The 60,948-nt window shown below is 34.7% G+C and overlaps 4 pseudogenes; all 4 read right to left on the bottom strand.

The window, feature by feature from the left end:
* Positions 1–503: 503 nt before the first annotated feature.
* On the bottom strand, positions 504–15,267 carry UGT2B24P (UDP glucuronosyltransferase family 2 member B24, pseudogene; annotated as a pseudogene).
* LOC100422029 (UDP glucuronosyltransferase family 2 member B7 pseudogene) lies at positions 16,171–17,101 on the bottom strand (annotated as a pseudogene).
* Positions 21,585–34,612, bottom strand: UGT2B25P (UDP glucuronosyltransferase family 2 member B25, pseudogene; annotated as a pseudogene).
* On the bottom strand, positions 35,766–36,465 carry LOC100422190 (UDP glucuronosyltransferase family 2 member B10 pseudogene; annotated as a pseudogene).

Raw genomic sequence — 60,948 nt, 5'->3', positions numbered from 1 at the left:
GGATACTAGACTATACATTCAGTGCAAGGTACACTTCTCACATGATATGTGCACCAAAACCTCAGAAATTACCACTAAAAAACTTATCCATCTAATCAAACACAACCTGTTCCCAAATAACTATTGAAGTAATTAAAACTATGAGAATAAAATCAACCAGACAAATATGTTTAAATATCTGGAAAAAATAGAATTTGCTCATGAAACCAAAGATGTGGCAAAATAGTTAAATTTTACAGTAGGAAGCAGGTAACAGTGGCTATATTTCTAATTCCACATAATTTCCACTGAGAAATGACTTAAGTTCTTAAAACAGTAAACATTTGGCCATCAATTTTAGCAAAAAATTAGACAATAAAGCTGCATGGAGTGTAAAAGTGAAGCAATACTACTTATCTCAAAATATCAAAAGGCAGAGAGAAACTTTCTATACAATTTAACTATGTAATAGTTTCTTTAGCAACAGTTAAAACAACAGAATCCTGTGCAAAATGAAGCCAAATTATTCTGAGTATGTGCAAAACAGTACTGATACTGTCAGTAGACTTCTTAATGTTCTTGTGTTTATGTAAAATGTGTGAAATATAGTTAAGCTGAGTAATTTTTTTTCATGTAACTTGCGAATTAAAACAACAAATCTCAATATAAGTGCAACAAATTTCAATATAAGCTCATATGGCTTTATATTATTTTTTATTTTCCCTAGTGTTTTCCTCATTGCCACAAAATATTTCTAACCATTACTTGGGTGGTAAATCTCTGAAAAACAAATTTTCACTTGACAAGGTAGATTTCAAAAAGATTTTTTTTTGTCGTAGGAAGAAAGAAATCTTGCATCACAGTCTTTCTTGCTGGAATAAACTGAAGTCATCCCATCTATCAGGTTTTCCAGCTTCAAATGTCGGACATAACTAATCCCTTTTTTCCTTCTTCACTTTTCTAGTAAACTTCCAGAAACAAAACAGACAACACTTTGTGATGATAAATGTCACAGTTGCCACACAGGCCAGCAGAAACCCAATCACATCCAAAGAGTGGTACTGGAACCAGGTGAGGTCACGGGCTGCAACTCGAAGGTGTTTGGCTCCTTTGTGGCGCATGACAAATTCAATCCAGAAGACTGCTCGATCCAGGGGCTTCACTGGTTGATCACGTTGAATTCTTGATAATTTCATAACATTCTCTTTATATCTGAAGGACAAAAATAAAGATACCAACACTGAAAGTAAGTTAATTTGCCTGTACATATCAAGTCTATGAAAGGCTTTTAAAGTGTCCAATAATTCAAAGTAAATGTCAAAGAAATGACAGAGAATTTGTGTATCTTAATTTGAGTCATCATAGAAAGTTTGGCTTTTAAATTGGACTTTTCTAATTGACAAATATTTTTAAAGTAGAAATGGAAGACCAGGTGAGAAAGTTAATTTTTTTCAAGCAGAGAAAATATAAGGCATTTTAATTGTTTTTAATTGTTTAATTTTAAGTTTTTGTGGGTCCATATTAAGTGTATATATTTATGGGGTACATGAGATGTTTTGATACAATGTGAAATAATCACATCATGAAAAATAGGATATTCACCCTTTAAGCATTTATCCTTTGTATTATGAACAATCCAATTACACTCTTAGTTCTCAAACAGGCATATGAGTACATGCTCAACATCATGAGCCATTTTAAGTGCCGTAAGAAAGATTGTGAAAATGCGATGTGAGAATTATCATCTGTAAGTTCCTAAAAAGGAATTTTATCATGGCGAGTGACATACCTCATAGCTTGTCACTTTGCTTCTACATTACTCTTTTGTCTCCTTCTGTTTCCCACCCTGTAGCCAGAATGATTTTTAGAAATTAATGTCAGATTATGGCACTCTTCTGATTAAGATTTTTGCCTGGCTTCTCATTGTTTTAATCATAACATTCAACTCTGTTATTTGATCTACAGAACCCTACATTGTAAGACACTGGCAAGCTCTTATTCTAACACTTTTCCCCTGCACATTGTCTTCTAGATTGGCCTTCTAATTTTCTTTAAGCTTCCAAAGGTGTTCTCATCTTAGCACTTTACACATTTTGTCCCTTCTCTCCTGCTTTTGGAGTATTCTTTGTTGCTACAACCCAAGGCATGCTTCTCTCCCTTTTTGTGGCTACCCTCTAAGTGTTACCTCTAAGAGAGGCTTTTACTGGCCAGACTATGATGGAGCCTCTAGGATTTTCTCTATTTTCTGTGCTTATTTTCTATCTGATTCCTAGAATTTTGTAAATGATTTATATATCTCATAAAATATACATTTAAATATAAAACACAAAAGATAAATATACATACACTAAGTGAATAGTTCAAAAATGGAAGATCATCTTGAACATTATCTTGGGGTGAAGATACCAATTTAACTACTGTTCAGGTCACGGTATAGGCTATCAAAACCTGCCCAGAATAACTTTCTGTTTCTGAACCATTTAGTGACTACTTTTGTCCTCCAACTAAGGACACAACTAAGGATTAGCCTGACTTCGAATAACAACATTAGTTTTGCTTGTTTGTGTAATTGAATTATATAATATGTACTCATTAGTGTCTTTTTCTTTACTGTAGCAGTTCTTGGGTAATTCCATTGCTATGTAGTATTCTGTTGACTGATAAACCACAGATTACGTCTTTATTTTATGATGAATAGATATTTGGGTTGCTAACAATTTTTGGACACTGTTGATAATTCTGTCATGAACACTCTTCTATACAGCATTAGATTTATATATTTATGTATATCTGTTGGGTATATAATTGAGAGCAGAATTGCTGTGATAAAAGTGCATGAATACTTATGATTTACTTCTTGACTTTAAAGTTTTTTGAAGTGTATTTTGTTAATTTCCAAAATTTAAAGATATTTTAGTAATAGTATTTTTAACCTCCTTTATTTCCACTATGGCTGGATTATATAGTCTTCATAATATTGAATCTTTTTATACTTCCTAAGTCTTGATTTATTGCCCACCACATATCACTTCAAGTAAAGATTAACTACTTGACGTACTCTAGGAAAAAGTGTCTTCAAGTTGATATATACAATACATACATGTATATTGTTTATGTATATATGTGTGTGTATATCATTTTACTTTATAAGATTCCATTTGTTAATTGTGTTCTTCAAATGTTTTATGTCCTTACTCATTATTTGCTCTTTTATTAAAAGTCTGTTTAGATTGAGTGAAAGTATTTGTATAATTACATTTAAATCTACCACTTTGTTTTATATTTCTTTTCTATTTGTCCAAGCTGGTTTGTGTTGCCTTTCAATTATTTCCCATCTTCTTTAAAGGTATATTGATCATTCATTATCCTTCTATTTTCTTTGGGATAAAGTATTCTTAAAGTATTCCATTAGATGATACCCTCCTTACACAAAAACTTTATTGAGAGTAGTTATAAATGCTGAATTGATGGTAGCTGGACTCCGCAAGGAATTGTTCACATTGTTATCTTTGGGGTGTGAACAAAATCAATTATTAAAAATATGACTTAAAATTATATTTTTTGTGCTTCAAAGACCATCAAAAAGTAAAAAGTTAGTGCACCCAGAATGGGAAAAATATTTAAAAATTATATATCTGATTTGTCCCATAATATATAAATAGTTCTTAAAACTTAATAATAAGACAAATAACAAAGGTAAAAATGTTCCAAGCATTGGAGTAGACATGTTTTCTAAGAAGATATGTGAATGATCAATAAGCACACTTAAAGATTCTCAACATCTTCAGCAGTAATGAAAATGCAATCCAAGACCAGGATGAGAGATCATTACACCCACTAAGAAGGCTGTAACAAAAAGACAGAAAATAAAAGGTTTGGCAACAGTGTGGAGGAATTGGAACCATGTTATACTGCTGACGGTATTGATGAACGGAACAAGTACTTTGGAAAAGAGTTTAGCAGTTCTTCAGAAACATACAGTTCTCACATGAGGCAGCAATTCCACTTATAGCATCAACCCAAAAGAAAGTAAAACATGTTTATGCAAAAACATATATAGCAATATTCCTAGTAGCCACAATTGGAAACAATCAAAAGGCCAATGCACTGACAAATGAACAACTAAATTATGACATATCCATACTATAAAATATTATAGAAGTGAAAAGGAAATGAAGTATTAAAACACACAACCATATGAATTAAAATAAAAACCATAAAACAACACAAAAAGTTAGGCTAAGTGAAATGTCATTTACACAGCACCCAAGACTGTATAATTCCATTTATATGAAATATCTAGAGAGAATAACCTATATAGAAAGAAAACAAATTGGTGTTAGACTAGGACTAAGCAGTCATGAGAATTGATTTTGGTGTCATTGAAGTTTCTTCTGTGTTGATAAAAATGTTCTAAAATTATATAATGATGATAGTTTCATGACTGTGTAAACATAGTAAAAATATTTGGATTTTATGGCATAAATAGGTGGATTTTAAGCTATCGAAATTAAATCTCATTTTCAAGTCTGTTACAATGATGATAAAAATTAATTTTTCAGCAAGAAAATAATTATATTCTGAGTCATTTTAGATATTTAATTAAAACATTTTATTATATTATTTCAAGTTTATTCTTCCTTTCTACTATGGGTTCATTATGTTAAAATTTTAAGAAATGTATTTTTTATATTATTTATCATTTTAAAATTATTTTTGTTTAGAAAATTGTTTCACTAACTGGTTACTCATTAGATGTATGGGGTTCAAATACAATTTTTAAATAACAGATGAAAAAAAGCAGATTTCAGATTGGTTAAATTATTTAAATTCTTTCAAAATTACTCTCATAAAAAGGATGAAACTCATGCTCACTATTGACAAGAGAAGCTGTCTACAAATACCACCTAGTGAAAAACATTGTTCTACTCACAAAGGATCATTAATTACTGTCTTCAGTGCATTCAGCAGGTCTGTACTCGACATTGTGTGGAAGTCCAGTCTAACAGCTGCTCCCTTGGCCTTCATGTGAGCAATGTTATCAGGTTGATCCCAAAACAATGGAATGCCCACCATAGGGATCCCATGATAGATTGCCTCATAGATGCCACTTGCTCCACCATGAGTTATAAAAGCTCTGGTTTTTGGATGACCTAGGATTGGATGAATTTTAGCAAAATTATTCATAGGAATAAAATGAGATGCACAATGAAAGGCTCTGAAAGTGACAGTGTTTTCTAGATAACACATTGAACTAATTTGCTATTACTTTTCAGACTTCAGATGAAAAAGCACGTACTTGTTTAGGAGATGTAACTGAAAGCTATATGGTGTGTGTGACTTCAGACTGCAAAACTTAATACAAGATTTTCAGTTGCACTAATGAAAAGTGCATTCTAGATTTTTTAAATGTGCACAAAAGAGGACAGCAAAGAGATGGGCATGAAATAAAGTTTTATTTTAAGTACAGTCACAGAGTGTGATATGCGGGGTATGCAAGGCAGCAGGCAGTGGGTTGTTGGTGGTGCTAGGATTGAGGAAAGACAGGTTACACTTCATCATGAAATGTGTCATTACTTTAAGATTAAGATTAGGAATTTAGTCCTCCGGAAAATACAGAGTCACTGGTGATAGAAGAGCTATTATATTTAGTGGCATTTGAAATAACCCTGCAGGAGAGGAGAAAACAGGTGTAAAGCTGTAGAAATAGGAGACAGAGAGACAGCCAAGGAAGATATTGAAAAATTCTGTGAGATATAATAACACCTGAAATAAAGATTCTCTCTGATTCTGACCATAAAGAATGTGAGTGTGTATCACAAAATGCCAACAATTATAGTATATTCTTTTCCCCTAGGACTGGAAAATAAATATAAAGAAGTTCCTTTTTGTTTTCCTATAACAAATAATCAATAAGCTTGTTTCAAGATGAACTATTAACACTCTAATGTGCAGTTACTAATATATCCAGTATTTGTTCACCAGAGTGTTACCTAGAAGGTCATTCTGGGGTATCCACTTGTACAGCCGAGTATTGAGACCTAAAGCATCTGGTTTATTCCCATCAAATCTCCACAGAACCTGTTACAGTAAAGAGAATATCTTATTCCATGAGTGGAACTCAAAAATTATAGAATGTTAGAACTGTAAAAAGGGTAGGAATGAGATCAAGGGATGTTAGTAAATAAATCTACTCAAAGACTGATGTAAAAACAATACTCACATTTTATTTTCTTAACTTTTATAATGATTTAGATATATAAGAAACCATGATTTTCCAAAATAGTACCTTAGAAAAATAAGATTATCAATGAAAAGTTCAAGTATTTAAAAAATTGTTACACTTTTTAAAAAAAGACCTACCTGCGGCCAACCATCACATGAAGAAAAAAAATTAACATCACAGATCATTAGAGAAATTCAAATCAAAACCATAATGAGATAGCATCTCACACCAGTCAGAATGGCCATTATTAAAAATTCAAAAAATATCATGATGTTGGTGAGGTTATATAGGAAAGGAATGCTTATACTCTTTTGGTTGGAATGTAAGTTAGTTCAACCATTGTGGAAGACAGTGTGGTGATTCCTCAAAAACCCAGAGGCAAAAATACCATGAAACCCAGCAATCCCATTACTGGGTATATAACCTAAGGACTATAACTTGTTCTTTTATAAAGATCCATGAACATATATGTTAGTTGCAGTACTATTCACAATAGCAAGGACATGCAATCAACCTAAATGACCATCAATTATGGAATGAATAAAGAAAATATGGCATATATACACTACAGAATATTATGCAGCCATAAAAAAGCAAAAATATGTATTTTTGCAGGGATAAGGATGGAGCAGGAGGCCATTAGCCTTAGCAAGCTAACATAGGAATTGAAATCCAAATGTGACATGTCCTCACTTATGAGTGGAAACTAAAAGATGAGAACATGTGGACACATACATGGCAACAACATACACTGAGATGTATTGGAGGGTGGAGGGTGGGAGGAAAGAGAGGATCAGGAAAACTAATAAACAAATATTAGTTTTAATACCTGGGTAATGAAACAATCAGTACAGCAAACCCCCATGACACAAGTTTACGTATGTAAGAAACCTGCACGTGTACTCCTGAACTTAAAATAAACGTTAAAAATAAAAGTTAAATTAATTTAATTTAAAAAATAAAAATATTCTAAAAAAAGTATAAAAACTTATAAGGAGTCATTGTAATTCCAGTGTAAAAAAACAGTAACTATTTAGTAATGACCTATATGTTTGTTTTATGTATTTTATATTAGTCTTCATCTCCAAATTTAATTGTAATGTATTCATTTATTTTTGAATAATATGAGAAGTTGTTTAAATATATCTACTTGTCGGTAGGTTATTACATTAGAGCCTGTTGTCCTTTGATTGACAAAATAGCAAGTCTGTAAAATAAGCTACTTATAATAAATAAATAAATGCTGCCAAGGTGTTATGTATAACTTCATTGGAATTACAAATTATCAAGCACTACTTCCAAGAAAAATTTCAAGTGACAATTTTAGACACAAATTCAGAATATTACCGTATTGTTAATTTTTTTTTTTTTTTTTTTTTTTTTTTTGCCTAGAAATGAGGAACCTGTTGGTATCATGAATACAAATAAAGCTGTTGAATAAACTCAAAATTGTATTTTGCTGAATTTGGTCAACTGATTATTAACACTTAGACAACGAGCTACAAACTTTGACAACAGTGATTAATATGTTCTGCTATAGCCAAGACATTTTTATGTTTAAGTTACTAATTTTGAAACTCCAAAGCAATCCTCACAAACTGAACAATAATTTACAGTGTTTAACTTTTATTTGCTACATCAGTGTTAAAGTAACTCAGGTTTCAGCAAAAAGTTAGAGGTCATTACAAGAAAGCTTTATCAGATAGGAAATTAAAAAGTAATTCACAAATACACAAAGGTCCCTTGTTTATTCTATATAGAAGAAAATATATTCCTACTGTGTTCTATGGAGGGGGCATCTGAACCTGTTCAACTGCCTGGCTTCCTTCTGTTTGACTCCTTCCTATATTTCCTTCCGCTGCCTCCATTGGGAGGGGTTGTTAATCTGGTAGTTAGTGTTGAGTCCTTGTGGGGCCACATTTTATACTGGACAGGATCCACCTTCAGGTCAGGATCCATCTCCATCCTTTCTCTTTCATCTTCCTGCTTCAGGCAGTGTTCTCTATTTGTTGTCACATATTTCACATAAGCATTTGACTTAAAGTACAAACAGAAATAGTACATTCCTTAATTGTAAACATTCACCAAGAGCTTCCAGAGTACGGTAAGTAGTAGAGGTGGCCCAAGAGTAAGTCAAATGTTCTTCACTCATTGGATATTGCTGAGATTAGGAAAATTGTTTTGAAGAAAATTATCATAAGTCTTCCTTGTATTTCTACAAAGATGCAGTTCTGGATATGTATTTTTAGTTGAAAACACCTGAAAGTCATTCTAAAGATTACATTAAGCACCATTTTCACTTACCTGAACTATATTGAGTTAAATTCAGCAGTATGTATGACTGTTAATATTAGAAATTAAAAATAACCATGAGTCTCAATTCCCTTTTGTGGATACATATGGAGTACTGAGTTCCCACTGATACTAATAGGAACCACTCATGCATAACAAGGGCAGTAACTACCCCAGGGCCACATGTAACCACTAAGTCTGAGGCACAACTATTACTTGTGTCAGTGGAAGCTACACAAGCATATTTAAGGCTGCATTTGGCTGTAAAGAGTTCAATCTACTCTTAATATTCTTTCTATGTAGATCACAAACTTTAACAGCCTCTTTCAGTAGTTTTCCACACCAGTAAGGCACTTTATCTTACCTTTTGTGGGATCTTGGCAAGGGCTGTTGCAATTACGTTGGCCCTTTCTGCTGTCATGTTACTGACCATTGACCCCAGAGAAAACACCACAACACCATTTTCTCCAGAGCTCTGTACAAACTCCTCCATTTCCTGTGAAAAAAAAAAATTGTTTCATCACAAAAGAGTATCACCACAGCAGGCACTACTGAAAGAATTGGTACCAAATATTAAAGAGAGAAAATCAAGTATTTTGAGGAATTATTGGAGTTAATAATATTTTTTAACTAAATCACTCAGTTTCTTTGCAAGAAGATGTTTGAGATAGTTGGCCTCTGTTAAGGATATTTGTGTAAATATGTGTGTATATGTATGTATGTGTCTGCATGTGTGTAATGGAGGAAAGAAATGGAGCCATTACATTGTAGTCAGCGAGATAATGTTAAAAAATATACCCAGACCCTTCACTTATAATACTATAATTACTAATATAAGTTCTTGGAATAGTGGCACCACTCGGCTTTAATCCTATGTTTTTGTTCTACTAAATCACTTGTGTTTATTTCAGGCAGGTTTTCTGTAGAATTCTTTTAGTTTGAAGACATTAGTGGTTTTCTTCCCTAAATATGAGCACTGAGGAAAAGCTATTCACAGTTGGGATAATTTTATCTCTACATTTATGTTCCTCCAGAATGCTTTATGCTTCACTTAAAGTTTGTCAGAGTTTTCCAGTAGTTTTTCAAAAAATGAAAATAAAAGCTGGTGGTTAAGAATCACTGACATTCCTGAGTCTAGTATTGTGATTTGGAATTTTTATGAATCAGTCTTGGGAGTCTCATTTATCACATGGAATTGTAGAGTTTATAGTTAGTTGTTGAATAATTGTACCTTTCAGGTTATTGTTTAGGTGGAACACCTATTGCCCTGAAATCACACTGTTAAATTGATGTGCTATTTCTAACTGCATGTGAGGAACTCTCATCATCACTTTGTTGTGTCTCAGAGGCAGCACTGGCACCAAAATAGAAGAGGCCACCAGGCCTTTCTTCAGGGGGATCTTGTCTCTCTTTTGAGTAGCTCACGCACACCACATTACACTCCTGGTGAAGATGTGCTTGGCTGCAATTGATTGAGAATTATTCTGACTTGAGTTCCCCAATGTATACCAATATTTAAATTTAAATATTTTCAGATTTAATCATTGGGGTAAAACTTTTCCAAATGTTTTTTAACAAAACAAAGAAAAAAAAGTCTAAATGTAAACAGTGCATCACATATGGCAGAGTGTTTTCTTAAAATATGATTTTTAATCTTACATTAACGTGAGAGTCCTTGTACTACTATTCCACGTAATACCTGGGGCTTCTAGGTGTTGTATGTGATTGCAGTTACCTGTAGCCACATTTAATGTAACTCGTTTTCAGTGTTTCATCTCACTGGCTTGATACCAGAGCCTTGTTTTTCTACCAGGTGTTGAAGGAATCTAACCTCTGTTTAGAGATTCATCACTGATATGGACTGCTTGTTTCTCCTTTTGTGATAATATTATAAAAATAATACAAAATTAATGTAAGAAATTTTATAAAAGTATGAAAACCTTTTTAAAAGATAATTTTTCTAAAATTTCTATCTAGAGGTATAATTTTTAGAAAATATGTATTTTTTATTATGGATTTTGTCAAATTTATATAGGTCAATGTATACATGTGACACTTATTTAGAAAATTTTAATCTTATTGTATATACATTTCCTCCTGCAAAAACTTGCCATCTTGCTATATTTATCATTTTCTAATTCACTTTGTTTGTATTATGGCTGAAAGTGTAACTGAACATTTCATTGATAAAATTATTTTAATGCTACTATATGCACATAAGTTTTAATCATTCTTTCGTATAAGATGTTGGATTACTTCTAATGTTAATTTTGTGAATATTTTCCATAAGGTTTAATAGATACACCTTGATTTTTTTATGATTTCACGTGAATATATTATAAAATTAATAACAATATGCATTTTTAAAACACTTGATACATTTTGTCAAGTGTCTTATTCTCTTAAAATATATAGAAATTATCTGAGAATGTAATATATAATTGAAAAGAATGCAACCTGGGTTAGCAATTGTTTTACATAATAAACAATCAAAGAAGCAGTTTCACAACAATTGACTTGCATTCAAAGCTTTCTGCAAGTTAATAACAAGACCTACTATTAGTAATTACCACTATTGTACTACTAGTCAACCTTTTTTCTTGTCCTTCTACATCTCCTACTCTCTTCCTCCTCCTATTTGCACTGTCAGTTTCCCTTAATGTGAATGGGGAAATCTTTCAAGAGTAGTGTTGAGTGGCATAGATTTTTCATTAGTCTTACCTCAGCTTTTGTCTCTTGAGAAAGTGACTATATAAAGCCCATACAATTTGCATTAAACAGAGATACTGAGTTTTAACAATGGAATAAAATCTCAGTTTTATGTAAGCAAACATGTTCTTTTAAGAGGTTGCATAATCATGCATTGAAGAAGGCTTTCTTTGTACGTATGTCTTAAAATGTGATATTAATTTAAAATATATGTGGTTTTTGTGTTCCTTCAAAAAGAATATAATCTTATATGCTGACAGAATTTTTTTCGTATTGAAACTAAGGGCACTATTCAGATACAAGTGGTAGAAATTATTTGGTCTTTATTATACATGCATTGTTCACTATCTCTGTGCTTCTCTGTCAGGCACCTATGATGTTGAGACAAGTTCCCCCAGGAAGCTTTACTGAGTTGCTTGTCATAAGGCAGACATCGTCTGCTCTAATAGGGTATGTTTATGATCTAAAATGTTAAATTCTGGGATCTCAATGCAGAATGATTTAAATACTTTATTAAAGTCAAGTGAACCCTGGGTTTGTCTGCACATATTTGAGGTACACATTTATATTGCTGAGGAAGTGTTTTAAGCTGGAATACTGGTGAAGATCCCTATTACTTATGGTAGAATTTTAGAATTTCAAGCAGCTCAACTTGCTGTCACAATTGATATGTCTAATTTTAATCAAGTCCACAGGGTATCTGTCATCTATGACTTTCCAAGAGAATATAACCTTGATGTGCTGAATAATCTGGTTCTCTTAAATGAGGAATGATATCTCAAGTGACTTACACATATTAAGTAGTTAGTAGTATTAGTAATAATCACAAAATAACCATAATGCAAAATTAATAACATTTCTGAGTCACTGACTATATGCCAGAGACATTTTAAGTGTTTTGTCTGTTTTAATATTTTTTCCACACAACAAAATATGAAGTTGGTACTATTTTTGTAAATGTAGGCATAATTATTTCTATCAACATTCTAGTCTACTTTTCCATCATCTGCTACCTGAATCCATGCAAAATTTCCTGAATGGTTGGCTCTTTACAGTGTGGCCCTTCTGTAATTTAATCCATTGAATATCTTGGAGGCTTTTCTTAAAAAAGAGAATCGTTTCATATATATTTATTTCTTAACTCTTTTTAGTAGTTTTTCAATATTCTTAACAAATATTTCCACTCCTAATATGTATCTGGCTCTAATTTACCTCTTAATATCATCTGATTCTTAATCATTCCCTGAAAACAAAACCTGAGGACTTGAGAACTGTCCTGACCACTTTATCTGCTTTCCCTTTTTGTCTGCCCCTCCCCGTCGTTCTTTTACCTATTCCTACATATTGTTCAGCTCTCATCTTACTAATCAGTAACTCCAGGATACTTTCTATTATCTCCACTGATGCTTTCTTGACATTGGGTTTTTCCTTGAGATAATAGTTTTTTATAACATTTTCATTAATTACTTATAATCTATATTTCAAAGTAGAATGTAAAGTATGTAGGGACGGAAACTGTGTCTTTTTTTTTCTCTGAAATTTCTGCACTTACTTGTGTTTTGTGCTAATCCCTTTATAAATATTCTCTGAATGAATGATCAATACCTTCTTAGGTGTTGCATAATCAAGACTTTACTTTAACCAACTCTATTTTCAAAGTCTCCTTACTATTCCTCTCTCTCTGTAATATGCATAAAACTCACATATGTGTGATGGTATTAACATGTACATGAGTTTCTAATTGGTATCTGCTTTACACCACCTACTTCCCATCTTTCTTTCAGTGTAAGTCAAACATTCTGAATGAAGACTATAGACTCATTTCTACTGAAACTTCGAAGCCAACAAAATAAAACCAACGAAAGCATGTTTACCTTAGGTAGGGGTTTGGCAGGTTTGCAGTGAAATCCTCCAACAAAATCAACGTTTGGTAAGAATGGATGAGGAAACTGAAAATTCCAGGAGTTTCGCATAAGCCATATGTCAGCTTTCCCCATTGTCTCAAATAAGGTAGTGGGTCTTCCTGACAGGAATAAAGAAAAGAAAAAGTGGATGACGTAAGACAGTTACTTTATATAACTTTCTCAAAGGGGTTAGAATAACGTAGGCAAAGATGTAGGTAAAGTTTGTGTGCTTTGAAAAATATATACATATATTCATATATATGAATAATATATTTTTATGTATTATATATTTTGCCCATGTTTATTTATAAGAAAGGCAAAGTGGTGGGAGAATTATGAGGTTAAGCTACATCTCTAATGTCATGTCAGTATACCCATAATTATTAAAATAAGTCATAGATAATTAAACATCAATTTATTTTCTCTTTAAAGCTTCAATAGTAGCATATAGATATTTAAACAACTCTTTGAGCTCCATAATCAATTAATTCTACTGTACCCATAAAAACAATTTTCTAACAGTCTGGTTTACACAGCTCATTTAGCTAATCCTTTTATCCTTGGTTCTTCAAGTGAACTCTGGACTATTTTGAGAGTATGGCAGAAATCCTTGTACCAACTACTCATTTGGATTTGAGCTAAGATCTTAATAATATTATCTTTTAAGTAAATATATTTGTAAATTATAGCTAGATATTTTTGAGAAATTATTGAAGTAGAGATCTGTACTCAACCTTAATCTGTCTCATATTTTTAAATAAAGAGACATAGTTTCAAATAAACTATATAGATCTAACAACCTTCACACTTCAACAAGATAATTGGACTTCAAATGAATGAATTCCAATTCTTTAGTGAAGGAGTATAAAAACATTAGAAACTTCAAATTACCCTTATTGATTTTTGCACCTGAGATGTAGACATTATCTCTCTCTACTGTGAAGGAAACCTTCTGGTAACATGGGAATATCTTTTAATTTCTAAATAAGAAAACTGAGATTTACAGAGAAAAATTTCTGCAGTAATATAGATAGTTGTAGAAAAATGTATAATTACTCATTCTAAATCTATGCATTTGGTAAGATGTTACTTGATGGATTTTACTGTTTTTAAGATCTAAAACATTATATAGTAAAACAGATGTGTAATTGCTTAACGTCTTAGGTGTACTAATATTTGTTTATGATTTCCTAGCGTGTTCTATGTGAGAGATGGCCACAGGGTTTTAAGAGACCCCATAATTTAAGATTTTCTATAATATTTGTGAGATTGATAGATCATCTTGTATTTTCATTTCACAAATTCACTTACCAAAAACTCCACTTCCCTGACTTTATGGCTTTATATAAGCTCTGCTTCAAAGACACAAATAAGTTAGATATTTATGTTACCAACTGAAAAAATTCTTACCTAAAACTTCACTGTAAAACTGATCCCACTTCTTCATATCACATATTTGGAACCAAAAGTCAAAATAAATCACATAGATCATATTTTTTACCCTCTCCATGAAAGTCATTTGATCACTTAATTTTGACATAACAATAGGTATGTAGGAAGGAGGGAAAATCAGTCCTCCACTGTGCCTTTCAACTGTGTAGCCAGGAGTAAAGCGGAGACTGTACACAAAGGGTATGTTAAGTAGCGCAGCCAGCAGCTCACCACAGGGAAAAAAAGCATCTGCAAAAACGATGTCAAATCTTGACTCTAATAGTTTTTTCATAAGTTTCTTATTTGAAATGAGATCTTTACAGAATTTTCTAAATATGTCATGTAATTCCTACAGCATTTCTTGTTCTTGTGAAAAATATAACCAAAATGTATCTTTTGGAATGTCTGACCATCTCTTAACCTGTTGCATGACGATATTCTCAAATTCAGTTTTAGTTAAAGATGTAGGATAAACTTCGAGTTTAAGAGTGGATGAGTCGTTGGGATCAAAAAGAATGGAAGCTGAAGATGCCAGTACAGTCACCTCATGACCTCTCTGAACAAGCTCTTTCAGGATTGTCTTCATATTCATCCAAAGGCTGTATTCTGTGGCCCAAACCAGCACCTTTCCACAACTCCCAGAGCTAAAGTAACAACTGAGATGTATCAGCAGAAGAACTGAAGCCCATTTCAGAACCATCCTGGTGCAATGTGATCATTCTTTTCAAGTCACTGTTTCTTTCTCATACTTACATACAGAGATAAATCAATCAAGTTAAAACATAACTCCCTCAATTCAAAGTAAATACATTATATGAACATCCTGAGTCCATGGATGGCAAGGAGACAAACAAAGTTCGGTTGCTTCATATTTACTCAAGGATGTTTGATGTTTCTTTTATATTTGCTGTCATCTACCTAAGATTAATGACCTTGCAAGTACCCTGTTTTATACAATGTATTTTATAATGGTGTCAAGAACAGTGGCAAGTGAGACAGTCCTGCAGGGCCCTTGACACCAAATAAGAGATAAAGAGATTGTACAATGCAAATAGCATTTTTGAATATCGTAGTTCAAGGAATACCTTGTAAAACTTTGTTGAAGTATAATTCAAATACCATATGATTCATCAATTATTATTTAAAATTAAGTATTTCCTTGTAAATTCACAGATTTGTGCATCCAACATAACAATGAGTTTTATCTAAAAAAAAAGAAAATTCCTCCTGTATATTAGCTCTCTTCTCCCCACTGAATTTCTGCATCCATCCTGCACTGGGTAACCAGTAATCTAATTTCTGCCTCTAGAAATACACCTATTCAGGATCTTTCTAAAAGTAAATGGAACGATATAATATGTGGTCTTTTGTGGCTGCCTTCTATTATTTAGTTTAATGTTTTTAAAGGACCATCCATAGAATAGTGTAAATAAGGACTTCGTTTCTATTGCCAAATAGTATCAGATGCTATTTATAAATACAATTTATTTATTCATTTATCAGTTGATGGATATTGATTTTCTTCCACTTTTGGCCATTATGAATAACATTGATTAACATTGATGTACATGATTTCTGTGGACATGTTTTTATTTTTCTTGGGTATATGCCTAGAAAGGCAATTACTGAATTATGTGTAAATGTAAGTGTAACCTTTTGAGGAATTGCTAGACTTTTTCAGAGTGAGTGAATAATTTTCTATTCTCACCAACAATGTATGAAGGTTTCAATGTCTCCACAATCTTGCCAACCCTTGTCTTTCACATAACCAAAAAGGTTATTTTTTATTTTAATTTATAAACACACTCCAACAGACACAAAAAAGGAAGGTTTCTTTCCATATATTGGAGGGAAAAGTGAATAAATTAAACACTAACTTACCTAATACTTCACTGTAAAACTGATCCCACTTCTTTTTGTTAAAAATCTCAAATGCAAAGTCAAAATGAAGAAAATGCAACAGACTTTTCACCTTTCTACAAATGTATTTTTGTACTAAGTTCTGATATGACAACAGTTACATCAGAAGGAGGTAATGTAAGTCCTCCACAGAGTTCTTGGTACATACTGCCAGTTGTAAATTGATGATAGTAGACCAAATGTATAACAAATGTTTAACAGACTAAGCTGTTCAGATAGCAGCTCACTACTGAGAACTGACATCTGCAAGAATGACATAAATTCTGGAATCCTGTTCCTCATAATTTTCTTGTTCAAAACAGCATACTCAAAGAGCTTTTGAACAGTATCAGAACATTCATGATATGTAGTTTTTGCATCTTTGAATCATATGCCAACAATGTACTCTTTGGAAACTTATACATCCATATATTGATCAATTTCATAAAAAGGAAATCAAGTTCATTCTGAGTAAAAGATGTGGGATAAACCTCAAATTTAACAGCAGATTGTTGGAATCAATGAGGATGGAAGCTGAAGGTGACAAGCACAGTTACCTCATGGTGTTCTGAGCAAGTTCATCAAGTATCAACATTAAATTGATACAAAGACTGTATTTCATCGGCCACACCAGCACATTCTCGCAGGATTCAGGGCTAAAATACAACTGTCAGCATAAGAAACAAAAAAGCCCATTTCTTAGACAACTTGTTAAAATGCTATCTTTCTTTATAACTTTCTCTAACTTGGTACATATCAATATCAATCAATGTCACAATGATTTAAGTATTGACAATAGAGGTTTTGGAAAGCAAGTGAATAAAGAAAAGGATGAATGATTTTGTGTTTGTATGTGTGAATAATCAATTTCATTCTTATTGTAAATGTGGCTGTCTCCAGAACAAGAGATAATTTAATTGTATATGAAGAGTTTCTAGTATAAGAAAGCAGCATTGTGTCAACAGTGAGGCAGTGGTGTGATCTATTCTTATTTATCTTAACATTCTCAAATAGACCGTCTTCATTTCCTCTATGTATTTTCACAATTATGATATTAGCATCATTTCATGTTTCTTGACATTGTTTTTGTGACTATAGAAATTCATTTTCTTTTTATCCAAACAGATATATTTTAAGTATAATTACAGTTACTTTGCTTCATTTGAAAATATTTTGTCTAAATCACAATATTTTCTTTTTCTGAATATTTGCAGCATTCCTTACGTTTCTCACTCTTAGAAAGTATTTATCTTCTAAATGCCTACTCCTGAACTTGTTTCACAGATTGCCTTGTAATTCAGGTAATTTGTACTTTTAAAAAGTCTCACCAGAAATTTACATCAAAGTAGAATTAGGAAGGAAAAGATGCATGTCACAAAATAGACAAGTTTGTTTTTATTCTATTAATAATCTGCTAACCTGAAATGAGATAAGTCTTTCTTAAAAGGATGTTGGAACACAATTTCTGAGCAAATATTGCCTGCAGAGTGGCAATATTGTTCAATATTTTTAATGTCCTTGAGTGCATGCATTATATGTCACCCAGATTTTTCTTTTGGGAATATAGAAATTACTTTCCAGCTGATGAAGTGATTAACAACTGACATACCTCACCTATAAGCTCTCTCTCTCTCAGTACAGCGCTGCTGAAAGCTATCTAGTATAAAGTGACCTTTCCAAGACAGCCCATATCCAATGCCTGGTCATATGTAAGACTCTAAAGGCCCATCTTCCTCATTTCAACGTGGACCAACTCTGAAGGGCTAACTTGTCTTCAGAACTCCCAGTGGGTGAGATGAAACCGATGCTGAGACTGCATGTCTTAGCATGCTCAGGGTGCTATACAGAAAAATACCATACATTGCCTAGCATATAGACAAAAAACATTTATTTGTCACAGTTCTTGAGGCTGAAGTTTTCACAATCAAGATGCTGGTATTGGGCATTCCTCCAAGATGGCAGCCCATCACCATGTCTTAATGGGGAAAAGAGATGAATGAGTTCTTGTGAGCAAATTTTGGAATGGAATTGATTCCACTAATGAGGACTCTGCCTTCGTGACCTAAACACCTCCTAAAAGGTTTTGTCTGCTAATACAATCATTTTGGTTATAAGAATTTTAACATATTAATCTTTGGAGCACTCAAGCATTCAAACCATTGCACTGAATTTTATCCTAATTTGTTCCACAGTCCAGTGTTGCTTCCTACTTTTTCACAGATGTTATTTTCAATAAAACTCCTGAATTATCTCCCTCAAAAACATATTCAGCTTAGAGTCTACTTCTTGGAGCCACCCAGCATTTGAAAATATGTACCAAGAGAGGTCAGAAAAAAAGAACAGACAACAAAATGAGATTTTAGAGTTGGATCATTCACTACCAGTTGTAAGGAGAATCCTATCACTATTGGTAGGGAGAACACAAATAGACCCTGGAATGTGATAATTTAAATTTTTCATACTTTCAGTAATGGCAAATTATGATGGTAATCTTTTGAAAGGGAAAGTGTTACTTATTAGGATATATCCCAAATTTATCAATATGAGAAAAGTAGAAATTATGACCACAATAGAGGCAAATGTTTTTTTCTTCAGAGTTAATGCTTGGGAGAAAATAATAGAAGAGTGAGGACTAATAACCATCAAATTAAGATAAACGGTGAAAGCCAGAAAAGTCTCCTTGGAAGTGTTCCCAGAAAAAGGGGCCTTGATTCAGACACCGAGAGAAGGTTCTCGGATTCCACACAGGTAGGAATTCAAGGTGAGTCACAGAGTGCAGTGAGAAAAGATAGTTCATTGAAAGCTATGACATTACAGAGTAGGGCATCCTCTGAAGGCAAGGAGTTGAATGCAACACCTTTGCTTCAAGTTTTTCTTATATAGGAGACTTGTCTCTGTAAAGGACCTATTCACAAAGGTCCCTGGATTTTGTCTGCAGCTCCATCTCTGTGCAATCTCTGGAGATCCCTCTGCCAGTCCACATGTCCTTGAAGGTATGGAGCCCCATCTAGCCAGAATTCCAGATGTCTACAGTGAGAGGAAGCTGTTTACTATTCCTTTCACTCACCCTTCCCTAGAAACAGCTCAGGGTAGAGAACCAGCTGTAGTATTCAGGCACCCCATTCAGCGTCCTCAGCTTTCTTTCTCTTCAGCCTCGGTGACTACTTCTTTTCTCCATCCACATTCAGTATTTTCTCTTCAACGATCTGTTCAAATTATGTTGGTATGATTAAAAAAACCTGGTGTTCCCCTGTTGGCAGTGGCACTTCCTGACTGCATCTAGTTGATCATCTTGAACATTCCTGTGTATATATTCTTTTGAGAATTCTTTCTTGATGTCCCTGCCCCATTTTTTAATGGAGTTATTTGTGTATGTTTTGTTAATTTGTTTAAGTTCCTTATAGATTTTTGATATTAGGCGATTATCAGATGCATAGTTTACAATTATATTCTCCCATTCTGTAAGTCATCTGTTTATTCTGTTGATAGTTACTTTTGTTGCACAGAGGCTTTTTAGTTCAGTTATGTTCTATTCTCCTGATTTGTTCTAGGGTTTTATAGTTTTAGGATATTGTACTAGCCTATTCTCATGTTGTTACTTAAGACATACCCAAGACTGGGTAATTTATAAAGGAAAGAGGTTTAATAGATTCACAGTTACACATGGCTTGGGCGGCCTCACAATGATGACAAAGGCAAATGAGAAGCAATGTTATGTAATACATGGAGGCAGGCAAGAAGGCTTGTGTAGGGAAACTCTCCTTTATAAAACTATAAGATCTCAACACACTTACTCACTATCATGGGAATATCATGGGAAAGATGTGCTACGATGATTCAATTACCTCTCACGAAGTTCCTCCCACAACAGGTGGGAATTATGGGAGCTACAATTCAAGATTAAATTTGGGTGAGGACACAGCCAAATCATATCATTCTTCCCTTGGCCCCTTCCAAATATCAGGTCCTCACATATTAAAACCAATCATGCACTCCCTTCAGTTCTCCAAAGTCTTAACTAATTTCAGCATTAACTCAAAAGTCCACAATCCAAAGTCTCATCTGGGATAAGGCAAGTCCTTTTTGCCTATGAGCCTAAAAAACAAAAGCAAGTTAGTTACTTTCTAGATACAATGAAGAAACAGGCACTGGGTAAATACTCTCCTTCTAAATGGTAGAAATTGGCCAAGACAAAGGGGCTCTGTGATGCTCTGGTGGGCATCACAGTCCTACGGATATGTGATGTCATCCCCAGTGGCCCTGCTTTAAAATTCCTCTCTTTGTACCCTTTATCTTTATTTCTCAGCTGGCCAACACTTATGGAAAATAGAAGGAACCTACATTGAAATATTGAGGGCGGGTTCCCCTGATACACACACACACACACACACATATATATATACACATGCATTTACATACTACACCATAGAATACTACTAAGCCATAAAAAGAAACAAACTAATGGCATTAACAGCAACTTGCATGAAGTGGAAGAGCATTATTCTAAGTGAAGTAATTCAGGAATAGAAAACTGAACATCGTAAATCATCACTTATAAGTGGGATCTAAGCTATTAGGATGCAAAGGCATAAGGATGATGTAATGGGCTCTAAGGATTCAGATGGGAGGGTGGGAGGGGGTGAGGGATACAAGACTATACATTCAGGGCAAGGTACACTTCTCACATGATGTGTGCACCAAAACCTCAGAAATTACCACTAAAAAATTTATCCATCTAATCAAACACCACCTGTTCCCAAATAACTATTGAAGTAATTAAAATATGAGAATAAAATCAACCAGATAAATACTTTTAAATATATGGAAAAAATATAACTTGCTCATGAAACCAAAGATGTAGAAAAATAGTTCAATTTTACAGTAGGAAACAGGTAACAGTGGCTATATTTCTAATTCCACTTAGTTTCCACTGAGAAATGACTTAAGCTCTTAGAACAGTAAACATTTGGCCATCATTTTTAGCAAAAATGTTACAATAAAGCTGCATGCAGCATAAAAGGGAAGCAATACTACATATCTCAAAATATCAAAGGAAGAGAGAGACTTTCTATACAATTTAACTATGTAATACTTTCTTTAGCAACAGTTAAAACAACAGAATTCTGTTCAAAATGAAGCAAATTATTCTGAGTATGTGCAAAACAGTACTGATACTGTCAGTAGACTTCTTAATGTTCTTGTGTTTATGTAAAATGTGTGAAATATAGTTAAGCTGAGTAAAATTTTTTTCATGTAACTTGTGAATTCAAACAACAAATCTCAATATAAGTGCAACAAATTTCAATATGAGCTCATATGGCTTTATATTATTTTTTATTTTCCCTAGTGTTTTCCTCATTGCCACAAAATATTTCTAATCATTACCTGGGTGGTAAATCTCTGAAAAACAAATTTTTACTTGACAAGGTAGATTTCAAAAAGATTTTTTTTTTTGTCATAGGAAGAAAGAAATCTTTCATCACAATCTTTCTTGCTGGAATAAACTGAAGTCATCCCATCTATCAGGTTTTCCAGCTTCAAATGTCGGACATAACTAATCCCTTTTTTCCTTCTTCACTTTTCTAGTAAACTTCCAGAAACAAAACAGACAACACTTTGTGATGATAAATGTCACAGTTGCCACACAGGCCAGCAGAAACCCAATCACATCCAAAGAGTGGTACTGGAACCAGGTGAGGTCACGGGCTGCAACTCGAAGGTGTTTGGCTCCTTTGTGGCGCATGACAAATTCAATCCAGAAGACTGCTCGATCCAGGGGCTTCACTGGTTGATCATGTTGAATTCTTGATAATTTCATAACACTCTCTTTATATCTGAAGGATAAAAATAAAGATACGAACACAGAAAGCAAGTTAATTTGCCTGTAGATATCAAGTCTATGTAAGGCTTTTAAAGTGTCAAATAATTCAAAGTAAATGTCAAAGAATTGACAGAGAATTTGTATATTTTAATTTGAGTCATCATAGATAGTTTGGCTTTTAAATTGGACTTTTCTAATTGACAAATATTTTTAAAGTAGAAATGGAAGGTCAGGGGAGAAACTTAGTTCTTTTCAAGCAGAGAAAATATAAGGCATTTTAATTGGTTTTTAATTGTTTAATTTTAAGTTTTTGTGGGTCCATATTAAGTGTATATATTTATGGGGTACATGAGATATTCTTTCTTGCTACAACCCAAGGCATGCGTCTCTCCCTTTTTGTGGCTTCCCTCTAAGTGTTACCTCTAAGAGAGGCTTTTACTGGCCAGACTATGATGGAGCCTCTAGGATTTTCTCTATTTTCTGTGCTTATTTTCTATTTGTTTCCTAGAATTTTGTAAATGATTTATATATCTCTCAAAATATATATTTAAATATAAAATACAAAAGATAAATATACATACACTAAGTGAATAGTTCAAAAATGGAAGTTCATCTTGAACATCATCTTGAGGTGAAGATACCAATTTAACTACTGTTCAGGTCATGGTATAGGCTATCACAACCTGCCTAGAATGACTCTCTTTTTCTGAACCATTTAGTGACTACTTTTGGCCTCCAACTAAGGATTAGCCTGACTTCGAATAACAACATTAGTTTTGCTTGTTTATGTAATTGAATTATATAATATGTACTCATTAGTGTCTTTTTCTTTAATGTAGCAGTTCTTAGGTAATTCCATTGCTATGTAATATTCTGTTGATTGATAAACCACAGATGATGTCTTCATTTTATGATGAATAGATATTTGGGTGGCTAATAAGTTTTGGACACTGTTGATAATTCTGTCATGAACACTCTTCTATATAACATTAGATTTATATATTTACGTATATCTGTTGGGTATATAATTGAGAGCAGAATTACTGAGATAAAAGTTCATGCATACTTATGATTTACTTCTTGACTTTAAATTTTTTTGGAGTGTATTTTGTTAATTTCCAAAATTTAAAGATATTTTAGTAATAGTATTTTTAGCCTCCCTTATTTCCACTATGGCTGGATCATATAGTCTTCATGATATTGAATCTTTTTATATTCCCTAAGTCTTGACTTACTGCCCACCACATATCACTTCAAGCAACAATTAACTATTTGACGTACTCTAGGAAAAGTGTAAAGGAAATGTATTAAAATACACAACAATATGAATTAAAATAAAAACCATAAAAAACAACAAAAAATTAAGCTAGGTGAAATGTCATTTACACAGCACCCAAGACTGTATGATTCCATTTATATGAAACACCTAGAGAGAATAATCTATAGAGAAAGAAAAAAATTGGTGTTAGACTAGGACTAAGCAGTCATGAGAAGTGATTTTGGTGTCATTGAAGTTTCTTTCGTGTTGATAAAAATGTTCTAAAATTATATAATGGTGATAGTTTCATGACTCTGTAAACATAGTAAAATATTTGGATTTTATGGCATAAATAAGTGGATTTTAAGATATCAAAATTAAATCTCATTTTCAAGTAAGTAACATTAATGATAATAAAAATTAATTTTTCAGCAAGAAAATAGTTATATTCTAAGATATTTTGGATATTTAATTAAAACATTTTATTATATTATTTCAAGTTTATTCTTCCTTTCTACTATGGATTCATTATGTTAAAATTTTAAGAAATGTATTTTTTATATTATCTATATCATTTTAAAATTATTTTTGTTTATAAAATTGTTTCACTAACTGGTTTCTCATTAGATATATGGGGCAAATACAATTTTTAAATAACAGATAAAAAGCAAAGCAAATTTCAGATTGGTTAAATCGTTTAAATTCTTGCAAAATTACTCCCTTATAAAAAGGATGAAACTCATCCTCACTATTGACAGGAGAAGCTATCCACAAATACCACCTAGTGAAAAATATTGTTCTACTCACAAAGGAACATTAATTACTGTCTTCAGTGCATTCAACAAGTCTGTACTCGACATTGTGTTGAAGTCCAATCTAACAGCTGCTCCCTTGGCCTTCATGTGAGCAATATTATCAGGTTGATCGGCAAACAATGGAATGCCCAATATAGGGATCCCATGGTAGATTGCCTCATAGATGCCATTGGCTCCACCATGAGTTATAAAAGCTCTGGTTTTTGGATGACCTAGGATTGGATGAATTTCAGCAAAATTATTCATAGGAATAAAATGAGATGCACAATGAAAGGCTCTGAAAGTGACAGTGCTTTCTAGATAACACATTGAACTAATTTGCTATTACTTTTCAGACTTCAGACGAAAAAGCACGTACTTGTTTAGGAGATGTAACTGAAGGCTATATGGTGTGTGTGACTTCAGACTGCAAAACTTAATGCAAGATTTCCAGTTGCACTAATGAAAAGTGCATTCTAGATTTTTTAAATGTGCATAAAAGAGGACAGCAAAGAGGCATGAAACGAAGTGTTATTTTAAGTACAGTCACAGAGTGTGATATGTGGGGTGTGCAAGGCAGCAGGCAGTGGGTTGTTGGTGGTGCTAGGATTGAGGAAAGACAGGTTACACTTCATCATGAAATGTGTCATTACTTTAAGATTAAGATTAGGAATGTAGTCCTCCGGAAAATACAGAGTCACTGATGATAGAAGAGCTATTATATTTAGTGGCATTTGAAATAACCCTGCAGGAGAGGAGAAAACAGGTGTAAAGTTGTAGAAATAGGAGACAGAGAGAGAGCCCAGGAAGATACTGAAAAATTCTGTGAGATATAATAACACCTGAAGTAAAGATTCTCTCTGATTCTGACCATAGAGAATGTGAGTGTATATCATAAAATGCCAACAATTATAGCATATTCTTTTCCCCCTAGGACTGGAAAATAAATATAAAGAAGTTCTTTTTTGTTTTCCTATAACAAATATTCAATAAGCATGTTTCAAGATGAACTATTAACATTCGAATGTGCAGTTACTAATATATCCAGTATTTGTTCACCAAAGTGTTACCTAGAAGGTCATTCTGGGATATCCACTCGTACAGCCAAGTATTGAGACCTAAAGCATCTGGTTTATTCCCATCAAATCTCCACAGAACCTGTTATGGTAAAGAGAATATCTTATTCCATGAGTGGAACTCAAAAATTGTAGCATGTTAGAACTGTAAAAAGGGTAGGAATGAGATCAAGGGATGTTTGTAAATAAATCTACTCAAAGACTGATGTAAAAAGAATACTCACATGTTATTTTCTTAACTTTTATAATGATTTAGATATATAAGAAACCGTGATTTTCCAAAATAGTACCTTAGAAAAGTAAGATTGTCAATGAAAAGTTCAAGTATTTAAAAAATTGTTACACTTTTTAAAAGAAGACCTACCTGCGGCCAACCATCATATGAAGAAAAAAAACTTAACATCACAGATCATTAGAGAAATTCAAATCAAAACCATAATGAGATAGCATCTCACACCAGTCAGAATGGCCATTATTAAAAATTCAAAAAATATCATGATGTTGGCAAGGTTGTATAGAAAGGGAATGCTTATACTCTGCTGATTGGAATGTAAGTTAGTTCAACCATTGTGGAAGACAGTGTGGCCATTCCTCAAAAACCTAGAGGCAAAAATACCACGAAACCCAGCAATCCCATTACTGGGTATATAACCAAAGGACTATAACTTGTTCTTTTATAAAGATCCATGAAAATATATGTTAGTTGCAGTACTATTCACAATAGCAAGGATATGCAGTCAACCTAAATGACCATCAATTATGGAATGAATAAAGAAAATATGGCATATATACACTACAGAATATTATGCAGCCATAAGAAAACAAAAATATGTATTTTTCAGAGATAAGGATGGAGCAGGAGGCCATTAGCCTTAGCAAGCTAACATAGGAATTGAAATCCAAATGTGACATGTCCTCACTTATGAGTGGAAGCTAAAAGATGAGAACACGTGGACACATAGATGGCAACAACATACACTGAGATGTATAGGAGGGTGGAGGGTGGGAGGAAAGAGAGGATCAGGTAAAATAATAAATGAATATTAGTCTTAATACCTGGGTGATGAAACAATCAGTACAACAAACCCCCATGACACAAGTTTACCTATCTAAAAAACCTGCACATGTACTCCTGAACTTAAAAGTTAAAATTAAAAGTTAAATTAATTTAATTTAAAAAATAAAAATATTCTAAAAAAAGTTAAAAAAATTATAGGAAGTCATTGTAATTCTAGTGTAATAAAACAGTAGCTATCTAGTAATGACCTATATGTTTTTTTATGTATTTTTTATCGTTTTCATCTCCAAATTTAATTGCAGTGTATTCATTTGTTTTTGAATAATAAGAGAAGAAGTTCAAATGTATCTACTTGTCGGTAGGTTATTATATTAGAGCCTGTTGTCCTTTGATTGACAAAATAGCAAGTCTATAAAATAAGCTACTTATAAGAAATAAATAAATGCTGTTAGGGTTTTATGTATAACTTCATTAGAATTACAAATTATCAAGCACTACTTCCAAGAAAAATTTCAAGTGACAATTTTTGACACAAATTCAGAATATTACCAGTATTGTTAATTTTGGATTTTTTTTTGGCCTAGAAATGAGGAACCTGTTGGTATCATGAATACAAAAAAAGCTATTGAATAAACTCAAAATTGTATTTTGCGGAATTTGGTCAACTGATTATTAACACTTAGACAACGTGCTACAAAGATTTGACAACAGTGAATAATATGTTCTGCTATAGCCAAGACATTTTTATTTTAAGTTACTAATTTTGAAACTCCGAAGCAATCCTCACAAACTGAACAATAATTTACAGTGTTTAACTTTTATTTGCTACATCAGTGTTAAAGTAACTCAGGTTTCAGCAAAAAGTTAGAGGTCATTACAAGAAAGCTTTATCAGATAGGAAATTAAAAAGTAATTCACAAATACACAAAGGTCCCTTGTTTATTTTATATAGAAGAAAATATATTCCTACTATGTTCTATGGAGGGGACATCTGAACCTGTTCCCCCACTTGGCTTCCTTCTGTTTGACTCCTTTCTATACTTCCTTCTGCTGCCTCCATTGGGAGGAGTTGTTAATCTGGTAGTTAGTGCTGAGTCCTTGTGGGGCCACATTTTATACTGGACAGGATCCACCTTCAGGTCAGGATCCATCTCCATCCTTTCTCTTTCATCTTCCTGCTTCAGGCAGTGTTCTCTATTTGTTGTCACATATTTCACATAAGCATTTGACTTAAAGTACAAACAGAAATAGTACATTCCTTAATTGTAAACATTCACCAAGAGCTTCCAGAGTACAATAAGTAATAGAGGTGGCCCAAGAGTAAGTCAAATCTTCTTCACTTCACTCATTGGATACTGCTGAGATTAGCAAAACAGCTTTGAAGAAAATAATCATAAGTCTTCCTTGTATTTCTACAAAGACACAGTTCTGGATATATATTTTTAGTTGAAAACACCTAAAAGTCATTCTAAAGACTACATTAAGCACCATTTTCACCTACCTGGAATATATTGAGTTAAATTAAGCAGTATGTATGACTGTTAATATCAGAAATTAAAAATAACCATGAGTCTCAAGTTCCCTTTTGTGGATACATACGGGGTACTGAGTTCCCACTGGTACTAACAGGAACCACTCAGGCATACCAAGGGCAGTAACTACCCCAGGGCCACATGTAACCACTAAGTCTGAGGCACAACTATTACTTGTGTCAGTGGAAGCTATACAAGCATATTTAAGGCTGTATTTGGCTGTAAAGAGTTCAATCTACTCTTAATATTCTTTCTATATGGATCTCAAGCCTCTTTCAGTAGTTTTCCACACCAGTAAGGTACTTTATCTTACCTTTTGTGGGATCTTGGCCAGGGCTGTTGCAATTACATTGGCCCTTTCTGCTGTCATGTTACTTATGATTGACCCCAGAGAAAACACCACAACACCATTTTCTCCAGAGCTCTGTACAAACTCCTCCATTTCCTGTGAAAAAAAAATTGTTTCATCACAAAAGAGTATCACCACAGCAGGCACTACTAAAGAACTGGTACCAAATATTAAAGAGAGAAAATCAAGTATTTTGAGGAATTATTGGAGTAAATAATATTTTTTAACTGACTCAATCACTCAGTTTCTTTGCAAGAAGATATTTGAGATAGTTGGCCTCTGTTAAGGATATTTGTGTAAATATGTGTGTATATGTATGTATGTGTCTGCATGTGTGTAATGGAGAAAAGAAATGGAGCTATTACATTGTAGTCAGGGAGATAATGTGAAAAAATATACCCAGACTCTTCACTTATAATACTATAATTACTAATATAAGTTCTTGGAAAAGTGGCACCACTAGGCTTTAATCCTATATTTTTGTTCTACTAAATCACTTGTGTTTATTTCAGGCAGGTTTTCTGTAGAATTCTTTTAGTTTGAAGACATTAGTGGTTTTCTTCCCTAAATATGGGCACTGAGGAAAAGCTATTCACAGTTGGGATAATTTTATATCTACATTTATGTTCCTCTACAATGCTTTATGCTTCACTTAAAGTTTGTCAGAGTTTTCCAGTAGTTTTTCAAAAAATGAAAATAAAAGCTGGTGGTTAAGAATCACTGACATTCCTGAGTCTAGTATTGTGATATGGAATTTTTATGAATCAGTCCTGAGAGTCTCATTTATCATACAGAATTGTAGAGTTTATAGTTAATAGTTGAATAATTGTACCTTTCAGGTTATTGTTCAGGTGGAGCACCTATTGCCCTGAAATCACACTGTTAAATTGATGTGCTGTTTATAACTGCATGTGAGGAGCTCTCATCATCACTTTGTTGTGTCTCAGAGGCAGCACTTGCACCAGAATAGAAGAGGCCACCAGGCCTTTCTGCAGGGGATCTTGTCTCTCTTTTGAGTAGCTCACGCACACCACATTACACTCCTGGTGAAGATGTGCTTGGCTGCAATTGACTGAGAATTATTCTGATTTGAGTTCCCCAATGTATACCAATATTTAAATTTAAATATTTTCAGATTTAATCATTGGGGTAAAACTTTTCCAAATGGTTTTTAACAAAACAAAGAAAAAAATGTCTAAATGTAAACAGTGCACCACATATGGCAGAGTGTTTTTTAAAATATGATTTTTAATCTTACGTTAACGTGAGAGTCCTTGTACTACTATTCCACGTAATACCTGGGGCTTCTAGGTGTTGTGTGTGATTGCAGTCATCTGTAGCCACATTTAATGTAACTCGTTTTCAGTGTTTCATCTCACTGGCTTGATATCAGAGCCTTGTTTTTCTACCCAGTGTTGAAGGAATCTAACCTCTGTTTAGAGATTCATCACTGATATTGACTGCTTGTTTCTCCTTTTCTGATAATATTATAAAAAATAATACAAAATTAATGTAAGAAATTTTACAAAAGTATGAAAACTTTTTTAAAAAATAATTTTTCTAAAACTTCTACCTAGAGATATTATTTATAGAAAATATGGTTTTTTATTATAGCATATGTCCTATTTATATAGGTCAATGTATACATGTGACACTTATTGAGAAAATTTTAATCTTCTTATTGTATATACATTTCCTCCTGCAAAAACTTGCCACCTTGTTATATTTATCATTTTCTAACTCTATTTGTATTATGGCTGAGGGTGTAATTGAACATTGCATTGATAAAATTATTTTAATGCTATTGTATGCACATAAGTTTTAATCATTCTTTCATGTAAGATGTTGGATTACTTCTAATGTTAATTTTGTGAATATTTTCCATAAGGTTTAATAGGTGCACCTTGATTTTTTTATGATTTCATGTGAATATATTACAAAATTAATAACAATATGCATTTTTTAAACACGATGCATTTTCTCAAGTGTCTTATTCTCTTAAAATATATAGAAATTATCTGAGAATGTAATATATAATTGAAAAGAAAGCAACCTGGGTTAGCAATTATTTTACATAATAAACAGTTAAATAACTGGTTTCACAACCATTGACTTGCATTCAAAGCTTTCTGCAAGTTAATAACAAGACCTAGTATTAGTAATTACCACTATTGTACTACTAGTCAACCTTTTTTCTTGTCCTTTTACACCTCCTACTCTCTTCCTCCTCCAATTTGCACTGTCAGTTTCCCTTAATGTGAATGGGGAAATCTTTCAAGAGTAGTGTAGAGTGGCACAGAGTTTTCATTAGTCTTTACCTCAGCTTTTGTCTCTTGAGAAAGTGACTATATAAAGCCCATACAATTTGCATTAAACAGAGATACTGAGTTTTAACAATGGAATAAAATCTCAGTTTTATGTAAGCAAAAATGTTCTTTTAAGAGGTTGAGTAATAATGCATTGAAGAAGGCTTTCTTTGTACGTATGTCTTAAAATGTGATATTAATTTAAAATATATGTGGTTTTTGTGTTCCTTCAAAAAGAATATAATCTTATATGCTGACAGAATTTTTTTTCATATTGAAACTAAGGGCACTATTCAGATACAAGTGGTAGAAATTATTTGGTCTTTATTATACATGGATTGTTCACTATCTCTGTGCTTCTCTGTCAGGCACCTATGATGTTGAGACAAGTTCCCCCAGGAAGCTTTACTGAGTTGCTTGTCATAAGGCAGACATCGTCTGCTCTAATAGGGTATGTTTATGATCTAAAATGTAAAACTCTGGGATCTCAATGCAGAAATGATTTAAATACTTTATTAAAGTCAAGTGAACCCTGGGTTTGTCTGCACATATTTAAGGCACACATTTATATTGTTGAGGAAGGGTTTTAAGCTGGAATACTGGTGAAGATCCTTTTTACTTATGGTAGAATTTTAGAATTTCAAGTAGCTCAACTTGCTGTCACAATTGATATGTCTAATTTTAATCAAGTCCACAGGGTATCTGTCATCTATGACTTTGCAAGAGAATATAACCTTGATGTGCTGAATAATCTGGTTCTCTTAAATGAGGAATGATATCTCAAGTGACTTGCACATGTTAAGTAGTTAGTAGTATTAGTAATAAAATAACCATAATTGCAAAATTAATAACATTTCTGAGCCACTGACTGTATGCCAGAGACATTTTAAGTGTTTTGTCTGTTTTAATATTTTTTTCCACACAACACAATATGAATTTGGCACTATTTTAGTAAATGTAGGCATAATTATTTCTATCAACATTCTAGTCCACTTTTCCATCATCTGCTACCTGAATCCATGCAAAATTTCCTGAATGGTTGGCTCTTTACAGTGTGGCCCTTCTGTAATTTAATCCATTGAATATCTTGGAGGCTTTTCTTAAAAAAGAGAATCATTTCATATATATTTATTTCTTAACTCTTTTTAGTAGTTTTTCAATATTCTTAACAAATATTTCCACTCCTAATACATATCTGGCTCTAATTTACCTCTTAATATCATCTGATTCTTAATCATTCCCTGAAAACAAAACCTGAGGACTTGAGAGCTGTCCTGACCACTTTATCTGCTTTCCCTTTTTGTCTGCCCCTCCCCGTCGTTCTTTTACCTATTCCTACATATTGTTCAGATCTCATCTTACTAATCAGTAACTCCAGGATACTTTCTATTATCTCCACTGATGCTTTCTTGACATTGGGTTTTTCCTTGAGATAATAGTTTTTTATAACATTTTCATTAATTACTTATATTCTATATTTCAAAGTAGAATGTAAAGTATGTAGGGACGGAAACTGTGTCTTTTTTTTTCTCTGAAATTTCTGCACTTACTTGTGTTTTGTGCTAATCCCTTTATAAATATTCTCTGAATGAATGATCAATACCTTCTTAGGTGTTGCATAATCAAGACTTTACTTTAACCAACTCTATTTTCAAAGTCTCCTTACTATTCCTCTCTCTCTGTAATATGCATAAAACTCACATATGTGTGATGGTATTAACATGTACATGAGTTTCTAATTGGTATCTGCTTTACACCACCTACTTCCCATCTTTCTTTCAGTGTAAGTCAAACATTCTGAATGAAAACTATAGACTCATTTCTACTGAAACTTCGAAGCCAACAAAATAAAACCAACGAAAGTATGTTTATCTTAGGTAGGGGTTTGGCAGGTTTGCAGTGGAGTCCTCCAACAAAATCAACGTTTGGTAAGAAAGGATGAGGAAACTGAAAATTCCAGGAGTTTCGCATAAGCCATATGTCAGCTTTCCCCATTGTCTCAAATAAGGTAGTGGGTCTTCCTGACAGGAATAAAGAAAAGAAAAAGTGGATGACGTAAGATAATTACTTTATATAACTTTCTCAAAGGGGTTAGAATAACGTAGGCAAAGATGTAGGTAAAGTTTGTGTGCTTTGAAAAATATATACATATATTCATATATATGAATAATATATTTTTATGTATTATATATTTTGCCCATGTTTATTTATAAGAAAGGCAAAGTGGTGGGAGAATTATGAGGTTAAGCTACATCTCTAATGTCATGTCAGTATACTCACAATTATTAAAATGAGTCATAGATAATTAAACATCAATTTATTTTCTCTTTAAAGCTTCAATAGTAGCATATAGATATTTAAACAACTCTTTGAGCTCCATAATCAATTAATTCTACTGTACCCATAAAAACAATTTTCTAACAGTCTAGTTTACACAGCTCATTTAGCTAATCCTTTTATCCTTGGTTCTTCAAGTGAACTCTGGACTATTTTGAGAGTGTGGCAGAAATCCTTGTACCAACTACTCATTTGGATTTGAGCTAAGATCTTAATAATATTACCTTTTAAGTAAATATATTTGTAAATTATAGCTAGATATTTTTGAGAAATTATTGAAATAGTGATCTGTACTCAAATTTAATCTGTCTCATATTTTTAAATAAAGAGACATAGCTTCAAATTAACTATATAGATCTAACAACCTTCACACTTCAACAAGATAATTGGACTTCAAATGAATGAATTCCAATTCTTTAGTGAAGGAGTATAGAAACATTAGAAACTTCAAATTACCCTTATTGATTTTTGCATCTGAGATGTAGACATTATCTCTCTCTACTGTGAAGGAAACCTTCTGGTAACGTGGGAATATCTTTTAATTTTTTAAAAAGAAAACTGAGGTTTACAAGGAAAAATTTCTGCCATTTTATAGATTGCTGTAGAAAAATGTGTAATTACTCATTCTAAATCTATACATTGGGTAAGATGTTACTTGATGGATTTTACTGTTTTTAAGATCTAAAACATTATATAGTAAAACAGATGTGTAATTGCTTAAAGTCTTAGGTGTACTAACATATAGGTTTATGATTTCCTGGGGTGTTCTGTATGAGTGATGGCCACAGGGTTTTAACAGACCTTATAATTTAAGCTTTTCTATAATGTTTGTGAGATTGATAGATCATCTTGTATTTTCATTTCATAAATTCACTTAACAAAAACTACACTTCCCTGTCTTTATGGCTTTATATAAGCTTTGCTTCAAATTCTTACCTAAAACTTCACTGTAAAACTGATCCCACTTCTTCATATCACACATTTGGAACCAAAAGTCAAAATAAATCACATAGATCATATTTTTTACCCTCTCCATGAAAGTCATTTGATCACTTAATTTTGACATAACAATAGGTATGTAGGAAGGAGGGAAAATCAGTCCTCCACTGTGCCTTTCAACTGTGTAGCCAGGAGTAAAGCGGAGACTGTACACAAAGGGTATGTTAAATAGCTCAGCCAGCAGCTCACCACAAGGAAAAGAAGCATCTGCAAAAATGATGTCAAATCTTGACTTGTAGTTTTTTCATAAGTTTCTTATTTGAAACTACATCTTTACAGAAGTTTCTAAATATGTCATATAATTCCCACAGGATTTCTTGTTCTTGTGAAAAATATAACCAAAAGCTATCTTTTCGAATGTCTGACCATCTCTTAACCTGTTGCATGACGATATTCTCAAATTCAGTTTTAGTTAAAGATGTAGGATAAACTTCAAATTTAAGAGTGGATGCATCATTGGGATCAAAAAGAATGGAAGCTGAAGATGCCAGTACAGTCACCTCATGACCTCTCTGAACAAGCTCTTTCAGGATTGTCTTCATATTCATCCAATGGCTGTATTCTGTGGCCCACACCAGCACCTTTCCACAACTCCCAGAGCTAAAGTAACAACTGAGATGTATCAGCAGAAGAACTGAAGTCCATTTCAGAGCCATCCTGGTGCAATGTGATCATTCTTTTCAAGTCACTGTTTCTTTCTCATACTTATATACAGAGATAAATCAATCAAGTTAAAACATAACTCCTTCAATTCAAAGTAAATACATTATATGAACATCCTGAGTCCATGGATGGCAAGAAGACAAACAAAGTTGGATTACTTCATATTTACTCAAGGATGTTTGCTGTTTCTTTTATGTTTATATTCGCTGTCATCCACCTAAGATTATGACCTTGCAAGTACCCTGTTTTATGTAACGTATTTTATAATAGTGTCAAGAACAGTGGCAAGTGAGAGAGTCCTGCAGGGCCCTTGACACAGAGTAAGAGATGAAATGACTGTACAATGCAAATAGCGTTTTTGAATATCGTGGTTCAAGGACTATCTTGTAAAACTTTGTTGAAGTATAATCCAAATACCGTATGCTCCATCAATTATTATTTTAAATTAAGTATTTCCTTGTAAATTCACAGATTTGTGCATCCAACATAACAATGAGTTTTATCTAAAAAAAAAAAAAAATCCTGTATATTAGCTCTCTTCTCCCCACTGAATTTCTGCATCCATCCTGCACTGGGCAACTAGTAATCTAATTTCTCCCTCTACAAATGTACCTATTCAGGATCTTTTTAAATATAAATGAAACTATACAATATGTGGACTTTTGTGGTTGGCTTCTTTTATTTAGTTTAATGTTTTTAAAGGACCGACCATAGAACAGTGTAAATAAGGACTTCATTTTTATTGCCAAATAGTATCAGATGCTATTTATAAACACAATTTATTTATTCATTTATCAGTTGATGGATATTGATTTTCTTCCACTTTTGGCCACTATGAATAGCATTTATTAACAGTGATGTGCATCATTTCTGTGGACATGTTTTTATTTTTCTTGGGGATATGCCTAGAAAGGCAATTACTGAATTATGTGGTAAATGTAAATATAACCTTTTGAGGAATTGCTAGACTTTTTCAGAGTGAGTGAATAATTTTCTATTCTCACCAACAATGTATGAGGGTTTCAATGTCTCCACAACCTTGCCCACCCTTTTCTTTCACACAACCAAAAAGGTTATTTTTTATTTCAATTTATAAACACACTCCAACAGACACAAAAAAGGAAGGTTTCCTTCCACATATTGGAGGGAAAAGTGAATAAATTAAACACTAACTTACCTAATACTTCACTGTAAAACTGATCCCACTTCTTTTTGTTAAAAATCTCAAATGCAAAGTCAAAACGAAGAAAATGCAACAGATTTTTCACCTTTCTACAAATGTATTTTTGTACTAAGTTCTGATATGACAACAGTTACATCAAAAGGAGGTAATGTAAGTTCTCCACAGAGTTCTTGGTACATACTGCCAGTTGTAAATTGATGATTGTAGACCAAATGTATAACAAATGTTTAACAGATTAAGTTGTTCAGATAGCAGCTCACTACTGAGAAGTGACATCTGCAAGAATGACATAAATTCTGGAATCTTGTTGTTCCTCATAATTTTCTTGTTCAAAACAGCATACTCACAGAGCTTTTGAACAGTATCAGAACATTCATGATATGTAGTTTTTGCATCTTTGAATCATATGTCAACAATATACTCTTTGGAAACTTATATGTCCACATCTTGATCAACTTCATAAAAATGAAATCAAGTTCATTCTGAGTAAAAGATGTGGGATAAACCTCAAATTTAACAGCAGATTGTTGGAATCAATGAGGATGGAAGCTGAAGGTGACAAGCACAGTTACCTCATGGTGTTCTGAGCAAGTTCATCAAGTATCAACATTAAATTGATACAAAGACTGTATTTCATCGGCCACACCAGCACATTCTCGCAGGATTCAGGGCTAAAATACAACTGTCAGCATAAGAAACAAAAAAGCCCATTTCTTAGACAACTTGTTAAAATGCTATCTTTCTTTATACCTTTCTCTAACTGGGTACATATCAATATCAATCAATGTCACAATGATTTAAGTATTGACAATAGAGGTTTTGGAAAGCAAGTGAATAAAGAAAAGGATGAATGATTTTGTGTTTGTATGTGTGAATAATCAATTTCATTCTTATTGTAAATGTGGCTGTCTCCAGAACAAGAGATAATTTAATTGTATATGAAGAGTTTCTAGTATAAGAAAGCAGCATTGTGTCAACAGTGAGGCAGGGGTGTGATCTATTCTTATTTATCTTAACATTCTCAAATAGACCGTCTTCATTTCCTCTACGTATTTTCGCAATTATGATATTAGCATCATTTCATGTTTCTTGACATTGTTTTTGTGACTATAGAAATTCATTTTCTTTTTATCCAAACAGATATGTTTTAAGTATAATTACAGTTACTTTGCTTCATTTGAAAATATTTTGTCTAAATCACAATATTTTCTTTTTCTGAATATTTGCAGCATTCCTTACGTTTCTCACTCTTAGAAAGTATTTATCTTCTAAATGCCCACTCCTGAACTTGTTTCACAGATTGCCTTGTAATTCAGGTAATTTGTACTTTTAAAAAGTCTCACCAGAAATTTACATCGAAGTAGAATTAGGAAGGAAAAGATGCATGTCACAAAATATACAAATTTATTTTTATTCTATTAATAATCTGTTAACCTGAAATGAGGTAAATCTTTCTTAAAAGGATGTTTGAACACAGTTTCTGAGCAAATATTGCCTACAGAGTGGCAATATTGTTCAATATTTTTAATGTCCTTGAGTGCATGCATTATGTGTCACCCAGATTTTCCCTTTGGGAATATATAAATTACTTTCCAGCTGATGAAGTGACTGACAACTGACATACATCACCTATAAGCGCTCTCTCTCAGTACAGCGCTGCTGAAAGCTATCTAGTATAAAGTGACCTTTCCAAGACAGCCCATATCCAATGCCTGGACATATGTAAGACTTTGAAGGCCCATTCTCCTCATTTCAATGTGGACCAACTCTGAAAGGCTAACTTGTCTTCAGAACTCCCAGTGGGTGAGATGAACCCTATGCTGAGACTGCATGTCTTAGCTTGCTCAGGGTGCTATATAGAAAAATACCATACATTGCCTAGCATATAGACAAAAAACATTTATTTGCCACAGTTCTTGAGGCTGAAGGTTTCACAATCAAGATGCTGGTATTGGGCATTCCTCCAAGATGGCAGCCTGTCACCTTGTCTTAATGGGGAAAAGAGATGAATGTGTTCTTGTGAGCAAATTTTGGAATGAAATTAATTCCACTAATGAGGACTCTGCCTTCGTGACCTAAACACCTCCTAAAAGGTTCTGTCTGCTAATACAATCATTTTGGTTATAAGAGTTTTAACATATTAATCTTTGGAGCACTCAAGCATTCAAACCATTGCACTGAATTATATCCTAATTTGTTCCACAGTCCAGTCTTGCTTCCTACTTTTTCACAGATGTTATTTTCAATAAAACTCCCGAATTATCTCCCTCAAAAACATATTCAGCTTAGAGTCTACTTCTTGGAGCCACCCAGCATTTGAAAATATGTACCAAGAGAGGTCAGAAAAAAAGAGCAGACAACAAAATGAGATTTTAGAGTTGGATCATTCACTACCAGTTGTAATGAGAATCCTATCACTATTGGTAGGGAGAACACAAATAGACCCTGGAATGTGATAATCTAAATTTTTCATACTTTCAGTAATGGCAAATTATGATGGTAATCTTTTGAAAGGGAAAGTGTTACTTATTAGGATATATCACAAATGTATCAATATGGGAAAAGTAGAAATTATGACCACAATAAAGGCAAATGCTTTTTTCTGCAGTTAATGCTTGGGAGAAAATAATAGAAAAGTGAGGACTAATAATCATCAAATTAAGGCAAACGGTGAAAGCCAGAAAACTCTCCTTGGAAGTGTTCCCAGAAAAAGGGGCCTTGATTCAGACACCGAGAGAAGGTTCTCAGATTCCACACAGGAATCTGTGTGCGCTCACAGAGTGCGTTGAGAAAAGATAGTTCATTGAAAGCTTTGACATTACAGAGTAGGGCATCCTCTGAAGGGAAGGAGTTGAATGCAACACCTTTGTTTCAAGTTTTTCTTATATAGGAGTTGTCTCTGTAAAGGACCTATTCACAAAGGTCCCTGGATTTTGTCTGCAGCTCCATCTCTGTGCAATCTCTGGAGATCCCTCTGCCAGTCTACATGTCCTTGAAGGTATGGAGCCCCATCTAGCCAGAATTCCAGAGGTCTATAGTGAGAGGGAGCTGTCTACTATTCCTTTGACTCACCTTTCCCTAGAAATCGCTCAGGGTAAAGAACCAGCTGTAGCTGTAGTATTCAGGCACCCCATTCACTGTCCTCAGCCTTCTTTCTCTTCAGCCTCAGTGACTACTTCTTTTCTCCATCCACATTCAATATTTTCTCTCCAAAGATCTGTTCAAATTATGTTGGTATGAAAAAAAAAAAACTTGGTGTTCCCCTGGTGGCAGTGGCACTTCCTGACTGCATCTAGTTGATCATCTTGAGCACATTCCTGTGTATATATTCTTTTGAGAATTCTTTCTTGATGTCCCTGCCCCATTTTTTAATGGAGTTGTTTGTGTATGTTTTGTTAATTTGTTTAAGTTCCTTATAGATTTTTGATATTAGATCTTTATCAGATGCATAGTTTACAATTATATTCCCCCATTCTGTAAGTCATCTGTTTATTCTGTTGATAGTTACTTTTGCTGCACAGGGGCTTTTAGTTCAGTTATGTTCTATTCTCTTGATTTTGTTCTAGGGTTTTATAGTTTTAGGATATTGTACTAGCCTTTTCTCATGCTGTTACTAAAGACATACCCGAGACTGGGTAATTTATAAGGAAAGAGGTTTAGTAGATTCACAGTTACACATGGCTTGGGAGGCCTCACAATGATGACAAAAGGCAAATGAGAAGCAATGTTATGTAATACATGGAGGCAGGCAAGAAGGCTTGTGTAGGGAAACTCTCCTTTATAAAACTATAATACCTCAAGACACCTATTCACTATCATGGGAATAGCATGGGAAAGATGCACTACCATGATTCAATTACCTCTCACCAAGTTCCTCCCACAACATGTAGGAATTATGGGAGCTACAATTCAAGATGAAATTTGGGTGAGGACACAGCCAAATCATATCATTCTTCCCTTGGCCCCTTCCAAATATCAGGTCCTCACATTTAAAAACCAATCATGCACTCCCATCAGTTCCCCAAAGTCTTAACTAATTTCAGCATTAACTCAAAAGTCCACAGTCCAAAGTCTCATCTGAGATAAGGCAAGTCCTTTTTGCCTATGAGCCTAAAAAACAAAAGCAAGTTAGTTACTTTCTAGATACAATGAAGAAACAGGCATTGGGTAAATACTCTCCTTCTAAATGGCAGAAATTGGCCAAGACAAAGGGACTACAGGCTCCATGCAAGTCCAAAATCCAGGTAAGGCGGTAAAATCCAGGGGCAGTCATTGCCAAAATCATCTTCTTTGACTCCATGTCTGAAATACAGGTCACACTGATATAAGCAGTGGGACTCCATGGTCTTGGGCAGCTCAACCCCTTTGGCTTTGCAGGGTACAGCCCTCCTCTTGGCTGTTTTCATGGGCTGGCATTGAATGTCTGTGGTTTTTCCAGTTGCATGGTCTAAACTGTTTGTTGATGTATCATACTGGGGTCTGGAGGATGGTGGCCCACTTCTCACAGCTCCACTAGGTAGTGCTCTGGTGGTGACTCTCTGTGTGGGTGTGTTGGGGCTGGGGGAGCTCACAGCACACATTTTCCTTTCACACTGCGCTAGCAGAGTTTCTTCATGATTTTCTCACCCCTGCAGCAAACTTCTGCTTGAACATACAGGCATTTCCATAAATCTTCTGAAATCTAGGCAGAAGTTCCCAAGCCTCAATTATTGACTTCTCTGTACCCACAGACTCAACACCACATCAAAGCTGACAATCTGCCAATGCTTGGACGTTGCCCCACTGAAGCCATGTCTTGAGCTCTACCTTGGCTCCTTTCAGCCACAGCTGAGACACAGGGGACCGAGTTCTGACACTGCACAAAGCAGCAAGATTCTGGGCCTAGCTCACAAAACCATTTTTTTTTTCCTTCTAGGCCTCCCAGTCTGTAATGTGAAGGGCTACAGCCAGAAAGACCTCTGACATGCCCTGGAGACACTTTCTCCGTTGTCTTGACTATTGACAATTGGTTTCCAATTACTTATGCAAGTTTCTGCAGTTAGCTCGAATTTCTCCTCTGAAAATGGGATTTTTCTTTTATACCACATCGTCAGGCTATGGATTTTCCAAAATTTTATGCTCTGCTTCCGTTTTCACCATAAGTTCCAATTCCAAACCATATCTTTGTAAATACATAAAACGGAATACTTTTGACTGTACCCAAGTCACCTCTTGAATACTTTGCTGCTTAGAAATTTCTTCCATCAGATGCTCTAAATCAGCTATCTCATATTACAAGTTTCACAAATCTCTAGGGCAGGAGGAAAATGCCACCAGTCTTTGCTAAAACATAGCAGAGTCACCTTTGCTCCAGTTACCAACAAGTTCCTTATCTCCATTTGAGACCACCTCTGCCTGGACTTTATTGTCCATATCACTATCGGCATTTTGCTCAAAGCCATTCAATAAGTCTCTAGGAGGTTTCAAACTTTCCCACATCTTTCTGTTTTCTTCTGAGTCTTCCAAACTATTTTAACCTCTGCCTGTTACCCAGTTCCAAAGTTGCTTCCATATTTTCTGATATCTATACATGAGTACCCCACTACCTGGTACCAATTTACTGTATTAATCTATCCTCATGCTGTTAAAAAAAGACACACCCAAAGCTAATTTATAAAGGAAAGAGTTTTAATGGACTCACAGTTTCACATAACCAGGGAGACCTCACAATTATGGTGGAAGGTGAATGAGGAGCAAAGTCACATCTTACACAGTGGCAGGTAAGAGAGCTTGTGTAGGGAAATTCCCCTTTATAGAACAATTATATCTCACAAGACTTATTTACTATCAAAAAAATGATATGGGAAAAACCCACCCCTATGATTAAGTTACCTCTTGCTGGATCCTTCCCACAACATGTGGAAATTATGGGAGCTACAATTGAAGATGAGATTTGGGTGGGGACACAGCCAAACCCTATTAGCTAAACATTTACATTTTTAACCCATCTTCAGTTGGTTTTTGCATATGGTAAAAAGAAGATATCTAGTTTCAGTCTTCTGCATATGGCTAGACAGTTATTTAGCACCATTTATTGAAGAGTGAGTTGTTTCCCCCATTGTTTGTTCTTATTGACTTTGTTTAAATCAGATGACTGTAGGTGTAAGGCTTTATTTCTGGGTGCTTTAACTGGTTCCATTGGTCTATGTGTCTGTTTTTGTACAAGTACCAGGCTGTTTCAGTTACTGTAGCCTTGTATTAGAGTGTGAAGTTGGGTATTGTGACGCCTCTGGCTTTGTTTTTGTGCTTAGACCTGTTTTGACTTTTGGGCTATTTCTGGTTTCATAGGAATTTTAGAAGTTTTTTTTTTCCAATTGCATTGAAAATGTTCATGGTAGTTTGATAGAAATAGCACTGAATCAGTAAATTACTTTGGGCAGTATGGTCAATTTAACAATATTAATTCTTTCTATAATTGAGCATGAAATACATTTCTTTTTGTTGGTGTTGTTTCTATTTTTTCAACAGCATTTTGTAACATTTAGGGTAGAGATTCCTCACCTCCCTGGTTAGTTGTATTTCTAGGTATTTTATTTGTGGCTGTTGTAAATGGTAGTGCATTCTTGATTTGGCTCTCAGCCTGGATGTTGTTGGTATAAACAAATGTTACTGATATTTGTCTAATGCCGAAGGTTCTTGCCTTAGCCACACCAAAGATTTGGTGTGGAGGCAGCCTTCGGTGAGAGAGAGACATGGATCAACTGAGAGAAAAAAAAGCTGCAGGCTTTATTGAGCAGAGTGACAGTACAAAGCTTCCACAGCATGGAAGGGGTCCCGAGCGGGTAGCCAGTGTTAGATTTTTTGATCACCTTTTAAATTCTTTTAAGGCAGAAAATACATGTGGTGGGAAGATGTTTCCAGAGAGATAAACAAAGACAATTAACAAGTCTTAGGTCTTGAGGAAAACCAGAATTGTAACTTAAGTTTTATCTACTTTATAACCTTGCAGTGGCATGGCAAAGGAGACAGAATCTCACAGGATTTTACAAATTGTGTTTACAAGGAATTGGAATTGGGAGCATAGACAAGTTCTGCTGGTCACAGAAAAACTGGCTGTTAAAATTCCTTTCAGTTTCAGGGGATGAGGAAGGGAGAGAGGGAGCATGGACACAGGTAAGCTTACAGCAAAAGTTTCGCTTTTTATAGCTTTCTTGGGGGAAGAAAACACATGCACAAATTCTGATGTTAGGAATATTTTAAGCATATATCGTCAATATTATTCATCCAGGACCAAAGTAAGCCATGATGTAGGAAATGAGTGAGTTTCGCAGCTTTCTGAGCCCCTACTTAACCCAGAAAGCCCAGCTGGAACCAACTCAGTCCCCCCTCTAGACAGGACACACCAACCGCTGTTGGGAACAGGGCGGCGGTCATTCTGGCTACTTCCTGCTGGTTAGGGGCAAAGAAGGGGACCTGTAGTTGTGGTGTCTTCCAGAGGAGAAGTTTTTAGGCTAGTGAGGGACCAGCGGGTGGATCCAGGGGTCCTTGGTAGAAGCATGAGTTGAGCTCATTTGAGGTTCCATGTGTAAGATCATCTGTAGATTGATGGCCTCGATCCTGGAGGAAACAAATTTGACAAGGAGGTTAAAAATGCAAGGCCCAAAAGCGAGTAATAGTTGGATGGCTGTCACAGGCCTACAAAGGGGAGGATCCAAGGTACCCATTGGTTAAACATATTTCAGGGCCCTGAGTGTTCAAGCTCCTTTTTTCTACTTTCTATTCGTTCTCTTATTTCTTTGACCTTTTCAGTAATGATTCCTGACTGGTTAACGAAATAGCAACATTCTTCTCCTAAGAAGAGGCAGGTTCCTCCTCTTTCAGCTGTTAATAAGTCTAGGGCTCTCCAATTTTGAAGGACTACCACAGCTAGAGAATTAAGCTGGCTTTATAGGGTCACTAGAGAGTTGGCAACTCATTCCATGTGATCATTTAATTCTCATGATAATTTATAATAGAATGGGGTGGAGGTGGTTATGCCTCCAATTCCAGTCCCAAGCCTGCCTAGTATTCTGGCTCCTATAGTAAAAGGGACACTAAGGGCTTGTGTGTGGCAAGATTGGGTTATAAGGAGACTTTGTAACTCTTGTTCAGTATATATGGACATGGGAGGTGCTAGAAAGGAGAGAAAGCACAGTTCTTTCGGAGTGCCATTTAGGCATGATAGGCAGTGTTATAACAGATGAAAAAAATGCCTGAAGGTAGACAGGTGAAACCTGAGGTCTTGCACTAGTCTCCACTGACTATTTGGTTTTTGTATTCCTAGGATTGGGGTGTTCCAAGGACTGCTACATATTTTTACTAAACCTTGAGCTTTTAAATTTCTAACAATATCCTGTAATCCTTTGAGAGCTTCAGGCCTTAAGGGATATTGCCTTTGATAAGGAAAAATGGTGGGGTCTTTTAGCTTGATTTGGACTGGATGAGCATTCTTTGCCCTTCCAAATTATCCTTCTAAGGCCCAGACCTCGAAGTTGATTCCTTCTTCAAGTAGGGGACAACAAATGGGTAATTTGTTCCCCATATTCATGTAGATAATGGCCCCAGCTTTGGCTAATATGTTCTTCCCTAAGAAGGGTATGGGACTTTCAGGCATTATAAGAAAGGCATGTGAAAAGAGCAAAGTCTCCCAACTGCAGCTGAGGAGGCAAGAGAAATACCTGGTTACAGGCTGTCCTAAGATTCCTCGGATAGTAACAGACTTTGGGGACAGTCGTCTGGGGCAAGAGGTTAAAACTGAGAAGGCCGCGCCAGTGCCCAGGAGGAAGTCCACTTCCTGGCCCTCAATGGTCAAACTTACCCGGGGCTCTGTGAGGGTGATGGCATGAGCTAGCGCTTGCCCCAGGCACCCTCAGTCCTGTTGCTGAATCATCTGGGTGGGTGCTTCTGGTCCAGAGGGCCTTCATCCTCTGGGGCAGTGCACCAATTGGACATGGGTGAGGGGGTGGTTTTTTTTTTGTTGTTGAACACTCTTTCTTAAAGTGTCCTTGCAAACCCCACTGATAACAAGCCCTACTAGGCAATTGGCCTCTCCTCTTGATTCTCTCTGAGCCACCAAGGTCTGCCTGTCTGAGGGCCATGACTAAGGCTGCAGCCTTTCTCTTATCTTGCTTTTCCCTTTTGGCCTGTTCCTCTTGGTCCCTCTTATAGAACACTGAGGTTGCCAGGTTTAATAATGTCTCTAAATTTTGTTCCGGGCCAAAAGCAGACTTTTGGAGTTTTCTCCTAATGTCAGCCACTGATTGGGTGACAAATTTATCCTTTAAAATAAGTTGGCTTCAACGGAATCTGGAGTTAGGGGTGTGTGTGCTTTCTTAGGGCCTTCCTTAGCCTTTCTGGAAAAGCGGATGGGTTTCCCTCCTTTCCCTGTGTAATTCCCTGTGTAATAATAGCATTGAGTAGTTCATAGGCTTTTTCCTAGTCTTCCTCAACCCACCTAAATGCAAGTTTGCAAATGCCTGCGGCTCCTATCTCCATGATCTGAGTAAGTATCCCAGTGAGGGTCCACACTAGGGACTGCCTGTTGCCCTGGGGGGATATTTCCCTCTCCTCCAGGGTCATTCAATCATTTACCTAGCTAAGGTACCACAGATCCCCAAATTGCCAGGCTGCTGCTAAAGCTGCTTCTTTTTCAGTAGGACTTACGGTCTGATCAAGAAGCAACATGATATCTGTCCATGTTAGATCAAAGGACTGCCCCAATCCTTGCAGGACATCTATATAGTTATCAGGATCATCTGAGAATTTCCCTAAATCTGCCTTTATTTGTTTCAAATCTGAGAGTGAGAAGGGGACATGCACGTGAATGGGCCCCAATTCTCCTCCTACTGCTTATAAGGGACATAGTTTGATTGCCTGGTTCACACAGTTTACATTCTCTTTCCGGTGTGCCTTTAACACTTCAGTAGGGCTGGATGGAGGAGAGTCAGTGCAGGAGGAGAGTAGGGCTGAGGGAAGAGGCCCTGAGTATGGAGGCAACTGTGTCCCTCTGTCATTTGGGCAAAGCTTGCAGGCTTGGCACAGGGCAGTATTGTCACGAAGGGCAAAGAAAGCCTGTACATAAGGGACTTCACTCCATTTATCTTCCTGTTTACAGAAAAGATCTGGTTGTAGAAATGTGTTATAATTAATACTTCCCTCAGGGGGCCAAGTTTCTCCATTTTGTGAGGAATATTGTGGCCAGGCAGTGGTACAGAAGATAATCAGCCGCTTCTTTTTTAAGGTTTCAGGGTTGAATTTGTCCCAGTTATTCAGAATACATCTTAAGGGAGTGTCCGGTTTGGAAGGTGTGGTGCCCATCTGGAATTTTAAACACAGGGATGCCCGCACCCCTGGTTATTCCTGGGACTCGTCTTCCCTTAGGGCGTCCCTCAAGGGTCAGGTCCAATTGTGCTCAAAGCTCATGGCCTCTTTACCTGAGCCCTCCATCTACTGGATTTAACCATGCTTACCGGCGGTATGGAAACTTCCCTTGTCCCTGCTGTGCACCCATTGACCACTAAATGGAGCACAAGGACTGTTGGATTTATTGTGGTCCTTCTGCCAATGCGTCCTACCTGTTCCATGGCGGCAAGGCCTGGGCCTGAGGCACCACTGATGCCTGCATGCTAAGGCCCAATTTACATGGGCCTGGCCACAAAACTGTCCTTCAAGGAGAAATCTCTAAATTAGTGACAGGAGGCTTAGTAAGCTTGAAGGGGGTGGTCGATGTTCTCTAGGCCAGGGCTGAGAGAACAGCTGCTGTACTCTAACCTTCTGTCCCCACTTGCCATCTAAGGAGCAAGCCCCTCTCTTACGGCGGTACCAGTATCCTGTGTCCCAACTGACTACATTTCTTCCTTCCAGTACCAACTATTGAATGGTTCAAATAGCTTTTCAATGGCTCTAAGAGCTGTACCCATGCACCACAGATTGTACTTGAGAGGCCCCAAGAAGGGGGAAAGTCTGTCTGGGGAGCAATGGAGGAAATACCCTAAGGCATCTACTATCCACATGAAAATTACAGACCTACATTTAAATTGTCTTGATGTGGGGGACCATACACTATGGTGGGGAACTGGCCCTTCAAAATAGCCATGGAACGGAAAAACCTGCCTAATCCCTGGAAGCAACCATGAACAGGGCTCTTCTGGGCACCATCCCAAGAATTTAAGACTTTTAAATAGAAAATCTTCATCCTGCCTAGTGGGAATAACCTTGCTTGTGAGGTGAGGAAAGAAGTCTAGCTGGCGGACATTAGGACCCAGGAGGAAGGGGTCAGAAGATATGGCGGTCTCACACTCAGTAACCCTTGCAGGGGAGGCCTTTGGCGGCTCCATGATCTCAACCAGGAAATCTGGACTAGAAAGTCCGCTGATAACTCCCGGTGTACTTGTGGACCACCACGGAAAGTGAAAGAGTATGAACTGCATCCAGACTTACCAACATTCCCAGTCCCAAAGGGTAGGGGTTGTTAGCCCTTTTCCAGAGAGGCTGACACCCTGTCTTTAGTCCCATGGCCGCGATAATCACCTTTAAGTGGCTGACAGGTGCCCGGTTTAGCCTCTGAATTCTAAGGAAGGACAGGATAGAATAGCAAGCCAAAGAGGTCCCATCGTACTCGCCACGTGACGATCTAGATGCCTTTCCTGGAGATCCTCCTGGCTGGCCCGCCAAAAATGTAATGCCAAAGGTTCTTGCCTAAGCCTTGCCAAAGATTTGGTGTGGCGGCAGCCCTCAGTGAGGGTGAGAGAGAGACACGGGTCAACCGAGAGAAAAAAAAGCTGTAGGCTTTATCGAGCAGAGTGATGGTACAAAGCTTCCACAGGGTGGAAGGGGTCCCAAGCGGGTAGCTAGTGTTGGATTTTTCGATCACCTTTTAAACTCTTTAAGACGGGAAATAAATGTGGTGGGAAGATGTTACCAGAGCGAGAAAAAAAGACAATTAACATGTCTTAGATCTTGAGGAAAACCTGAATTGTAACTGAAGTTTTATCTACTTTATAACCTTGCAGCGGCATGGCAAAGGAGACAGAATCTCACAGGATTTTACAAATTGTGTTTACAAGGAATTGGAATTGGGAGCATAGACAAGGGCTGCTGGTCATGGAAAAACTGGCCTTTAACATTCCTTTTAGTTTCAGGGGAGGGGGAAGGGAGAGAGGGAGCAAAGACACAGGGAAGGTTACAACTAAAGTTTCTCTGTTTATAGCTTTCTTGGGGAAGAAAACACATGCACAAATTCTGATGTTAGGAATATTTTAAGCATATATCTTCAGTATGATTCATCCAGGACCAAAGTAAGTTCTGATGCAGGAAATGAGTGAGTTTCACAGTTTTCGGAGCCCCTACTCGACCAAGGAAACACAGCTGGAACCTCCTCTCATTTGTACATACATTTTTTCTTCTGAAACTTTGCTGAAGTTTTTCAGAAGTAGGAGCTTTTGGACAGAGGCTTTGGGGTTTTCTGTGTATAAAATAATACCATCTGAGAAGAGAGATAGTTTGTCTTTCCCTCTTTCTATTTGGATGACTTTTGTTTTTCTCTCTTACTCTGGCTAGGACTTCCAATACTGTACTGAATAGCAATGGTTAGAATGGACATCATTGCCTTGTTCCAGTTCTCAAGAGGAATCCTTTGAGCTTTTGCGCATTCAGTATGATGTTGACTGTGAGTTTTCACAGATGGCTCTTACTATTTTGGAGTATTTTCCCTTAACACATAATTTGCTCAGGGTTTTTTAGAGTAAAATTGAGAACAAACAATCATAGAAAACATCAACAATACTGAAAGTTTGTTATTTGAAAGAATAAATAAGATTGATTAATTACTAGATAGACTACAAAAGAATGAAAGAGAGATGATCCAAATAAACACACTCAGAAATGACAAAGAGGGGATCATCATCAACCTCAGGAAAAACAAACTACCTGCAAAGGCCATTATGACCATCTCTAGGCACACAAATTTAAAAACCTAGAAGAAGCAGATAAATTTCTGGACACCTACATCCTCCCAAAGTTGAACCGGGTAGAAATAGAAACCCTGAACTGACCCAAAATGAGTTCCAAAACTGAATCAGTAATATAAAGTCCAGCAAACAAAAAAGACCTGATTCAGATAGATTCACAGCCAAATTCTTTTATACATATAAAAAGAAATTCTAGCCATCCTGCTGAATTATTTCAACAAATTGAGGAGGAGGGACTCCTCCTTAACTCATTCTATGAGGCCAAGATTGCTCTGATACCAAAACCTTGCAGAGACACAGGAAGAAAAGAAAACATCAGGCCAATATCTATCATGAATATAGACACAAAAATCGTCAACAAAGTACTAATTAATTGAATTCAGCAGCACATCAAAATCTAACCAGCACAATCAAGTAGGCATTAATCTTAGGATGCAAGATTCGTTAAACATATGCAAATAAATAAATGTGATTCATCACATACCTAGGACTAAAAAGAAATACATCATGATCATTTCAATAGATGCAGCAAACACTTTCAAAAAGTTCAACAACACTTTCCTTTTTTGTTTTGAGGCACTCTCAAAGGAAATAGAATTTAATAGTTGTGCTCAAACTTCAGAAGGTAGTGGTAACAGACTACTACTAAGATACCTTCATAATCTTGGGAAAAACTGTGGCTACTACAAAATGAAACTTGTGTGCTGGAATGGCCTTGCCAGTGAATGAAAGAGGGAATCAGAAGGCTTATGATAGTGGATATATTAACATAGACATCTTTTTTTTTTAAATTTTATTATTATTATACTTTAAGTTTTAGGGTACATGTGCACAAAGTGCAGATTTGTTACATATGTATACATGTGCCATGTTGGTGTGCTGCACCTATTAACTCGTCATTTAGCATTAGGTATATCTCCTAATGTTATCTCTCCCCCCTCCCCCACCCCACAACAGTCCCCAGAGTGTGATGTTCCCCTTCCTGTGTCCATGTGTTTTCATTGTTCAATTCCCACCTATGAGTGAGAACATGTGGTGTTTGGTTTACATTCCTTGCGATAGTTTGCTGAGAATGACAGTTTCCAATTTCATCCATGTCCCCACAAAGGACATGAACTCATCATTTTTTGTGGCTGCATAGTATTCCATGGTGTATATGTGCTACATTTTCTTAATCCAGTCTATCGTTGTTGGACATAGACATCTTATACAGTGCTGGAAATCTATCAAATATTTGCTAGTTGTAATGAATGTTCAACATGTCTATCCTTTGATAGGTCTTTTTTGACTCACCAAACCAATCTCACTGATACGATTTATGATCAGATATTGAAATAATAGAGACCTTCAGAAGGGAGATAGTCATAATACACATGAGTACTAAGACTGGGGTGTTATCCAGAAAGACCTAATTTAGAAAGCTGTGTACATAGTAATAGAGAAGATAGCACTAGGGACAAAACAGATAGGTGACCAAGGGAATTTCTCAATCTATAATACCAGAAGAGTTCAAGAATGGATACTAAAAAGTTGAGGGCAGCTGTCCTCACTAGAAATCACAGTAAACTGTCAAGGGTCTGGATCTAAGTTTGCTTTCAGACCTGAAATTTATTTACGGACAAAGACACCAGGCCCTTCAGGGAAAAAAATTCTGTAAAGCCAAATAAACTCCCATGATACTGATTCCATATTTTTTTTTTTTCCTGAAAGGGACAGTGACATCCCTAGGATAACTGGTGATTTCCTCAATTTCCAAAATGCATAATTGTGTAGATACACTTTCTCTTTAGAAAAACCGTGAATTATATCATTGGTGCCTGGATACAAGTCATTTTAGTGGGAAAGGCCAAGTGGATTATCTTTGCATTAGTTTCTTGGGCTGCTTAAAATAGAAATTATTCTCTGATAGCTATCTAAGCCAGAAAGTCAAAATCTGTGTTCTCAGGGTTCATTTGTTCTGGAGGCTCTAAGAGAAAAACAGTTCAATGCCTGTCTCTTGGCCTTTACTGGTTGCTGACAATTCTTGGAGTCCCATGGCTTATGGCTTCTCACCAACTTCTCTTTCCTCAGCATCATCTTTTCTTTTCTTTCTTCCCAATTTTCTCCTGCCTTTATTCTTTTCAAAAAAATTTGTTTGTTTTTAATTTTTTGTAGAAGCGATGTCTTGCTATGTTGACTTGGCTGGTCTTGGATTCCTGGCCTCAAGGGATCCTCCTACCTTTCTCCTTATAAAGATATCTGTCATTGGATTTAGAGCACATCATAAATCCAGAATAAATTTGTCTTGATTTTCTTTTTTTACATACATCTGCAAAGATCTTCTCTCCAATAAAGTCACTTTAATAGATTCTGGAGGTTACTCACTGGACACATTTATGGGGAAGACAACTCTTCAATTCACTAGATACATGAAGCTTCTTCATTCCTCCATTACCACAGATGTCAGGTGACCCAGAAAATGGAAAATAATATTGCGTTACATGCCTGGGGATTGTGAAAATAAAAGACCTTAAAAGTATAAAGGATGCAGGATGATGGGCTCCATTACATCTTTGATTAAAAGTCTGACCATTGCAAAATCCAATAGATCCTAGAGTCTGGTAGTGGACTCCTGCAATTTCCACCAAGTATTTGCTCCACTGGCATCCCATGTGTCAGATGGAGTATCTTTGCTAGACCAGAGATGAACATTCATATTATTAAAATGGCTGTACTTCTGACAGTGATTAATGGATTTATTGCAAACTCTATTAAATTCCTATGGTATTTCTTACAGAATTGAAAAAAAATCTTAAAATTTATGTGAAAACACAAAAGACTGTTAACATTCAAACCTGATTTTTTAAAAAAGCACAGGATGATCTCATATGTTACTTTTAAAAAAGCAACTATAAGACTTTATAGAAAAAAGACTTTCTTTTTTTATAGGTTAAAACTGAATCTAGTCAGTTTTATTCAAGATTAAATCTGGCTACTTCTTCTTCACCTCAGAATGTTAAAGTTTTTATAGGGTTATTCAAAAGTAGCTTAATTATGCCCTGTTCTCCATGTACAAGCCAGGAGACATTAAGTTCTGAGACTTATGTCCCAACTTTTTGGGACTGACTTTTGTTCCAATTGTGGGAATTGACTTTTGGTCTTTCCTTTCTTCTACAGTCAAAATGTCAGTGGATTCATTTTGATCCGTGCCATCTCTCTCTAAAGAAATATGCTTGTTTCCAAATTTTAAACTGTACTTAGCTTGGAAAAGAAGGACTAGTAACAGCGATAGGAGTTATCATTACATATCTAGCTATCATTACATAATGGAAGTCAGACCTTGTCAACTCAATCTTTTACCAAAATGTTAAACTCATTAATAGATTATTGAAATGATAACATGATTTCCTCTAGTGCTGCGCACAGGCTTCCCACTTTATTTAAGAAAATCCATTATTATAGAGCTTGGGTGATGGATAAAGTAAGGCATTCACTTGGTTTTTTTTATGTTATAGACAGAAGCTGGGTTTCGGTCCATAAGATCAAAATGTCCTCTGTTATTTATATTGATATAACTTTCTGAAAACAGTGCAAGTCAAAATTTGCAGTGTTAAAGGCAACCTGGATTTTGAAATTTTATCTCTTTTTGTGGGAAGTAATTTTAAGAATCAGATATAAAGTTTAAAATTTAAATAAATTTCTGTCTGATCTAGGAAATATTATTTCGCTATATTTGTGTTTTTGTCTGTGAAATGTTTGATCATCAATTCAAATAAAAACCACAATACCATTTTCCCCGACACCTCAATGAATTATTTGATTTCTTGTAGAGAAATAATTTGTACATCAATTTAAGAAATGCATCATATAAATTTCAAAAATAGATGTATATAATTTTAATGGCTTTATTGAAGTACAATTGAATAAAAAACCAAGTATTTTATACATACATATATATTATATATATTATATATAATATATATAATATATATATTTATATATATATTATATATATGTAATATATGTATGTAATATATATATTTATGAATTGTTGAGTTTGGACATATACGTGCACCCATGATGCTGTCATTATAACAGTGAAGGTAATAAACATATCCATTACCTACAAAAGCTCTCTTTGTCAGTCTTTGATTTTGATGGTAATAATGCTTGCGATTTACCCTCTTAGCACATTATTAAGTGCACAATACCACGTTGTTAACCATAGGCATTATATTGCAGAGGAAATCACTATGCTTATTCATAAGCATAAGTGAAACTTTATACCCGCTGAGCAACAACTCCCAATTTCTCTCTCTCCCAAACCCCTGGAAAACACTATTTTATTGTCTGCTTCAATTAGTTTGCCTATTTTACTTACCTAATATAAGTGGAATCATAAAATATTTGTCCTTCTTGAACTTGCTTAATTTACTTAGCATAATATCTTCTAGGTTCATCCATTTTGTCAAAAATGGTATCTTTTGTCAAACCTTGGCAACTGAATTAACATTTCCATTACTTCCATATACAGAGAAACAATTCTAACTGAACTTGTGAAAATAATTATATTGATATTAAATTAAAATGCTTATGAATAGTTTTTGAATTTTTGCAAGATCAGATATGGAGAAAAATCACAAATTTATCTTTATTTTAATGAACAAAAATATTTAGCATCTTGAAATAATTAGCTATGTGAAGTTAATTTGGAGATTTTCAGATTGTTCTACTGTATTTTGATTATTATTGACATAATATGATATATCTTAGTTATATTTCTGTATTTACTTTAAAATACATGTTTATATATACATATATACAAATATATATTTATAGACATTGTGAGTAAGTTAGTGTGTATGTCTTTGTGGGTGTGTGTTTTTTTAATGGATTCTCTACCAGCAGTTATCTAGTGTATGTCATGTCCTAATTAATATTACATCCCAGAAACAACTACTAAAACTCCTTTGAATTTTTATATTTTCTGTGCCTTCTTTCTAATAAATGCATGTATGATTGGAACAATACTGTCTGAATTGTTTCATTTTAGCATACTATGTAATAGTATGGTGAAGGGGTGTGAGGATGGCACACAGAGATGGGAATAACAGAGAGACAGATAGAAAGAAAAGAAGAAAGAAAGAAAGAAAGAAAGAAAGAAAGAAAGAAAGAAAGAAAGAGAACTTATTATAGTGCAGCCTTATTTATCTTTGTATCAGGGGAGGCTAGCTGAGGACCTGGCATGAATGGAGCTCATAAAGTGTACATTAAAAGAAATAGGCCACTTATGACATGGATTAGGTCATTCATATTCCAAATTCAATGTAAGACGTTCATTCTAGTCTAAATATATATCTTAGGCTTTACAATATAGTAAAATATTGTTACTTTTATACATATGATATAGGTTTAATTTTGAGAACACCCACAATATTTGTTTAAAATGCTACTTAAATAAACTTAAAAATATACTTCTACATAAATATAATGTGATGTTAATGATTTTATTATTGAGCCTCCGTTTTTTTCTTGTAAAAGAAACTTACAATGATAATACGTAAGTAAAACTGTCATGATTATACCTACTAGACACATAGAAGCTTAGAATTGAATAATAATTTTATAATAATCTGGGTTAGGTTATAATTTAAATTTAGAATTATGGTATTCTAAATTCTCAAACAGATATCATGACTATTTCTTAGTAATGGTACTGAACTCAATTGAATTTTAAATGTGTGTCATTTCTGTGAGCTGGCATAGAGGAATCATGATTAAGTAAATCAAAATAGTACTAATGCTCAATGATATGTGGTAGAGAGAAATAATTACTTCTTAAGTTGGAATTCAGGCATTCAAAAACAGGAATCACAGGAATAACAAAAGCACATAACTCTGAACTATGCACACCAGATGAACATGAAATTTATTTTGCAAATGTTTTTGCAGTTTAGTCCTTTGCATCAGCTTATATTGTGGGAAAGTAAGGGATCAAGAGCAGCTGAAATGGTATAACATATAGAAATAGAAGAGAATTTTTATTATAAACAGATATAAGATGAACTTGAAAACACCATTGATAAGAAATTAAAGGGGAATATATGTCCCACTTCTTCCATTTGTATATAAGACCAAAGCCTAAAATTATGATTCTTTATGGAAATATCTCTCCACTTTTTAGTCATTTGTCAATAGAAGACGAAAATCAATATTTATTTTTAGGGCTACATTACTGCATCATGAACCTAAACTTAATGCTGACTCTAGAAACCAAGTCAAACCATTAAGAAATGTAAACCGTGTGCAAATGAAAATAAATGCAATAAAATCACAACCGATATAAAAGGCACAGAGATACTACAAAGAATAAGATACATCAGAAAGGGCTTAGGTGAAAATATAATAAATATTCCTTTTCTAAAATGTTGTGGTAGCAATAGTTTATTACATAGGCTAGAAAAAAAATTTATCAGCATTTCTATACTTACCAAAATGAGTATGCAACCTCAAGCTCACTAAAACAGTATTTTTTTTAAACTATTACTATACTATGGTATCATTCAACAATGTTAAAGATTTAATCACAATTTAAATATTAAGTATTAATAATTAGGATAATAAGCCTTTACTATGGCCTATGCTATTCATCCCATTCTGGAAATATAACATACAAGACTAGCAGATCACAAGTTAAATAGACCAAAACCCTCTCAAAACCAAAAACAAACAAACGAAAAATACAAACAAAAACATTCAGCTCTGCATTTAAGGGATGTTTTTCATTAATACTGATGTGCTGCCAGGAATATACAAAGAAGTGGTGAGACACCTGGCATTCCCATGGGAAACCAGAAACAAATATATAAATGAAATGTTGAGAAGCCCAGCCATCAACTGTCCGTAGTAAGCTAAAGGGTCAGCAAAACAAATAAACTTGGCCGCCTACGGCCTGCTCAGTAACTCCTCATTTATTACACACTGTCATACATACTTTCGGATATGTACAGTTTTATTTTTATATTCTATTTCTGACAATTTTATTTGCCTGCCACACCATGAAAGACTCTGCAGTTCTAAAGAAGCTGTAAGGAGAAAGGAATATATATCTTCTGTGAGGGTTTCTTAGTTACTGAAAGTAGGAGAACCTTCACATTAAAAGGAATCTTGGTATGATCAAGCAGGAGGCTTGGTGGAGGTACTAATATGGTTATCTCATGTCCATCACGCTGGAGTTTTTCTAGAATAACTTTTAAATTGAGTGACTAAAATTCATGGGCTGGACAAGCAATTTCCCAGACTTTCCAGAGTCGAAGAAACACAGATTCAGCAGAAAAAAAAAAAAAAAAAAAAAGCCATTCACAGTTTTCATGACCAACTCTTCCTTTAATTTACTGTGGGCTTAAAATAAGTACAGCAAGCTGATAAGCCAGTTTAATCCTAAGTGAGTTTCACGCTTCAATTTCTCAATCAATTGGTGGTGAATCAGTCCAGACTTTGGACAGCCTACTTATCTCAATAGTCAAAGTGGAATATAGCTGCCCTCATGGAAAAGATCATCCAATTAAGCAACTTACATAATTACATAAATTACAAATTACATAATTACAAATGACATAAAAGCTTTCTAAAATAATTGTATAGAATAGGAATTTGTGCACTTAAAAGTAAATACAATGGAAAGGATTTCTAGTTGAGTCTAAGAAAGTTTGCCATAAGACCTTAATTTTTTAATAAGTTGTTTTGCATTGCCTTCTTTAGATGTATTGGAATGTTCATGTGGACACCATATTTCACTTTGTTCATCTTAATGTTGGGAAAATAGAAAGTATATATGTTGAGAATGCATACTCTACTATTGGTATTTTTTTGGTCAAAATGTATATTTTATTTTGAAATGTTAAATAGTGCTTATAGGCTGAATCATGGCTCATTACTCCGAATTCCTTTGTTAGTGTTCTAACACCCAGTTCCTCAGAATAAGACTACATTTGGAGACAGGGCCATTAAGTAAAAAGTTAAAATGAGGGCATATAGAGGACATCTTACATGGACATAAGGACAAACACAGAGAAGAAAGTCCATCTAAGGAGGGCAATCATCTACAAACCAATCATAGAGTTTTTAGAAGAAACCAACACTGTTAATCATACCTTGATTACACACTTCTAGCCTCCTGAATTGTGAGAAAATATGTTTCTTGTTGTTTAAGCCACCAAGTCTGTGGTACTTTATTATGGCAGCCCTAGCCAACTAACAGAGTGGTATATAGAAATATACTTGAAGTTTGAATGTTGATGTTATATATGAAATGAATTTTGAGAGTATCAGGTATGTATTAAAATATGAAAGAAGGATTATGCACTATTTGGAAGATGATACATACTTTATTATTTAGATATTCTTATCAAATTTGGTCATTTGAGAAAAAAAAACCTTATATGGTTCCTGGAACATACTGTTTATTTTCTGATTATTCCTTTGCACATTGAATAGCTGTATCCAGATTCTCTTTTATTTTTCATAAATTAGGACTAGCAGTAACCATTAACTTTAAATTTATTAATACATTAGCTTGCTAAATAATATAAAAATATATTTTGTTCACTTGAGAATATAGAGCTAGGTCTCCTTCTTTTCTTTCTTTCTTTGTTTCTTTCTTTCTTTCTTTCTTCTTTGTTTTTACTGCACAAGTTCTGGGATACGTGTGCAGAATGTGCAGGTTTGTTACATAGGTATGCATATGCCATGGTGGTTTGTTGCATCTATTGACCCATCCTCTAAGTTTCCTCCCCTCACACCCCACCTCCTAACAGGCCCTGGTGTGTGTTGTTTCCCTCCCTGTGTCCATGTGTCCTCATTGTTCAACTCCTACTTATGAGTGAGGACATGCAGTGTTTGGTTTTTTGTCCCAGTGTTAGCTTGCTGGAGATGATTGTTTCCAGCTTTATTCATGTCTCTGAAAAGGCTTTGATCTCATTCTATTTTTGGCTATGCATTATTTGGTGGTGTCTATGTACCACATTTTCTTTATGCCGTCTATCGTTGATGGGCATTTGGGTTAGTTCCATGACTTTGCTATTGTAAACAGTGCTGCAATAAACATGTGTGCATGTGTCTTTATAGTAGAATGATTTATATTCCTTTGGGTATATACCCAGTAATAAAACTGTGGGGTCGAAAGGTATTTCTGTTTCCACATCCTTGAGAAATCCCCATACTGTCTTCCACAATGGATCTCAATAGATGCACAAAACAGGCCTCTGGTAAAATTTACCATCTCTTCATGTTAAAAACTCTCAGTAAACTAGGCATTGATGGCACATATCTCAAAATAATAAGAGCTATTTGTGACAAATGCATAGCCAATATCACATTGAATGGGCAAAAGCTGGAAGCATTCCCTTTGAAAATAGGTACAAGACAAGGACGCCCTCTCTCTCCACTCCTATTCAACATAGTATTTGAAGTTCTGGCTAGGGCAATCAGGTAAGAGAAAGAAATAAAGGGTATTCAAATAGGAAGAGAGGAAGTCAAATTGTCCCTCTTTGTAGATGACATAATTTTTTATTTAGAAAACCCCATCATCTCAGCCCCCAAACTCCTTAAACTGATAAGCAACTTCAGCAATGTCTCAGGATACAAAATCAATGCACAAAAATCACAAGGATACCTTTACGCTAACGATAGACAACCAGAGAGCCAAATCATGAATCAACTCCCATTAACAATTGCTACAAAGAGAATAAAATACCTAGGAATATAGCTAACGAGGGATGTGAATGACTGCTTCAATGAGAACTACAACCCACTGTGCAAGGAAATAAGAGAGGATGAAAACAAATGGAAAAACATTTCATCCTCATGGACAGGACGAATCAATATCGTGAAAATGGTCATGCTGCCTGAAGAAATGTAGAGATTCAATCCTATTCCCCTCAAGCTACTATTGACATTCTTCATAGAATTAGAAAAAAGCTACTTTGAATTTCATATGGAATCAAAGAACACCCTGTATAGCCAAGACAATCCTAAGCAAAAAAAAACAAAATTGGAGACAGCATGCTACCTGACTTTAAACTGTAATACAAGGCTGCAGCAACCAAACAGCATGACACTTGTACCAAAGCAGATATATAGACCAATGGAACAGAACAGAAACCTCAGAAATAACACCACACATCTACGACCATTTGATCTTTGACAAACCTCACAAAAACAAGCAATGGAGAAAGGATTCCCTGTTTAATAAATGGTGACGAGAAAACTGACTAACCATATGCAGAAAATGGAAACTGGACCCCTTCCTCACACCGTATACAAAAACTAACTCAAGGTGGATTAAAGACCTAAATGTAAAACCCAAAATCATAAAAATCACAGAAGAAAATCCAGGCAATACAATTCAGGACATAGATACAGGCAAAGACTTCATCATGAAAACATAAGAAGCAATTGCAACAAAAGTCAAAATTGTCAAATGGGATCCAACTAAACTAAAGAGCTTCCGCACAGCAAAAGAAACTATCATGAGAGTGAACAGGCAACCTACAGAATGGGAGAAAATTTTTGCAATCTATCCATCTGAAAAAGTTCTATTATCTAGAATTTACAAGGAACTTTAATAAATTTACAAGAAAAAAACAACCTCATCAAGAAGTGGTCAAAGGATATGAACAGCCACTTCCCAAAAGATGACATTTAGGCAGCCAACAAACATATAGAAAAAAGCTCAACATCACTTATCATCAGAGAAATGCAAATCAAAGCCCAAATGAGACACCATCCCACGCCAGTCAGAATGATGATTATTAAAATGTCAAGAAACGATAAATGCAGGTGAGTCTATAGAGATATATGAATCCTTTTACACTGTTGGTGGGAATGTAAATTAGAGCAAGGTCTTTAAGATTATGTTGATTAATTGATTGATTGATTTCCAACACAAACCAAGTTCAAAGTAGATGAATAATTAGAAAGAAAGCAACAAATACTGAGTTAAAAAATTATTAAATAAAAACAGTCTAGATGGTAAAAACACTAATTTCAAGGGAGCTTTTTTGAAGTTTAGTGAAACTTAAGTTATATAACATTTAAAAATTTCAATTTTATCTGTAACTGCTGAGTGATTGGTTATGTTAAAAAAGTTACCATACAATTTCCCATCTTAACAATATTTAAGTTTGCAATTTATCAATTTTAAGTATCTGTACGTTTTTGTGCCACAGGTTTCTAGAAAATTTTCATCTTGGAAAACACATTGAACAACACCCCATTTTTCCCTTTACTCCAGCCCCTGGTATCTACTAGTCCACTTTTTCTTTCTATAGGTTGTACTAGTTTTGATACCACATGTATGTAAAATTACTTATATGTGCATGTATCTTTTTTTGACAGGCTTATTCAGCTTATTATAACATTCTAAAGCTTCATCAATGTTGTTATATATGTTAGAATTTTCTTCTTTTAAAAGCTAAATAATCTTTCATTTCATGTATACACCATCTTTTCTTTGTCCATTCATCCATCCATGGACATTTGTGTTGCTTTTCTCTCTTAACTATTGTGAATAATGTTGCAAAATACATGGATGTGCAAATATGTCTTTGAGATCCTGCTTTTAATTATTGTGGATAAATACCTAGAAGTAACATTGTTGGGTCATATGGTAATTTGATTTTAATTTTTTTGAGGAACTTCCATTCTGTTAACTATAGGGGTGTCATCATTTTCCATTCCTACCAACAATGCACAAGAGTTCCTATTTATATATATTCTCTTCAAAACTTGTTTTATGGGCTGTGTGTGTGTCTGTGTGTCTGCATGTGGGTGAATATATGTATCCAAAAATATTTTGAGGTGCCTAATGGTTATGATGTGATAGCTCATTGTAGTTTTGGTTTACATTTCTCTAATATTTAGTGATGTTAAGCATCTTTTCATATGCTTTTTGGCCATATATCTATATTTTCTGAATAAATGTGTATTCACGTCTTTGAATTATTTTAATTGAGTTTTTGCTATTAAATTATAGAGAATTGTCATATATTTTGAATATAAAACACTTAGCGGATAAGTGATTTGCTAATATTTTCTCTCTTGTAACCTATTTATTTCTATGGCATCAATTGTAATGTCTTCTCTTTCATTTCTGATTTTTTTTTTTGACTGCGTCTCTGCTCTAACCCCAGGCTGGAGTGCAGCAGC

The sequence above is a fragment of the Homo sapiens genome, chromosome 4, assembly GCF_000001405.40.
Source record: "Homo sapiens chromosome 4, GRCh38.p14 Primary Assembly".
In the NCBI taxonomy this organism is placed as follows: domain Eukaryota; kingdom Metazoa; phylum Chordata; class Mammalia; order Primates; family Hominidae; genus Homo; species Homo sapiens.
This window is presented reverse-complemented; position numbering and strand designations above follow the sequence as displayed.